We start from the raw sequence: 62,406 nt of genomic DNA, 5'->3' as shown, positions 1-62,406 counted from the left end.
CTTGCCGGAGCGCTCAGATTTCCGGCGAGCCCGCCACTCTGCTCCGCCGCCCTACACCACACCCGAGCTTCCCCGAGCCCCGTGCGCATCATGGATGGATGCGCCTCATCCCGGCGACCCTCCCTAGCTCGCCGCCCTTCCGTTTCCCCCACCGGAGCCCCGTGTCCACCCGAGCCCGAAGCCCCTCTCCGCCGCGTGCCTCGCTGCTTCCGCTACAACGCTCGTCGATGGCAGAGGCTACCACCCCAAGATGCGCCTCTTCATGCTGAGCATCTGGGTAGGTCGGCCGTCGCGAACGGTGGTCGGAATCGCCGGCGATCGCCGTCAGGGCGGATGCCTCCCTCGGCCTCGCTCGATCTCGAGCGGGAGGAGGAAGAAGCCAGGCCAGGCGGGCCCCTTCCTGCGTGACCCCACCTCTCGGCGAGAGAAGGGCGTGGCCCAGTCTGCCATGTCGGATAAGTGGACGCGCCCGACCCCGAAGTCGTTTTCCCCACGCAAAAGCGTATTTCGGGAAAGTGCGCTTTCAATCTCAGAAAGCGTATTTTTCCTCTCCTTCGGCCGAGAATACGTTTCCCTCTCTGGAAAACGTATTTTCAGAAAAGACGCGTTCTGTTTAAACTACCAGGGACCTGTTTGTAGAAGTATTTTTATAGACTAGTCCCTGAGCTTTAAACGTCCGTATCTTTTTACCCGTAACTGCGAATAAGGTGATTCCAACGCTCAATTTCTCTGTTCGTCGAGCCCTTTTCGATGGGAGAATTTTCTTGATGTTTGAACATTCTGAAAATGACCATTCTGCCCTTGCCCGTAAACAGCCCCCTCCGAGAGAGAACTGTTTCCGGCAACTCTTTCCACGAGCGCTCCACATTTTTTTCCGGAGTATTCCTCGACCCCCAGGCAAGCCAACCTCTTATCATGAGCCCCGAACTTGCCTGTTGACTTTGCTTTCACCTTGTGTGTGTAGTTGCAGTTGTTTCATATCATTTTCGTCTGTAGTTATTCCATTATGCCTGTCATGCATGCTTGTGTTTTCACGATATCGTTTGCCATGCTAATTAGAATGTTGTTATTGATAATGCCATGTCACTAGTCTACTTTATTTGCATGTCATCGTTATAAAATGTTACGAGGATTGTAATGCACCATTGATATGCTATTACTTGGTATTGTCCTGTTCCTTATGCTATAGTTGTGCACTTGAGAAGTTCAGTATTTTGTTCATGCATTTGTATGCTGCATGCTCATTGTTGCATTCATGTTCATGATGATGGAGAAGGAATTAAAATGACTTAATAATAACAAACCTCCTCCGTCATCGATGGGATCGAGTCATAGTGCCACCAAATCGAACTTTTTCAGTGCAGCCACATTTGCCTTTATGGGAAGGCCTTAATGCGATCTATTGTCGTGCCTCTCGCCGGTGCCTCCAACTAGGGAAGGTTATGGGCATGCTTACCTTGATCAGGTAGGCGGACATAACCTTGTGTGCCCGTTGTTAAAAAATTTGGTACCGGCCCCCGTGAGGGACGTTTTGGCCACGACGGTGGTCGTTGTGTCTTTGGTAGACACGGGGCCACCCAGGACTAGCCCAGTTGGGAGTGGTTCGGAGTGGCCGGGAGAGTGTCATGACAGTAGGTCGGTTTCGTCGGAATGCCGTTGGTCCACCCGAATGGGACGACGAGGCCATGGGTTCCGTGGTATGGGTACAGTGTGCTACCTCTGCAGAGTGTATTCAATCTATCGATAGCCGCGTCCTCGGTCATGGGCATAAGTTCGTAGTAGGTCCCACTATCAGGTCTTGGTCGAAATGGAGGATAAACCTTAAATAACTAAGTTGATAATGAAATTGTGTAACAAATAATGTGAAGACTTGGACTATGAGATAGTCGTGAGAAGTCACGACGATGTTTTGATATGATCACGAGACGAGGTCTCGGTGAGTGTTGGAGACCAAGTGTTGGTCATGGTTGTGATCGCCGGAAAGATCACCGTTCGGTTGCGAGGCAACCCGTTGGTAAGAGAGTCCGAGGGACTCGGTGCACAAGTTTGGTTGCATTGCATGAGTAATATGTTGCATTTAAAAACCAAGGCAGAACAGAAGATGGTTGCATAAAGTTAACATGCTATGTCTGCATTGGATATATATTCGGTAGTTTATTTTCAGCATAGTTTCATGATGCCATGCCATGCTTTGATTGACATGTTAAATTATGCCATGATTGAGATGATATGCTGTGTTTTGCCATTGTCATGTTAGAGGCAGGTTTTGATATGCCATGATTACTGCCATGTTAGTAGATGCTATGATATTGTTCATGCTTGGTTGATCTTTATCATGCCATGTTTAGTAATTGATATGAGATAGGCTGTTGCATGCGCTCGGTTCTTGCTTTGTCTTTTGCTTGTTTGGATGCTATGTATTTGGTTGTCTTGCAAGTACATTCAATGTACTGACCTGGCGTGTCATGCCAGTTTTGTAGGTCGTACCCGAATTGTTCGTTTGATCCGTCGTGCTAGGCCGTAACCTTGCCAGTCCTGTGAGTTGTGGAGCCTAGCCAGAGTTGTTATGCTGCCAAACCAAGACTTCTGCCGCCATTTAAATAGACTTCCGCTGCCATTTAAATAGCCTTAGGGCTATGCCAGATAATTGTATTCATCAATGATGTAATTTTATATACATGTATTTGATGAATATTCTTGTACCTGGAATGCTGTATTATGGACCTCTCGTGCGTCAGGTGTTATCCTGGGCTGACGTGCGAAGGCCCCCTGCTACATGCGGATCGGGCTGCCACACCAAGTTGGTTCTTCGAGAAAGCAAGCACCGAGGATCGCGATACGCGAACCAAATCTTGAACCACCAAGGGAAGCTTAAGTGCAGCCTGGTGAATGGCCGTCGGATGAATTTACGGTTCATGCGGGTTTCAAGGATGAGTTCTACGCATACGTACAAAATGCCGGCCTTGAGGATTCTTGTCAGACAAGTGCCTACAATATTATTATCTCACCAATTCCTTTGTGCGGAGGTTTGAGTTTTCATCTAAGCATAATACTCATACTGTCTTGTTTGATCTTTATGATGAATCTTATACCATGGACCTAGAAGATTTCTGTGATGCATGCAAAATTCCACAAATCTGAATATAATGATTTCCTTGCTAGCATCACCATTGGAGAAACTAGAAATATCACACAAGCCACCATAGGGAGCATTCACTTTCCTGCTGTTCATTATTTTGCTCTCTTTATAGGAAGATGCATTAATGATAAACATGATCATAGCCACCTTTGCGTTCCAGATCTTAGTGTCCTCAAGTGTGCGGTGTTAGGTGATAAGCGATATAACTTGGGGGCTATTATTGTGAGAAGGTTACATTTTAATGCTAAAGATGGAGATTTATTTGGTGGGATTTATGCAACTCGTTTAGCTAATTATTTGGGTGTACACATAAGAGGGTATGATATTGAGTTGCCTCCTGCTTTTCTGGATTATGAGGCTATGGTACGCTACCAGTTTCTTAAGAGGAACGAATAGTTCCTCCAGTACCGACTAATCTTTGATAGACGGCGCACCATCCATGTTACTCTTCCTGCTCCCGCCTTCTTTAACTTTCAGGTAAATGGGAGATATTTTATAACTAGAGAGGAGGCAGACGAGTATGAGAGAACAGCGGAGGCTGCTCGCCTCCATGCTGTAGCCCTTCAGGCAGTAGCTGCTGCATCTCAGTACAACCCCGACTACAACTTTGGATATCCGCCAGGCCAGCCGTGGCCTTAGACCAACTTAGGCCAAAAGCCTAAGCTTGGGGAAGTACGTATTTCTCACCGACATTACATTCATGTTCACACATTCATTTTAGTTGTCGGTGTTTATACTTTTTCATTGTAATATCCATGTTAGTTTATTTCTTTTTCCTGCTTTCTTCTTGTGTGTTCAAAAAACCTTAAGAAAAAAATTAGTTGTAGTTTATTTCCTTCCTATGCATGCTTAGGAGTAATATTAATAGAAAACCCAAAAAGATTTCTCGTTCTTCTTTTGCTTGTTGGGAGCTTTCCCGTGTAAATAGTTTTCCTCGTTCTTGTTTTTCTTTCTTCAGAAAAACAAAAACTCCAAAAATATTTCAGTGTGTTTCTTTGAAATTCTTTTCTTTTCTTCGGGGGTCGAGAGGAGAAGACCACGATGAAAATGTTGAGTGGCTCTCATATGCATTATTGTTGATCTAACAAAGAGCGTATATTACCTTGTCTTCTCTTTTGATATAAATGTTTGCATATTCCAGCTTAGTCCAATGCACCTGCACTATTATTATTATCCACACCATTCGGTCGTGCAAGTGAAAGGCAATAATGACGATATCTGATGAAATGATTGAGATGAGGAAAAGCTGGTATGAACTCGACCTATCTTGTTTTTGTAAATATGATTAGTTCATCGTTCCTAATTCAACCTATTATGAATGAAACATGTTCACAATGACAATTAGAGATTATAGTTACTCATGCCATGCTTAATTAGTTAGGAGCTTATAATGGTTTACCTTGCGTGCCAACATGAAAATTAAAATGATTGTGATGTAGTATGATAGGATGGTATCCTCCTTTGAATGGTTCAAGTGGCTTGACTTGGCACATGTTCACGCATGTAGTTGAATCAAAATCAACATAGCCTCCACGATATTTATGTTCATGGTGATTTATATCCTACTCATGCTTGCATTCAATGTTGGCTAATCTCAGTGCATGTTTATGACTATTGTCGCTCTCTAGTTGGTCGCTTCCCAGTCTCTTTCTAGCCTTCACTTGTACTAAGCGGGAATACTGCTTGTGCATCCACTTCCATAAACCCCAAAGTTGTTCCATATGAGTCCATCATACCTTCCTATATGCGGTATTTACCTGCAGTTCCAAGTAAATTTGCAAGTGCCAAACTCTAAACCTTCAAATGATAATCTGTTTTGTATGCTCGAATCGCTCATGTACCAACTAGGGCTGTCCATATCTTCCATGCTAGGTGGGTTATTCTCACGATGAGTGGACTCCGCTCATCATTCACGAGAAAATGGCTGGTTACAGGGATGCCCAGTCCCATGCTCAAATCAAATCAAAATAATTGCAAACAAAACTCCCCCAGGACTGTTGTTAGTTGGACGGTACCCATTGTTTCGGACCAGCCGTGGAGTGTGCTTGTTGGTGGTGGGGGAGTATAAACTTTACCATTTTGTTTGGGAACCGCCTATAATGTATGTAGCATGGAAGATACCGAGATCTCTTGGTTGTTATGTTGACAATGAGAGCATGCCGCTCAAAATATTATTTATCTCTGTTTTAAAAAACTCGAGCTCTGGCACCTCTGCAAATCCCTGCTTCCCTCTGCGAAGGGCCTATCTATTTACTTTTATTGTTGAGTCATCATCCTCTTATAAAAAGCACCAGTTAGAGAGCACCACTGTCATTTGCATGCATTGTTATTAATTTATATTGAGTATGACTATAACTGGATCTCTTTTACCATGAATTACAATGTCTAGTCAGTCCTTGATCTTCAGGGGTGCTCTGCATTTATGTTTTGAGGTCTCAGAAAGGGATAGCGAGATACCATCTTGCTATATCATATCATGATTTTTTTGAAAAAGTGTTGTCATCCGAGATTTATTATTATTGCTCGCTAGTTGATTATGCCATTGATATGAGTAAATGTGAGACCTAAAAGTTATTGTGGATATGGTTAGTTCATAATCTTTGCTGAAAACTTGAATGTTGGCTTTACATATTTGCAACAAGAAGATCAAACAGAGTTTGTAAAAGTTTTTCTTTATCACTTTCAGTTTGTCAACTGAATTGCTTGAGGACAAGCAATGGGTTAAGCTAGGGGGAGTTGATACATCTTCATCGTATCTACTTTTCCAAACTCTTTTGCCATTGTTTTGGACTCTAACTTGCATGATTTGAATGGAACTAACCCGGACTGACGCTGTTTTCAGCAGAATTGTCATGGTGTTATTTTTGTGCAGAAATAAAAGTTCTCGGAATGACCTGAAACTTCACGGAGATGATTTTTGGAATTAATAAAAAATATTGGCGAAAGAATCAAGTGAAGGGGGCCCACACCCTGGCCACAAGGGTTGGGGCGCGCCCTCCGTCCTTGTGGCCCCTGGACCTCCACTGGCCTCAACTCCAACTCCATATATTCACGTTCGGGGAGAAAAAACAGAGAGAAGGATTCATCGCGTTTTACGATACGGAGCCGCCGCCGAGCCCTGTTCTTCCTCGGGAGGGCAGATCTGGAGTCCATTCGGAGCTCCGGAGAGGGGAATCCATCGACATCGTCATCATCAACCATCCTCCATCACTAATTTCATGATGCTCACCACCATGCGTGAGTAATCCCATCATAGGCTTGCTGGACCGTGATGGGTTGGATGAGATTTGCCATGTAATCGAGTTAGTTTTGTTAGGGTTTGATCTCTAGTATCCACTATGTTCTAAGATTGATGTTGCTATGACTTTGCTATGCTTAATGCTTGCCACTAGGGCCCGAGTGCCATGATTTCGGATCTGAACCTATTATGTTTTCATGAATATATTTGTGTTCTTGATCCTACCTTGCAAGTTATAGTCACCTACTACGTGTTATGATCCGGCAACCCCGGAGTGACAATAGTCGGGACACTTTTCGGTGATGACCGTAGTTTGAGGAGTTCATGTATTCACTAAGTGCTAATGCTTTGGTCCGGTACTCTATTAAATGGAAGCCTTAATATCCCTTAGTTTCCATTAGGACCCAGCTGCCACGGCAGGGTAGGACAAAAGATGTCATGCAAGTTCTTTTCCATAAGCACGTATGACTATATTCGGAATACATGCCTACATTATATTGATGAATTGGAGCTAGTTCTGTGTCACCCTATGTTATAACTGTTACATGATGAATGCCATCTGACATAATTATCCATCATTGATCCATTTCCTACGAGCTCATTTCATATTGATCATTGCTTTGTTACTTTTCCGTTGTCACTGTTAAGATTGCTACAAAACTGCTACTATTACTTTTGCCACCGTTACCGTTACTTCCATACTACTTTGCTACTAAATATTTTGTTGCAGGTATTAAGTCTTTCAGGTGTGGTTGAATTGACAAGTCAGCTGCTAATACTTGAGAATATTCTTTGGCTCCCTTTATGTCGAATCAATAAATTTGGGTTGAATACTCTACCCTCGAAACTGTTGCGATCCCCTATATTTGTGGGTTATCATGGATTAGCGCCTGCGGGAGGAGGAGGACGCTCACTGGCGTCATTGGTTTTCAGGAGCCAAATTGCGTGACAGTCACCCCAAGGTGGAGTGAAAGTAAAGTTCTTGGCGAATTGACGATGAACTTGTTGATATTTGAACCATTTAGTTACCCAGTAGCGGTGAATCTTTTGAAGACATCCGCGCTTATGTCCAGTAGACTCTCCGAGAACAGTTTTACACGATCATTTGACATAAGTTCCATGGAATTTTCATACGGCTTGCGACCGCCTCTCTTCTTTTTCGGAGGATTTCCTTCAACATCTTTCTCGGATGGCTCTTTGGATCTCTTTCGCTTGGAAGTTGAGGGGCCTACTATTGGGCCATGCACATTTTGGTGCCTTAGACTCATCTGCCATGCCCATAGCTGTGCCTTCGCCTCTGTCATTCTGACCAACATGCTTAGTAGAACCTTCGACAGAATCCGTAGCCCTGTGAATATAGATAGACGCGAGGGAATAGGGATATGGTTACAAGTGTGCACAGACAAATGGTTTGAAGTAAAATCATTTTCCTGGGAGATTAAATTTAGGCTTTGAATTAAATTTTGGTCGAGGGAAATATCATAGATTTCATGCTATCGTATCCGAGAACAAATCCACTAATACGAAAACTATATATTTCATCCTACAGAGACAAACCACAAACCCTAAATCTGAAATGAGATGCAAGGAAAAACTACAAACCACATCCAAATCTTCACCCTAAAGATTGTGGATATGTACAATACGGTAAAACCCGGAGAAATTACCGCGGACGACTTTGAACGAGGATAGATGGAGATCAAATCCGAGGTTGCATGTACCCTAACTCGGTGACGAGCAGCGACTACAATGACGCAGTGAAGGGGATTAACCGCGAAGGCTTCGATGACTCTGGCGACTCCTTTCCGTCAGTGAAACATCGAAGGTGGTCGGCGTTGTTGAGATCGAGGTGGACCTACAGTGGTGGGGGTTTAGGTGGAAGGAACTGGGAAGATTTGGGGATGACAGTGCATATATATGCAGGAGAAAGAACCGTTTCCATTTGGGTCAGATTTGTCGATTCTCAATCGTTGACTTTTAGGATTCAACGGTTTGGACAAGGTGGCAGTTGTATGAGAGCACGTGGCAACCACAAAGAGACGTGGTCCAAACTTGAGCGGGAAACCGAAATTTCGAACGACTTTCACCAAAAGTGATTAAGTTTCAAAGCGAGTTCTTTTTCGTAGCCAACAATGCCAGAAAATGGATCACTAGATTGGATAAGATGAGAGGTAGGGTTTGAAACATTTCACAAAATACCCGAAAAGAGAACTATGAGTGAAATGCGTGACAGAAACCAATCCGCGAAGAAATCAAAGGAAGAAACACACAACAAATAAATATCATACAAATTTAAAAATCAAATAAAATGGTGGTAGCATGACCCACTGTATAAAAACTATGTGACCCGGGGCATCGCGCAATTTGTGGTGCCACCCTCTAGTCAAGTTCTTCATTAATGTATTCACTCACAGAAAGAAATTTCCACTCAAAATTTCCAAACTCCAAACTCTTCAAGTGTTGTGCACAAATTCCTTCTAAGATGTGGAAGTGTTGGTACTGGTGTCGTGTTCTATCTACTGCACGTTTGCGAAATCCATGATATTTAGCTCACACCCTAACACACAAAATCCTCTCGAAGGCTTGGTGAAGGTATCAGTGAGATTCTTCTCGGTCTTGACATGATTGGTAACAATATCCTCTCGAAGAACTTGGTCCTGAAGAAAATGATGCCTGATATTAGTATGCTTGGTGCAAGAGTACTACACTGGATTGTGTGCAATTTTAATGGCACTCTCATTATCATATAGCAAATGAGTTTTCTTGACCTGAATGCCATAATCCTTTAGGGCCGGCTTCATCCACAATTACCGAGAACAACATGCACCAACAACAATATATTTAGCCCCAACCGCAAAGTGATACACACTTTCTCAAAGACCAACAACCAAAAAAATCTACCGAGGAAACGAGGTGTCCCCAATGTAGATTTCCTGTCAACACGGTCACCCGCATAATCTGAGTCCGAATATCCAGCGAGATGAAACTGCACCCCCTTAGGATACCATAAACCTAAAGTGGGAGTGTGAACCAAATATCTTATAATACACACGAGAGGGTGCAATTCTTTCGATGCATCTCCAAAACGTGCACACATACAAACACTCAACATAATATCAGGTCTGGAGGCACATAGGTAAAGCAAAGAACCAATCATTGAACGATAAGTTTTTTGATCGATCTGTACCATACACATCTGCTCCAGATGTCCATCTGTACCATACAAAAATTATATGGTGTAAATCCTCTTTTGAATACAAATCCAATATTATACTTTTGTAGCATATAAATTATATGGTGTAAATAAAGTTTGACCCAAAATATTAGGGGACCTAATAAATTTGGACGGAGATAGTAGAAATTCGAGCATTTTGGTGCGAATTGTTTCGCTAAGTTTTTGAATTTATACTGTTCATGCGCGGGAGCAGATGCCCATTCCACATGGGTGCAGAAACACTGTCCTCACTTACTTTTTGCTACATTAACATTTTCTTATATATTATACTATGTAGTAGTTGCCAGACCTGCCACATGCACTTGCCAATACACACTGAATGCATTACCATAGAGATGTATCAGGTCGGCCAAAATAAAGAGAGAGAGAGAGAGAGAGAGAGAGAGATATGTGTATCCGGTCGGTTGACTTCCACCATCAAATTCCAAAGAGACCACTGTACTGCACTGTGATCTATCGATGCACTTGCTTGGACGTTGATGCGAAGAAAGTCAACCGGCAGCAACGGCTACCCATGCTCTCTGATTGAGCCCATTTTGTTTGACGAGTTCCCTCTACCGGTCGTCTTCACAAGAGTTAATTGCACAGAAGTACCACAATTCGGGCATCACATGCAGATTGGTACCACGATTGCTAATCTTTGCATGTCAGTACCATGATTGCTTCAGGTTTTTTCAAATAAGGCTAAAACGCGTATTTATACGTATTGACGCTCGATCCGACAGCTCGGGCCCACCTGTCAGGTGCCACGCTGGCCAATCGGCGCGTGCCCGCGCGCTGACTAGGACGAGCCGGTTCGAACCCGGTCCGGTCGCACCAGCTCGCCCCCGCCGCACCATTCCCCTCCCCTCCTCCTCTCCTCACTCGTTTCCTCCGTCGCCGCCGCCTGCGTCCCGACTGCCGGCCGCCGCACCGCCCCGCCGACGCCATGGTTTTGGAGGACGAAAGCAGCGACGACCAGTCTAGCCTCCCGTACATGCATTCTTCCTCCACAGACGGTCTCAACGAGGTCAGTACAGTGAGTTTAGGGTTAGGGTTACAGATTTGGGATTTCTTGATTTGGTTGATTTTGGTAGGTTTTGATTTGCCCATTGTCTTTGTGTGAGCTTCTGCAGGTCCCTTTCAGCCTTGAAGATCCAGATTACAAGGGGCTTGAGCTGGATGTGATGTCTCCATGTGAGAAGCACGGCATGGCATCTGAGAGGCTTGTTGCGTTTGAAGGAACAGACACAGGCAGGCGGTTTTTAGCATGTGCACAGCCGGTATGGATTGTAGGCATAGTGATTTTTTTCTTACTTTGTCAGTGCCATATTGAACTCTGTTTGCTGGAGTACTCTCCTTGCTGTCAACATTTTGGTTCATAGTGGCATTAGAGTAGCTTATTTAGGTCAAGCATGAGTATATTTTGCTGGAGTACAATGGCATAGTAATTTTGGTTAATAGTGGTACTAGAGTAGCTTAAAAATGATAACTAACCTAGGCATAGTGATTTTTTTTCTGTTTGCTGGAGTACTCTGTTTGCTGGAGCCATATTGAACTCTGTTTGCTGGAGTACTCTCCTTGCTGTCAACATTTTGGTTCATAGTGGCATTAGAGTAGCTTATTTAGGTCAAGCATGAGCCATATTGAACTGTGTTGGTGTTGTTGTTGTTTTTGCAGGCAGGTAGCAATTGTGGCTTTGTTGAATGGGTTGATCACCAGTGGCCCCCAACAATGCATACAATGCAGAATGCATTGTTGAATCTATGGGCAATGGTTGAAGATGCCAAAACTGCTAGGGTGAATGACAATCTTGAAAGTTTTTTCACTATCCACCATCTGACAGAAGAGAAGAACAAGCTGGATGCCAACTATGACAAGCTAGTCCAAGATGTGCATGAGCTGATGAACTTCCAGGAAGATAAGGTGGTGGATTTCAGACATCTGTAGTCTGCCATTACATATCAGCAGGAGGTAAGAAAAGAACTGATTGATGATGTGAAGGCACAGATGGCAAGTGAGATGGCAAAGAAAGATGAAGAGACCCAGAAACTTACTCTCAAGTATGAGCTGCTGCTCAACCTGACAAGAGCTCAAGCAACAGTCATTCAGAACTTGAAGCTGAACAAAATGAAAGAGAAGCAAGTGCTTACTGAAGCTAGTATGAATTTGAAGCTGAAGAATGCAGAGCTAACAAAGTGTCAAGAGAAGCTCGCCCAAGAGAAGCTAGAGTTGAAGCTTCAGGTTGCTGATCTGCTTAAGGGAAATGAAAAGCATATTGAAGAGAAGTGGCAGTTAGAGTTTCAGAATGAAAAGTTGAAGGAGAAGTTCAGGGGGATTCAGGCCATCTTGGAGAAGTGAAGAAGATGAAAGTGAGATTAGTGCCATTGCTGACCTTTTGGGAATGATGGTTGTGTAATGACCTAGCATCTAGGAACTAAGGTTGTGTACTGTATGCTTGTACTAATGGTGAACTATGGTTGTGTATGTATGTAGTAGTTATGCTATTCATCCTTCTGTGAGAAAAGGATGAACTATGCATTTGAAGTTGAACTCCTCTATGTATTGTGAACAATGGTTATGTATGGCTATAATGAGTTGAACTCCAGAAACTAATGTGATCAGTTTCTTATTATGTATGGATATGCTTATTATGTAGAAGGATATGTTGATGATGATACATTATGACAATGTTGCAGCAAACCACTCATGTCATACAAAATAAAAGAGGAACAAGACTGACTAAATCTCATTGCATCAGAAGATAACTTCACTGATCCATTACAACTTGGCTTAAACTAGAGCAACTAAACCAGACAGTACATTGCATTTAGATTGGCTGCAACTAAACCAACTAACTAACTTAATATCTTGCCTGCAAGTAACCCAAGCACAAATATAGTGAAAAGAAACAACACATTGTGAAATTTGGCCCTAATCCCTACAATCTCTGCATTCTTCTCTCTGAGTTGAGTTTGCAGAGACAGAAACATGGCCTCCCTTGTGCCATCATCTTCACTTGGAGTCAGCATTGGAAATTGATCTTCCTCTCTAGCAACAGTTGCACCTTTAAGCCTCCATACTTCATCACGTAGATCCCCAATGAGCTCACTCCAGAATGTGGGCAATGGATCATCATGCCATTGCACAAATCCACAGCCACCGTGCTATTAAGATGCAGAAACAAATTTCCAAAAATATATCATTTCACATACTATTGCACAGAAGAAAAAGGAAGGAAATTAGGCAAAAAAAACAACACTCACCATAGCATCCACGCAGCTATAGTACCTCCTACCAGGGTTCTGCCTGCTCCAGGAGATCCATCTTGGCGCCTTCCTCGGAGGTGAGCAGTGGCACATCACTGGAGGCTCGTATGCCATTGGGAGCTCGCGGTAGCGCACCGGCGAGCGTGCCTCCTCCCCCCTCCTTCCTGCAGCTCGACGAAATCCGGGAGCGGACCCGGCACTGGACGACCACGACATCTCTCTCTCCACCGCCGGCCCCAGTCAGCGCCTCCATGCTGAGATTTCTCCTTCTCCTTTGCTGCGCTCCAAATGAACACTGCGTGGACGAACCCTAGTTTCGTTCCCAAATCTGAGATCTTGTGCTGTCACTTTAATAGTAGGAGAGGTACCTGTCCCACATGTCAGAATCCCCAAATGTGGTACTGCATGTTATGTGATGCCCCAATATTGGTACTGACATGCAACAAATAGCAGCAGTATTGGTACTGATTTGAAACAAATAACTGAAAATGTGTTACTGCTTTGCAAATACTGGTACTCCACCTGAAGTTCAACATTACAATAACCACCTCAAGTTCCACATTAAGATAACCACCTCAAGTTCAACATTACAATAACCACCTCAAGTTCCACATTCAGATAACCACCTCAAGTGGCAACAACACATCAACATGAGCATCAAGTTCAACCAAAATAACACCACATTATTTCAAATTACTTGGCTCCTCTTCCTCTGCTAGCAGTGAAGTAGGACATCCATCCAGTGTGTGTACCATCAGTAGGAATGTCAGCATATTGCCGGGGGGCACTGAATGGCCTTGGAGCACCTCTTCCAGCTCCTCTTCCTCTGCCAGCTCCTCTTCCAGATGGTGGTGGTGTAGTAGAAGTAGCAGCTCCTCTTCCTCTTCCTCTTCCAGATGATGGTGGTGTAGTAGAAGTAGCAGCTCCTCTTCCTCTGGCAGCTGCTCTTCCTGTGGCAGCTCCTCTGGCAGCAGCTCTTGGCTGTCTTGCTGTTGTTGTAGTAGAAGGACCAGCAGCTCTTGGCTGTGAGTTACTTGGACTAGCCTTACAAAGAAAAGGAAAACAGTTAATAATGCTAGAAAGAAATGTACAAGAAATAAAGGAAAGATTTGTATATTTCAAGGTGAAAAATTATTACCACATGCTTATTCTTCCTCAAAGCTAGCTCAGGCTTCAACTGTTTAAGACAGTTTGTGTACCTATGCCCTTGGAGACCACAATTGCCACATGTTATGGTCCCCATTCTTGAAGTGTCTTTTGGCTTTGGTACTTCAAATTTGCCCTTGATCCTCTTTTCTTTCTTTCTTCCTCTCTTGATTTTGAATGCAGGTGGTTCTATGTCTGGAAGGGGTCCTTGTCCAATCATGCTCACCAGGCACAGGAAAGATCATTGGTTCATAAGCTGCAGCATAAAAATCTTTCTTGAAGAATTTGCTGACATAATCCTCTGGTTTCCTTTTAGCCTTGTTTATTGCAGAGATGGCATGGTTGCAAGGTATGCCACTAAGGTCCCACTTCCTGCATCCACAAGTCTCAAGTTCCAGGTTGACAGCATGTGTTTGCTGCCCACTTGTAACTTGCCATAAGTTGACCCCTACCTGTATTGGCTTGCAATATCTGGCCCTCTCCTTCTCAACCTCTAGCTTCTCACTGTAATAAGGTGTTATATCCCATCTTGCTGCCTTTACACTCTCTCTGTTCCTATGCCACCTCACCATTTGCTTATCTTTTATCCCATCACACATTGTCCTTATAGGTTTTCTCCTAACATCTAGAATGTACTTGTTGAACACCTCAGACAAGTTGTTCACTACCAAGTCAGTCTTGCAGTTTGTGTCAAATGCATGCATTGCCCATGTTTTTTTTGGTATTGCAGTAAGCCACTCCCAAGCTTCCTCACTTTCAGATCTAAGATCATTCATTGCAATATTAAATTTGTGTTCATTGTAGGCATAGCTAGCATTATCCATGCACTTCTTAAGATCTTCACCCCTAAACCCAGCATTTTGGAAATTTGCATATAAATGCCTAAGGCAGAATCTTTGGTTGCAATTTGGAAAGACAGCATTCACTGCATTCAATAACCCCTGATACAAACAATTTAACAAGTCTAAGCTACAAGGTAAATAAATATGCACCAATGAAACCCTTAGCTACTGTTAACACTTGTGCAAAACAAAATGAAATGTGCAAACACATACCTTTTGTCTATCTGACATTATAGTACAAGGTCCAAACTTGCCCACTTCTCCACCTAGGCAAATTTTCAGTTGGTGTAGAAACCAACACCAACTAGGTGTGTCCTCTTATCCAACTATGCCAAATGCCAATGGATATATGTTGTTGTTGCCATCTCTACCAGTGGCAGCAAGGAGTTGAGCTCCTGTAGTGAGCTTAATGAAGCATCCATCAACACCTGCATAATCAACATTTCCAAACATTAAATACATTCAAGTGATATACAATATGGAGTACTCTACAATATGTAAATGGTGCACAAGGTTCAGGAACTAACCAATGAATGGCCTACACCCATTGAGAAACCCCTCCCTTGCTCCATTCAGGCAAAAGAACATGGCATGGAATCTTGGGCCTGGGTGGGGTATTTTTGCATTTGGTACTGGAGTAACAGTAGTGACTATTACTCTACTCCCAGGGTTTGTATCCATGACAGTCTGAGCATAGTCTTTAAGCCTAGGATATTGCTTCTTGTGATCTCCTAAGACAGCTTCAATAGCTATGTTCTTTGCCCTATATGCCATGCACTTGGGCACATCTACACCATATTTTTCCATGCATGCATCAATTATTGTCTGAATACCAGTAGTTATATCAGATCTGAAGAGATGCTCATATTTCTGTGCTAGCCACTTAGCACTAACCCTGGTGGTCTCAGTGGTACTAGGGCAAGTGTGCTCTAGTCTCATCTTCTTAATTACAAAGGTTTTCTCCCCTTTTATAACTGCTGCCACCATAAAGAACTGGCATTGTTTATCTGGACACTGAACAATTATCCTCTGATCTGAATTCCTGTGATACTTAAAATTCCTGGCTTGAGTGATGTGCAAATTCAACAAAGCATCTCTGAATTGATGCTGATCCCTAAAACACAACTTCATACACAGTTGCTCATGTGGTTGCTCCATTTTCTCATTGTACCACTTCCTAGCAGGCCTTTTCTTTGCCCTACTCTTCCTTTTCTTTGGTAGGACAAAAGGGGCTGGCTCAAAACCATCATCATCACTCTCCCTCAACAACCCCTTCTCTTCTTCATCTGATGAGGATGGTCTGAAATCAGGTTCAACCTCTGGTAGCTTACTAGAATGTGACCTAGTTGTTGGTCCTCTTCTAACTGGTAGCTTATGCTTCTTCTTCACAGGTTCAACTATAGTTTCTTCTTCTTCTTCAAAAGTCCTATCTTCCTCTACCTCAAATGGTTCCTCAACTTCAGTGTCACCCTCATAATGCAGCATTTCTTCCTCTTCTGATTGCTCATCATCTGATTCTTCCTCTTGTACTTCTAGCTCTCTCTGTCTCTTTCCCTCTTCCACCTCTACATCTTCATCATCACCCATGTAATGATGGTCATTTCCAATTTGAGCATCCTCATCAGAGGCATTAGCATCACTGTCCTCATATGCCTCAAATCCTTGATATCCCTCTTCTTCTTCTTCCAAAACTGCTTTCAACTTGGCTGTTGCATTCTTGCTTTCTTGTGTGCAAACACCAGCAGGATGAGGTGTGCTAGAGTTGCTACATTGACTCTCAAAAACTACTCCTTGCTGATCAACAGCTAAGATAGGAGGCTCACTCAGATCGAAAACAACAGGCTCTTGGTACACCACAGTGGACAACTCTGGCATTTGACATTGCTGCAACTCAAAATCAGTAACAGGGGTGGACAAGCCCTGACTAGCAAATCAAGCACCAATTTGTCCTGGATCTTCCTCTTTATCTTCTGTAATTCTGCATGACTGTCTACCAAATCCAGCCCTTTCTCTCCTAAAGATGGATTTTCAATGTGAAACAAACAATCATATGCATTAAATCCTCAACTGTACAGTACAGAACAATTTAGAGTAACCTGTAAGTCTAATATTTACTATTAACTCTACTATTACAGATGCTATTTCAGCACAGAACAATGCTACTAAAGTAACCTGTAAGTCTAATATTTACAATACAGAACAATGTACTTTACTATTTCAGCACAATAGCAAAATCAAGGAAAAAGACAAGGTCATAATCCCAAATTGTTACTGTAATTGAACTAATTTGAGAGTGCAATACAATGAGTTACTAGTTACTGTAATTGTCCTATACTAGTCACTGCAATTGGACAAACCCTAATCCCCAACTGGATAAACAAGAAGATGAACAAACCCTAAAAATCCCCAATTGGATAAACCAGAGCAAGAGAAGGACAAGGGTACTTACAGCACGCCGCCAAGTCCATGCGTCAACTCATGGCTGCTGCTAGGGTTCGCCACCCACTGCTGCGCCAACCGCAACCGTTGCTCCATGCTGAGTAACATCGACTCCTCCTCGTCGTCGGTCGAGTACGCGGAGCTGGAGTCGTCGCCGCCATCGCCGTCGACGCCAGCCGTTCCGCTAGGAGGCCAGAACGGCATCTCACCGCCGCCGTGGACGCCCTCGCCGCCGCCTGCCGGAGTCGCCGACGCCATAGACTAGGGTTCGAGCGAGTGAGGAGAGGAGGTGCGGCGGGGGCGAGCTGGTGCGACCGGACCGGGTTCGAACCGGCTCGTCCTAGTCAGCGCGCGGGCACGCGCCGATTGGCCAGCGTGGCACCTGACGGGTGGGCCCGAGCTGTCGGATCAAGCGTCAATACGTATAAATACGCGTTTTAGCCTTATTTGAAAAAACCTGGAGCAATCATGGTATTGACATGCAAAGATTAGCAATCGTGGTACCAATCTGCATGTGATGCTTGAACTGTGGTACTTCTGTGCATTAACTCTCTTCTCAATCTAGCAGCAAACAAAACAAAACGCCGCGCCGCAACCGAACCCGGATTCCCGCGCCGCACCGAAAACAGACGCCGGCCGGCTTCACTTCTTCCTGCCCACACCGCCTCCCGCTCCACCCAGGTCAACGCCCCCGATCGCGTGCTCGCTCCCCCTCCTCCCGTGCCGCGCGTCCCCACCCGCCATGGCCGCGGATGCCGCCGCTCCCTCCCGCACTCTCCCCGCGTGCCTGCTCCTCCTCCTCCCCCTCCTCCTCTCACCGCGCGCGGCGGACGCGGGCCCCCTAGCGGCGGGGCTCGTGTACCCAGACTTCACCGCCTCTAACTACGAGTACATCGACACGCGCGGCGCGTTCCTCGAGTCCAACAACGGCGCGTTCAGGGCGGCCGTGCACAACCCGGGCAAGCAGCTGGCCAGCTTCTACCTCGCCGTGCTGCACGCGCCGACCGGCACGCCGGTCTGGTCCGCCAACCGCGACGCGCCGACGGGGTCGTCCGGCCGCGTCCAGCTCTCCGCGCGCGGGCTCTCCGTGACGGACGCGGATGGCGCGACGGTGCTCTGGTCGACGACGCCGCGGGCGCCCATCGCGGCGCTCTGCCTGCGGGACGACGGGAACCTGCAGCTGCTGGACGCGCGGAACGCGACGCTGTGGCAGTCGTTCGACGACGCCACCGACGCGCTGCTCCCGGGGCAGCAGCTGCGCCCCGGCGCGTACCTGACGTCGGGGAGGAGCCCCAGTGATTTTGCCCGGGGGGACTACCGGCTCGCCGTGTCCGCGTCGGACGTGGCGTTGACGTGGCAGGGGTCCACGTACTGGCGGCTGTCGAACGACCTCCGCTCCTTCAAGGACCGCAACGCCGCCGCGGCGTCGATGTCGTTCAACTCGTCGGGGCTGTTCGTGGTCGCCGCCGACGGCGGGCTGGTGTTCCGGGTGGACCTCGCGCCGGCTGATTTCCGCGTGCTTAAGCTGGGGCACGACGGGCGGCTGCGCGTCACGAGCTACGCGCTGGTGAACTCCTCCGCGCCCCTCGGCGGCGACTTCGTGGCGCCGGCAACCGACTGCGAGCTCCCGCTGCAGTGTCCGTCCCTCGGGCTCTGCGCTGCGGCGGGCAACAGCTCGACCTGCACGTGCCCTCCGCTCTTCGCCGCCTCCGTGAAGGTGTCCGGTGGGTGCACGCCGGGGGACGGCTCCGCGGTCGCGTCGCCGGACTCGTGCCGGACCAACAGCAGCGCATCTTCCGTTTCTTACCTCGCCCTCAAGCCGAAGATCGCCTACTCCGCCACCAGGTACGACGCCCCAACGACGACAGGCGTCAACCGCACCGCGTGCCGCGCCCTCTGCACCGCGAACTGCACATGCCTCGGCTACTTCCACGACAACTCCTCCACGACTTGCTACTTGATCGGAGGAAGGCAGCTCGGTTCGCTCCATTGGAGCACTCGTGCTGCACCGGCGTTGGGATACATTAAGACCATCAATTCGGCGACCAGAGCTGGAAATAACAAAGGCGGCTCTTCGTTGGCGAGCCGCTCTTTGCCGATCATACTGCCATGTGTTGCAGCGTTTCTTCTCATCATCGTCGTCGCATGGTACTCGTTGTGGTGGAGGAGGAAGAGGAAGAGTGGGAAGAAAAGCAAGGGCAAGAACTCCGCGTCGAAGAATGTGAATTTGGGCCTCCAAAATCCGCGGTCGAGGGGCACGAGCTACGACGAGGATCCCGACGACGACGACATCGTCATACCGGGCATGCCGGCGCGGTTTAGCTACGAGGAGATCGGGTCGATGACCGCAGGCTTCGAAACAAAGGTGGGCTCCGGCGGGTTCGGCTCCGTGTACAAAGGGGAGCTTCCAGCCGGCGAGGGGCTCGTCGCGGTGAAGAGACTGGAGGCCGTTGGCATTCAGGCCAAGCGGGAGTTCTGCACGGAGATCGCCGTCATCGGCAACATCCGGCACGTCAACCTCGTCCGCCTCCGCGGGTTCTGCGCGGAGGGCTCGCGCCGGCTGCTCGTGTACGAGTACATGAACCGCAGTTCGCTTGACCGATCGCTGTTCGGCGCCATGGGAGCGCCGGTGCTGGAGTGGGGGGAGCGCATGGAGGTGGCGCTCGGTGCGGCGCGCGGGCTCGCGTACTTGCACACCGGGTGCGACCAGAAGATCGTGCACTGCGACGTCAAGCCGGAGAACATCTTGCTGGCGGACGGCGGGCAGGTGAAGGTCTCGGACTTTGGCCTCGCGAAGCTGATGTCGCCGGAGCACTCGGCGATCTTCACCACCATGCGCGGCACACGCGGATACCTCGCGCCAGAGTGGCTCAGCAACGCGCCGATCTCGGACCGCGCAGACGTGTACAGCTTCGGCATGGTGCTGCTCGAGCTGGTGCACGGGAGGAAGAACCGGGGCGAGCAGGAGCAGGCCAACAACACCGGCGCCGCGGTCGGCGACCGCTCGGCCTTTCCGTCCCCGTCCGGCCATAGCAGCACGATGACGTCGTCGACGATGAGCGGCGGCACCAGCGGTGGCGACGACGATTACTTCCCGATGGTGGCGCTGGAGCTCCACGAGCAAGGGAGATACCTGGACCTCGTCGACCGGCGGTTGGAGGGGCGGGTGAGCGATGCCGAAGTCGCGCGCGCCGTGCGCCTCGCGCTGTGCTGCCTGCACGAGGACCCCGCGCAGCGGCCCAGCATGGCCGCGGTGGTGAGGGTGCTGGAAGGCAGCGTGCCGCCGCCGGAGCCCCGGGGCGACGCGCTCGGCTTCCTGCGGCTCTACGGGAGGGGCTACGGCATGCCGGCCCCGGTCACGGGCATGGCTGCCACGTCGGGGTCAGCTGGCGGCGCGGCAACCCATGGATGGTCCACGTCGGCTACCGCCGGCTCGCAGCTGGACGTGTCATTGCAGGACACGTCGGCGCCAAGATAGCACCGTGACACGGCACGTCTCAGCTCCTATGGCGTGGCATCGACGCGAAGCTGCGTCATGGCGGCAACTTGTATCATTGCCATGTATTCCTTGGTCAAGGCGAGGATAACCAGCTATAATTAGGCAAGGGACACGGCAGGTAGTAGGTGGGTGTACTAGAAAATAGTAGAGTGGTCATCAACAGATGATAAACAAGTTGCATTTGGTTCGAATCAGGGTCAGCTGTGCAGTTCAAGTACTACTTGTATTGTCACACTAGTTACAAACAGACGGAAACAACAAAGCCAGTAACGTGAAGAGACAGAATTTTCAAAGCCAGTATAACAAGTTAACAACGGATAAAGGATCGGTTAAGAAACATGGCGAGGTAGGTCAGGGTCCATTGGTCTCTCACCACATTTTTGACGCTTTTGCATTCTCTAGGTTTGGCAGATGCACTCGCGAGCTAACGCTGGCTGTGACTTAATTAATTTGATTAGCAGCCCCACCAGGCAGTTTGTTTAAACATCTCGCACTAAACGCAATAATGTAGCACTAGCACTTCGAGTCAACGAGGATGTCCTGAATATCGCGTCGTCTACGTGTAAGTGTAAGTTGTCAACGAGGTTGTCCTGAATATTACGAGGAGCAAAGCTGGCTGCGAGACTCAAATCTCAGTACGTGCAAGTTGTAATGCGCTTTCTTTTGAAACCATAGTCAAAACTTTACTCATTGGAAATAACAGTCACGTCGTTTATGAGAAGGGGTATAATTTCATTCGAAGGCTCCTCAAACCAATCGTCTAAAAAGAAAATCTAGCCAACCAAGCCAGCTCATGGGCAATCTTATTCGCCTCTCTATTACATGCTCGAACCTAGCAATAGGAAAAATCATAAGCCAAATAAAAACAGTTGTAAAAAACAATTGTCAAGAACTGCCGACCGCGCTCCCGTAGACCGTCCTCCCTCCTTCATGGTGTAGATGATGCCTCACGCGTTGTTGCCGGAACTTTGTTAAAGAATGCATAAAGAGTTGCTCATAATAACTAAATATAATGAAAATAATATATAGTTTGAAAATCAATACAAAATGAAGTGTCTAAATATAGCCAAAAAACCCTCTGAATTACAGTTAAAAACATCATTTCAGGAAAAAAATATGAAGGATGACTAACGTGCATATATGATATGGCAGCGTAATATGCATAGACAACTAATGCAAAAATAATTGTAATTTATAAGCGTAATATATTATAAGTACGTGTAAGATATTAGTGCGACAGCTTTTGCGTGATTGCCTCACATCGGGGATGGACGTGATAAAGAAGAATGGGCTAGTGATGGATTGTGTCCTCTTTGTGGTGTCCCAGAGACTGGGACCCACATCTCCTTCACCCGCTCCACTGCTTGGTTTCTGTGGTGCTTTGTCTGTGAGGCTCTAGGACCTGATTGGGAGGCCCTGGATCCGGCAGGGTTTTTTGAAACTCAGACCAATTGGACCAGAAGGAAGAGACGCCTCTTCGGGTTAGTGTTCGGGGTGATGACCTAAACCCTGTGGACAATGTGTAACAAGATGGGTGGGTCTTTTTACGACGGGCCTACAACTCTACATTCGAATTCTTGGCCTTTTTGTAGCTCTGGCGGCCGCTCACTAGGCAGTGAGATCGGGACTGGATTGATAGTATGATAGACGCGATGACGGTGGCAGCAAGTCGCCTTGCCTCACCGTGGCCTTGCCTCTGATCTATCGGCCGCTTGGTGGCATTTTTTCTTCTTTTTATTCTTAGGGCAATGTTTGTATTGTTGCCTCCTTATTTTGTAATGACTTATCTTGAATTTGTAGTACAGATATAACGGGTGATTTATCTATAAAGCGAGGCGAAAGACTGTTTTGAGGAGGTACAAACTTTTAATGGTTCCGTCAAGTGTGACTGTGAACCATTCTTGTCGCTAAGTAACTATTGTTTGGGTGAGAAGAACTTTAATAACCAACCTAATGATAAATTTCATCAATCGGTAAATGGTGGCACAGTGCTGAGGAAAACTGTTACAATCATCAATCTATTACAGATCATGCGATGTCAACAATAAAAACATATTTTTTTTCTCTTGGAATTTCGGAAAGGCTTTCACTGCTTAGGCTTCTTCCCTTGGGGCAGCAGCAGGAGCCCCACCGGTTGTTGGCCTGCAAAATCACCCATTGTTTCAGCATTCTCCCAAAGAGATACGGCCAATGAAAATCACAGACCAGAAAGACGTAGGTAAAATACTCACAGTCCAGCCATGACTTTGAAGGAATCATAGATCACCCACTGGGTGCCGGTCAGTGTGCCGATCATGACGATGCGGAGCGGAAGGCCCCGCGTGAAGAGTCCCCAGAGGCCGAGGTTCTTGACAGCCTGAAGAAATCAGCAGAACAACAGTAGTAAGTACACGCATTTTCGCAAAAGAGCAAACGGACTTCAGTTGTGCTCGGCAGATGCTGCAGGGCTCTACGTACGTCTCCGACGGTGGCGCCCTTGGCATTGTTGAGGAAGGAGACCAGGTTGTCGGCGGGGTGCGAGATGGCGGCGCAGAAGACTCCGGCGATGTAGCCGCTCCCGAAGCTCACCCCGAGCTGCAGAGGCTTGCTGCACTGCTCCTTGGGGGTGGGGATGAGGTGCCTGTACGCCATCTCCACGATGTTCTCGTAGGTTGCGAACTTCATCATGGTGTCTGCAACCAAGGTTCAGAAAATTCAGTCAACCTACATATTTTTTACAGTTCAAACAATTTGAACAGAAGAAAGCTTATAGTACTTACAAGGAATCTGTCGCCCCCAAAGAGGAACCATTCCTCTGAACAGCCTGCAGTTCAGAAGCAGAACACGAGTTTAGTTAACACCCCTGTTCGATCAATGGAAATCATATGCATTACGATGGAAGATAAGCTGAGTTGAGCTGACATACCCTGCATAGCCTTCGGCCCTGACGATCTTGGGGAATCCGTCGCGCAGGCCCCTGGCGTAGCCGGGCTGCGTCTGCACCCGCACCTTGACGGCCTCCATGGGGCAGAGCGCGACGTCGGCGACGACCTCGGCGGTGGCCGAGCCGGCGAGGTAGATGAGGGTCTTGTACTTGGCGGCGTACTCCGGGCCGGCCATGTCGGTGTACTCCTTCTTGAACACCTCGTACAGGCCGTACTTGAACGCGCCCTGCGCGCTGTACCCCAGGAACGTGGGCGCCCAGCCCCGGAAGAAGCCTCGGACGCCCTGCTCCTTGAGCACGATGCTGAACGACGAGGAGATGCTCTTGTACTTGGCCGGGTCGATCTGCGGTCATGTTTCCGCTGCTGTATTAGTATCAGGAATCGAAATAATGGCCGCTGCACAGAAATTTGGTCAGGCCTAGTCTGAACTGTCTGCTCGGCTAATTGATTTCATTTTCCTCTTGGTAGTTTGCACTCCCGTCAAATTTCATTCCAGCCACGTCACGGATGATGCGCTCAGTCCTCACAATCAGGCTCAGGTCCCAGCTTTCGTGGCAGCCGACTTCGACCGCGACGCCCCAATAATTTAGATCCAGCGGAAGAAAAGTCCTCCCGCGATCGACCCAAGAAGCAAATTACGGGGAGATTCTCAAACAGAACAGTGCGTTTTTTTGCGTACCTGGATGTTGCACTTGATGACATCGAGCGGCGTCACGGCGGCGTGCGTGAGCCCGCACGCGGCGGCGCCGCCGAAGCCGCAGGCCGCGTAGTACGCCGGCGAGAACATGTCGATCTTCCCGAACGGCGGCTCGCTCGGCGCCCTGGCGACGACGGGCGCGCCCCTCCCGTCCGGCATGGCGGCGCCGCTGGACGCCGCGTAGAGGAAGCTCGGGAGCAGCGACTGCCGCGACGCCATCGAACGATTCCCCGCCGGCGGGTGGAAGTGTCACGATCAGCCTGCTTGCTTTTTCGCTGGCAAGTTGCTTCTAGCCCTCCGTGGTTTCCCGGCCGCTTGGAGCGAGGATGCAGCTGGGCTGGCCGTGGTCGGCCGCCGTTTTATACGGAGAAGCGCGCGCGCGAGTGGGTTGCCCGTCGTGCTCATGCATCTTTTGACCGTTCGGCGGCTTGGGAAGCAAGGTGGTGGAACCGGAACGGGAGAGGCGTGTGGTACTGCGTGCTTCGTCGTTGGGTTCTTTCGTCGAAGGGAGATCCATGCCAGATGCCATCCGCTGCAGGCTAGACATTGGTCGGTGTTTAATTTGACTCGCCGAGATGCCAAATCAAAGCTCTCTAGAGCTGTAGAATGGTACACCAGCGTGCGTGCTTTGACCATGCAGCTTCTTTCGTTTCGTTGTAAACTTTTCTCTGATGCCTGCACGCTGCAGAGCAATACTACACCTACGTTAAAAAAAATTGAAACAAGCTACACCTACGTAATTAACGTAATGGATTTGGCGGCAGTTTTTAATTGGACGGAATCAAGGAAGGGGGCCCACCTAGTTGAATTCAGGGGTTGAAAAGTTTAGTTAAGGGAAATAACGTAACAACCACGTAGATGTAGCATTTTTTGCATGCTGCAGGGAAGGTTCGGGTTTAAGACGCTGTCGCGAACTAACCTGTGGTTGGATGATTAGAAGGACAGTGGTATATCTAGCTCATCAGGGTTCAAGTCCTGGTGCTCGCATTATTTCTGGATTTATTTTAGGATTTCCGACGATGCGCTTTCAGTGGGAGGAGACTTTCCCGTCGACGATGAGGCGCCTACGGTAACTCCGTAAATTTCAAGATGACATGCCGGCTCGGTCTCTCGGAGGTGCTCATAGGGGTAGGGTGTGCGTGTGTGTTCATCGAGGTGAGTGTATGCGCGCATGTATGAGCGCTTGCGTCTGTATTGATGTTTAAAAAAAAAGGTTTAAGACGCTGCCATCGACTCATCCAACACCTTTTTTTTTGTGTTCCCATCACGTGAAATGTATGCCGTCTGCCGTCATTTTGCGCCAAAAGTTATAGAAAATTCTATGGTATGAAGAAGTGTGACAGAGAATAGAATGTAGCTTTGTTGGTCAGCTGTGCGGGAGCACACACTGTCCACCTTGGTGAGTCTTGCAATAATCCTACATCTATGAAGGGTTACGAAGGGAGTTGCGTAACCTTCCTCTATAATCTCTCCACCCCCTGATTTCAAGTGGGTGGGGCCCCTTTCCTTGATTTAGCCGACCAAAAACTTCCACCTAAGCTCTTACGTAATTAACGTAGAATAAATTTCATAGGTGTAGCATTACTCCGAGTCTTGACTCCCCATGGTGCTCAGGTTGTTTCTTGTACTAGCATAATATCCATGTGTTGCTATGAAACCATAAAATATGAAGAGTTAGGTTACAGCCCGTGCATTGAAGAATCTTAAGAGATCGTAGTAGGTCATTTGCAAGACACAACATCGGATGTTTAAACATATGAGAATATGTATTAGAAAGTTGATTGCACAAGGTCATGAATCGGTTAGGAGGACAAGGTCTATCGTCACTTCGGATTTACAAATCCTTCACTCTCTTTGTTCTATGATATAGAAACGAAGGAACTTGGTTGTGGAGAGAAACTAAAAATAAAAGCATGTATTTGGGTTGGATCCACGTTTCATGTTTTGTTACTTGTGTCTTCTATAAATGTTGGTCTCATATGAAAAATATGAAAGTAGTAATGTACTTGTTTATTTATGTCAGGTCCCACATATGAGTAAAAATATATTTGTTTACATATGTCTCTTAGGTTGCTAATCTCATATGTGGGTAGGAGTGCATTTGTTTATTTCTGAAGATTGTTGGTCTCACTTGCGCACTCACCACCAACTCCAATTTTCATACTATATATACAATATACGATACGAAGATTTAAAAATTCCACGAGGAGCTGGTTGGTATCTTTTCTTTATAGAAGTGTACCCAAGGATAAATGTTAATAGCAATAATAAAGTGGACCACGTATTTCCCGCTATGGCCCTGACTGTGACGCAGCCCTGGGCGGGCTCGGCTAGATCTGGCCCTCCGACAATTGCTAAAGGCGAGGTAGGAGGTGGCTCCTATGTAGTGTTGCGTAGTTGTCGCACTAAAGGTGCACGGGTCTGAGGGTTTACACGTCAGCGGCGATGTAGTGGCTGAAGTGCTCATCAGGGGCGGGCCCACATTGGACTGAGTGGGGCCTAGGCCCCCACTCGCTTGGGCTCTCACTTAATTTTTGGGTTGGGTATGGCCCTTATGCTCGTATTCAGTTGCAATTTGAGGCTAGTGGCTCTTCCCTTAAGTCGGTTGTGTGGGATGTCAGGGTGGTGGGTGGTGATGCTCCGGGCAAAGGTCTTGTTTGGCTCCTGTCGGCTGGTTGTGGTTCTTCGATCTTCAACATTGACTCGTGTTACAAATGCTAAGTAGGGTCGGATGGCGGCAATGTTTCCAATGTCTGTTCCTCCTTTGGAGTGCCATCTTGAAGATCTTTAATCCATTTCGTGCTTTTCCTAGAGTTGCACGACATCCAGGTTGGTGGGTGCCCAACGGCCGGTGCAGAATGTCCGTCGTTGTGGTTGTTGTGGCAATGTTGTCGGACTCGAGTGGTATTTGGGTCGTGTCGAGATTTTGGTACTTGACTTCTCGACGTGTTTGTCGGGTGTTCGTGATTGTTTTATTGCAATGGAGCCAAAGCTGTTGTGGGGTCCTGATGGTGAAGATGACAAGTGATAGATGGTCTAGCCTCTGTCATGCGAGACTTTTGCATAGCATGGATCACAGTTGGAGTTGCATAGTCGTGAACGCGGGTGGTAGTTGTTTGGCATAAACTAACGTGCATTTTAAACCGTTGTTGCAGAGATTGCTACTTTGGTGGTTGGTTCTGATGACGATGAAACTTTTACTAGAACAATTTTGCTAAATCTCAGTCGACCGAGACTTCGTTATATCTCAATCAATGCTATATTTCTTTGATCTTGCGTGGAGATTCGTACAATTTTTTTTCAATTTTTCCTTTTTCTTCTTATATAATATGTCACTTGACTGATACTTGGTTAAGTCTCAGTCATACTTGGTTAAGTCTCAGTCGAGACCTAGCTAGCCTGGAAACCTCACAACTAGTCTTGTTTTTTTTTGACAATAGCACAACTAGTCTTGTTGATGGTGTGCGTGGAGTGTGTGTTGATAGGCAGGTTGACCGTGTCTATACTCTATAGTAATGATGATTTGGGTTGATTGTAATGATTTTCGTATTTTTTTTCTTTAATTAATTAGATAAAAAATCTTAGTTTTCAGCCCTTTAAAACTTCTTTGGGAATTTTGTTGACCTTGTCAAAAAAAAAAAAACAGTATGAGGAGTGTGCATGGCGTGGTTCGACCGCGCATGCAGGCGGTCATCTTTCATGTGGTAGACTCGCCACAACATATCATCGGCACCTACATCACACTACATTCTACGTACGCCCCAATGACATCATTTCACCCCTCAAAAAAACAATGACATCATTTCATACTTAGCGGTTGTCTGCTGGATGTTTACATCGTCTGATGTGCATACAGGTCGCAGGAACATCATGCTAAAGCCTAAAGATACGTGAGGTCCGCTAGTTACCCGCGTCCTACTTTGAAGGCCTCCCTCTCGCGCGGGCTCAGCTGTTGCTGCTTTCTCTAATTCTCTCTCGATCATATTCCGATGGATGGGTTCAAGCTCGCGGTCGATTGTCTGCCATTGACCGAACAATGGAGACGGCTCGCCGGAGACGTGCTGGAGCCGCCGGCCCTGCCTTCGCTTCGGCCATCCTTGTGATCTTCGCCTTCTCATGTGTGGAATCTAAACCGGCGCGGGCGCGAACGCCAGAGCATGCGCCTGGACCGGCGTCGGCACCTGCCCATGCGCCTGGGTCGGCGCCGGAGCCTGCCCATGGGCCTCATCCGGCGGTAGCCTCTCGTAAGTGCATGCACCGGTAAAGTTTAAAATTGACCAATCAACGGAGACGGCTCGCCGGAGACACGTTCCAGCCGCGGTCCTGCTTTCACTTGGACCATCCTCGTGATCTTTGCTTTTCTTGTGCGGAATCAACAATGGTGCCAGCGCCTGGACCGACCCACTGTAGCTTCTAGTATTAAGTGCATGCCAACATGCTTATGGATGTGTGTATTGGTGTTGATTGTGTGCATAACTATGCAGAGGCCGCATGTGTGTTCATTGTGTTTGTATCCTTTCGTGTTTGATTTTGAGTAAATAAAATCCATCTAAGTGCATGCATTGCAAACTACTCCCTTCGTTCCTAAATAAATGTTTTAGCAGTTCATGAGCGGAGGTCGTGGTAGTGTAACATGTGCACACGGGTTACTGTCTCGGTTACTGTTCCCAATATGAAATTCTACGTGTTCTTCCGGTCTCTTAATTGTTCGTGCAAAAATCAATGTTAGATCTGATGTTTTTTCCAAAGCCCATTTTAAATTTTAAGCATGTTGTCGTTTGTTTTACTCACTTGCCATTTGCCTGTGACTTCTTCTCTGGTAGAGTGGTTCGAAATCAGTAATGGTCATGTTTAATTCGGTTGGCACAGATGCTCTGTTCAACTACAAGGACAAAGACCCAACTGGTCCCGACAAATGGGCCAAGCTGAATAAGGGCTGGGCTGCCTGTGGCGACGGCAAGAAGCAGTCCCCGATCGACATCTGCAAAGTGGAGATCAACAAGGACATGGGCCCTCTAGACCAGGCCTACAAGTCAAGCGCATGCACACTGGAAAACCGCGGGCACGACTTCATCGTAATTCCTTCTCCAAGAACCATACATTTCTTACCAGCATACATATGCTTGTTGTCGGAGATAGATTTTTACTTGTGTAATGAAAAAAATGAATGATGTGGTCGTCGTCTTGTAGCTGCAATGGAAAGGTGGGAATGGCAAGTTGACGATCGAGAAGAAGGATTACGTGCTCCAGCAGGTACACTGGCACGTACCCTCGGAGCACACCGTCAATGGCACCAGGTGAGCATCCATGCCACAACGAGCACACCATCGATCGTTTGTCTCAGAGCATCTACACGTGGACCTCTCATTTCCCCCTACACGTTCGAAGCGTCGGTCCAGTTAATGCCCGTTCAAAAAAAAGTGATCCAACCGAACTTTTTACTTACTCCCTAAACGTCCGGACTGACCGGCGTACCTCAAATGCATCTCAAATATGGGGCAATATGAGGCTGCCCAGTCACATCCGAACTAAACCCGGGCAGTGTTCCACGTCAGCTGCGAGCCCATCTGCAGGCGCCTCGCTGCGGGGAGGTAGGCTGCCGCCTGCCGGGACTCGTCCGCATCAGGGAGGGAGGCCACCGGAGCTCGCCCGCGCCGCGTCGGAGCTTGCACCGCGCTAGAGACGGAGCTCGCGCACACCGGGGATGGAGCTCTCGCGTGCCCAGGCCGGAGCTCGTGCGCGCCGGGGACAGAGCTCGTGCGCGCCGCGGCCGTGGGAGCTCTCGCACGCCAAGGCGGAGCTCGCACTCGCCGAGGGCGGAGCTCTCGCGCGCCTAGGCCGGAGTTCGTGCGCGCCCGGGAATGAGCTCGCGCGTGCCCAGGTTAGAGCACGACATGTCCGTTGTGCTAGCAACTGCCACTGCGGTCGCGTGCTCACCCAGCTATGCGTGCTGGCGTGCTTGAGCTGGCCGCCGTGCTAGCGTGCTGGCTAGCTAGCTGCTAGCCATCGCAGCCGCTGGCCACAGCCACTCGCTGGCGCAGCCGCTGGCCTCCTACGTGCTCTGTGAGCTCGCACGCAATGTGCTCGGCGGAATCAAAACGGACGCACCCGGTCACTGTCCGGACGTGTCTGCGGGCATTTGAAGGTTCAAATTAGTAATGTCCGGCTGTAGATGCTCTTACTAGCTAGCGGTGTCAGGACAGGTTCGACATGGAGTTGCACATGGTTCACGAGGACTCCAGCAAGGCGCGCGCCGTCATCTCCGTGCTCTACTCCACCAAAGAGGCCGGCGACCCCGACAAGACGCTGACTGATGTAAGTACGTGCCTCCTCATGCAAAAATTCCTGGTGTGAGCTTTAGTTTGCTGACATAATACTACATGTGTATATGTTCATGAAGCTGGCGCCGTATTTCAAGAGGCTCGCCGGCAAGTACAACGAGGACGAGGATGTGAAGGAGCCCGTTGATCCGTCCGTCTGGGTCGACAAGGCCTCGAGCTACTACAGATACGACGGCTCCCTCACCACTCCGCCTTGCACCGAAGGGGTTCTTTGGAACATCCTCAGCAAGGTACGTACGTGCACCAAATAATTACTCTGTGTCTTCTGTTTAGCATGAGAGTGTATTACCGGCCGTTGAATTATCTGCCAGGTGAAACACGTGTCAAAAAAGCATATCAAGATGATGGAGTCGGTGAGCGAGGTATGTTAATTTGATTGCGAAGCTAGCGAGCATGCGCGAGTGAACAGAAACCATGGTTCATCTGACTTCACTCTTGGAATGATCATTTGCATTGGTGAATCCATGATCATTTCCCTTTTTGACGCAGAAACCTCAGCCAAATGCCCGGCCGGCTCAGAAAATGAATGATCGAGTTGTTCGCTACTTCGAAGGCAAAGAAGCAAAAGATTGACCAGCAAAGGGTGCTAAGAAAGAGAAGAAAGCTTAAGTAGGGGTAATGCTCTCCAGGGCTGTGGAGCTGTGGCTCCATTTGCCCTCCGATTCAGCTCCGAGGTTTGAGCCGAGCTTAACTATAAGCACATACACCCTCTATAACTAAATATAAGGCGTGTTTGCAGTTCAAAAACGTCTTATATTTAGTTGCGGAGGTAGGGCGAAATACTCACAAAAGGAAGAATTTCAAAATATTTTCCTTTTACGGTAGAAATTCAGGATAACTGGTGCAAAGTAATACACCTACGAGCCAATGAGTCAGTTCTTTCATCTGCCGATATATATTTTTTGGCGGTCATATTTCCATTATAGTTAAAGCTGCAGCTGTGGACGGCGAAACAGCGGACCCAATGGTGGATATCATGGATTTTCTTCATCTCTTTGCTGCTATGTTGCAAAGGAGATGGGGGAATTGAGATGCAAAAGTTTGTTAACATGGGCCATATTGATACGGAGAGAAAAACTTTCAATATTGCACCTTGTATTCTTTTTGTGGAGGTGTAAACCAATTATTGCTAGTAGAATTTTTTTTCATGAGAATGTATCATCATTTATGTGAGCATTTCTCTGTTGGACTGAGTGAAGGGCTCACCTGGTCAGTAGGGGATGTTTTTATGAAGATTCGATATGTTGAACAAAGATATCCAAAATATAGTTGGAATCTAAGGGATTCAACATTCAATGTGTGACCCCCCCGCAAAAAAAAAGGTTCAACGTGACTGGTTTAATCCAGTTACGAAACTAAAAGTAAAATTTAAATTGACAACTTTTTGGCGGCACTCCAGTAGTTACCGCCAACCCCACTAAACGAGCAGTTAGCACAAAAAATAAACACAAAAAAGGATCATAACAAAGCTACTTTGTTTCCTAAACTGGAGTATAATTGGAACCCAAAGATTGAACATTCGACATTTGACTAGTTTAATTTAGTTACCTAATTCAAGACCGAAACTGAATTCACATCTTTTTGGTGGTATCTGGGCGGTTACCTCCAATAATTGACAAATAAAATACAAAACCAAACAGACAGACATTCTGTTTCCTAAAGTGGACTATAGTTGGAATACATGAGATTCAACATTCAATATGTGACTACTTTAATTTGGCTACATAATTCAAGACCAAAACTAAATTCACATCTTTTTAACGGTATTCGAACGGTTACCGCAAATAATTGACAAGATATAACAAAAACAAGTATATAGCTATTTTGTTTCCTAAATTAGAGTACGGTTATAGTTTGGGGGATTAACATTCAATATGTGAATTTTAATCCATTTGTGGAATTTAAAATCAAAACTAAATCTACATATGTTTGGTGGTGACCACCAATTACCACCTACAATAGATAGTTTTATTTATTTATTTTGCAAAACCAAGTACAAAACTATTCATATTCTAAATTGGAGTGCAATTGTAATCCAGAAGATTTGATGTTTTAATAATGTTGCATAATTCAAAATCAAAACTGAATTAACATCTTTTTGGTGGTATCCAATTGATTACTACCAATAATTGACAGAAAAACAAAACCAAGCACACGGCTATTGTTACTTAATTGAAGTGATGCCTGGGTAGAATATGCTGAAATTTGAGATGGGCTCTAGGCCCATATAGCAATTTCTGAAAAATCTCTAAGGCCCCATGTGGGTTATATGGCACTAGGTGTAGTGGGAAGTTTAGTCCCACCCCGGAAGTGAAAGAGGAGTTGGACCTCCTTATAAGGGTTTCTCTTCTACATGCTATTGGAGCTTGAGAAAAGAAGAGGCCCTCGTGCACTCCTCCTCCGCCGCCCGCCTCGTCACGACGCGCCGCGCCGCGCCGCGGGTTGCGGGATTGAGCCGAGCTCACACCTACGCGCTTATTTTTTGCCAGTCACTAACGGAGAGTTCTCTCACAGCTGGGCCACGATCTGAGACGTCGGATCGTGGGCTGTCACGGACTCGGACATGGGTCGAGCCTGCATCTCTGACAGCTGGGCCACGATCTGAGACGTCGGATCGTGGGCTGTCACGTACTCGGACGTGGGTCGAGCCCACGCGGCTGCGCCTTTATAAGTGTGTGGTGTCTCCTAACCCTAGCCGCCACGAACAGATCACATCTGCTCCACGCGCATGCCCACCGTCGTTCCCTTGCTGCTGCTGCCGCCGGTGACTCCATCCCGTCCGCCGCGTACACGGTTGACGGGAGAGCAGGTCTCCGAAACCACGCCCTTCTGGTTCCTGTACGGGGTGAGGGGCGAATAGGTTTTTGGGCAACGATTACGCGACTGCTCACTTCTGATCGTCTACTTCCTCTACGTCTGCGTCGCCTTCATCATCACATGTCCACCGACGCCGAACGTGCCGCCGCCGAGAAAGCTGAAGCTGACAAGAAGGCTGCCGAGGACGCCCTTGCTGCCACCAAAGCCGCGGCCTCTGCATGGCCTACTGGAGGGTATAACTCGTTTATCCCGCTCCTACTGTTTTCTGTTTTAACCATGCTAGCGTTATATGTAGATCTTTCTGCAATTAGCGTAGTATGTGCTAGTTTGACTGAATATCAGTATGCGTTTATATGTGTCAATGCCATGTTAGTGATTTACTCGTGGATTAATTTAATCGAGAAATTGCCTATTTACTCAACAATCTAAAAACCTATTATGTGTAGGAATTTTTCGGCAAGTGGCTTTGCCGCTGCACTGAAACCGGATAAGTTTACCGGTACATACTTTAAGCGTCGACAGACTAAGACCACGTGATGGCTCACGGCTAAGAACGTGTTCTGGGTCACCGGTGTCTCCACGGGAACAATTGCTCCTGAACAGGAGAAGGCGTTCAAGGAGGCTACTGTTGTGTTTCTCGGAGCAGTTCTTAGCGTGATCGGAGATAAACTGGTCGACGCATATTTACATGTGCATGTCGCCAAGGACTTGTGGGAGGCGCTCAAATCTAAGTTCGGGGCAGCCGATGCCGGAAGCGAGATGTATATTATAGAGCAGTTCCACGATTACAAGATGGTTGAAAACCGTCCTGTATTGGAGCAGGCTCATGAGATAATATGCATTGTTAAGGAGCTTGAACTTCTTAAGTGCGAGTTACCGGGCAAGTTTGTCGCGGGCTGCATAATCGCTAAGCTCCCTAATTCCTGGAGGAACTTTGCCACCACTATGAAACATCAGAGGCGTGAATTCTCTATGGAGGATGTCATTGGCCATCTGAGTGTTGAGCAGAATTCAAGGGCAAAGGACTTGCACGGAAAAGGGGCCGAAGGGACTTCTGTCGCCAACATGGTGAACCAGAAGAACTTCAACTCCAACAAGCCCAAGGGAAGGAACGGTGTCCAACACAATACCGACTTTAAGAAGAAAGGTAAGAAGACCTTCAAGAAGAACAAGAAGGACGAGGGCTGCTTTACTTGTGGTTCGGTTGAACATTGGGCCAACAAGTGCCCAAACAAGTACAAGAAGTCGGGATAGGACTCCAAGTCCGTCAACATGATTGTGGACAACAATGAGAATGGTGCACCTGGGTACGGTAATTTATTTACTGTTTTTCAGTGTTTCAGCCCATCGATTGGTGGGTGGACACACGTGCAGGTGTACATGTGTGTGCTGACATGTCATTGTTCACTTCTTACCAGGTCACAGGCCACGGGTCCGTATTGATGGGGAATGGCGCAAGTGCTTCTGTTCATGGTGTTGGCACGGTCGATCTGAAGTTTACTTCGGGAAGGATCGTGCAGCTGAAGAACATGCAGCATGTCCCCGCCATCAAGAAGAACCTCGTTAGTGGCTCCCTTCTATGTAGAGAAGGGTTTAAGTTGGTTTTCGAGTTTAATAAATTAGTTGTTACGAAATATGGACTCTTTGTTGGAAAAGGTTATGAGAGCGGAGGGATGTTCCACCTTTCCCTCGCAGATTTTTGTAATAAAGTCGTGAACCATGTTCATTCGAATGTTAATGAATCTGAAGTTTGGCATTCACGTCTTTGTCACATTAGTTTCGGTGTTATGACGCGGCTAGCCAAGTTGGATTTAATCCCGAGTTTTACTTTAGCCAAAGGTTCTAAGTGCCTTTCATGTGTGCAAGCTAAGCAACCTCGCAAGCCTCACAAGGCCGCGGAGGAGAGACACTTGGCACCATTAGAACTCATACATTCTGATCTTTGTGAGATGAATGGTGTGTTGACTAAAGGTGGAAAGAAATAATTCATGACATTGATAGATGATTCCACTAGATATTGCTATGTGTATCTGTTAAATACTAAAGATGAGGCTCTACACTACTTTAAAATCTATAAGGCAGAAGTTGAGAATCAACTTGAAAAGAAAATTAAACGAGTCCAGTCAGATCGTGGTGGAGAGTACTTCTCGAGTGAGTTTGATTCCTTCTGTGCGGAACACGACATTATTCATGAGAGGACGCCTCCCTATTCACCCCAGTCAACCCTTGGTAGGGGCAAGAGACAAAGGACTGCAAAGACCTTTGGTGATGATTTCTTCGTGTACCTCGTGGATGATACTCCCACTTCTATTTCAGAAGCGTATGCCTCTCCAGAAGCTGACTACTGGAAGGATGCGGTCCGTAACGAGATGGATTCCATCATGGCTAACGGGACATGGGAGATCACTGAACGTCCCTATGGTTGCAAACCATTAGGATGTAAGTGGGTGTTCAAGAAGAAGCTTAGGCCCGATGGTACGATTGAAAAGTACAAGGCTAGGCTTGTGGCCAAGGGCTATGACCAGAAAGAAGAGGAAGATTTCTTCGACACTTATTCACCTGTGGCTAGACTGACCACCATTCGAGTATTACTCTCGTTGGCAGCCTCGCATGGTCTTCTCGTCCACCAGATGGATGTTAAGACGGCTTTTCTGAACGGAGAGCTAAACGAGGAAATCTACATGCAACAGCCAGATGGCTTCGTGATAGATGGTCAGGAAAGAAAGGTGTGTAGGTTGCTGAAATCTTTATATGGCCTGAAGCAAGCACCTAAGCAATGGCATGATAAGTTTAATACAACTCTGACATCTGTTGGTTTCGTTGTTAATGAGGCTGACAAATGTGTATACTATCGCCATGATGGGGGCGAAGGAGTTATACTGTGCTTGTATGTTGATGACATACTGATATTCGGAACCAACCTCAAAGTCATTGAGGAGGTCAAGTCGTTTATGTCTCAGAACTTTGAGATGAAAGACCTTGGTGTGGTTGATGTTATCTTGAACATCAAGCTACTAAGAGATAATGAGGGTGGGATTACACTTCTGCAATCCCACTATGTTGAGAAGGTGTTGAGTCGTTTTGGATATTCGGATTGCACACCATCTCAAACACCATATGATCCTAGCGTGTTGATTCGAAAGTCCAAAGGCACGGCTATAGATCAGTTGAGATACTGTCAAATCATTGGTTCACTGATGTACCTAGCGAGCGCAACGAGGCCCGACATCGCGTTTGTTGTGAGCAAACTGAGCCGGTTTGTTTCCAAACCGGGTGATGTACATTGGCATGTTGTTGAACGAGTTATGCGCTATCTGAAAGGTACTATGAACTATGGACTTCACTATACCGGAGACCCGTCGGTACTTGAAGGGTATAGTGATGCAAATTGGATCTCTGATGCTGATGAGATGAAGGCCACAACTGGGTATATGTTTACTCTTGGAGGTGGCGCTGTTTCCTGGAAGTCTTGCAAGCAAACGATCTTAACGAGATCGACAATGGAAGCAGAATTAACGGCATTAGACACATCTGGTGTTGAAGCGAGATGGCTTCGAGATCTTTTGATGGACTTGCCATTGGTTGATAAACCGGTTCCGGCTATCCTTATGAACTGTGACAATCAGACTGTCATCACCAAGGTGAAGAGTTCAAAGGACAACATGAAGTCCACCAAACACATAAGAATGAGATTAAAAGCTGTCAGAAAATTAAGACACTCCGGAGTAATAGCGTTGGACTATGTCCATACGGCTAAGAATCTGGCAGATCCCTTTACGAAAGGGCTATCACGTGTTGTGATAGATAATGCATCGAGGGAGATGGGTATGAGACCCACATGAGTTGCCATGGTAGTAACCCAACCTATGTGATCGGAGATCCCGTGAATTAGGACCTGGGAAAACAAGCCAGTGGTGAACTGAGGAGAGTAACTATACTAACCCACTCCGTTGGAGATGCAATACTCTCGATACTGTATGGTAGGATGACTACTGTCTTAATGTGTTCTGAAGCTTATATAAGCAAGATGCTATCCTACAGAGCGATCTTTGGAGGAACACACCTATATGAGCCCGACTGCTGGTCACAGTCTATGAGATTGGGGTGATCTCTAGTAAGCTCATGAATAGGCCAGGAGTGTGACTTATATGCTCCACTCGAGGGGTCAGCCTTTGGCAGCCCAGTACTAGTGAGACATGTGGTGAAATTTCTTTACGCCAAACTGACAATTCAAGGCATAGTCCATTGTTCAATTGTGAAGGAGTGTAGTTACTTGCTCTAGGTGAAGCTCAACCTTAACAGGTCTTCACTGAAACACTGGTATATCGAAACAGTAATTGGAACAGAGGACACAATGGGCCCTCGAGATCTGGTGGGGGATTGCTGAAATTTGAGATGGGCTCTAGGCCCATATAGCAATTTCTGAAAAATCTCTAAGGGCCCATGTGGGTTATATGGCACTAGGTGTAGTGGGAAGTTTAGTCCCACCCCGGAAGTAGAAGAGGAGTTGGACCTCCTTATAAGGGTTTCTCTTCTACATGCTATTGGAGCTTGAGAAGAGAAGAGGCCCTCGCGCACTCCTCCTCCGCCGCCCGCCTTGCCACGCCTCGTCACGACGCGCCGCGGGTTGCGGGATTGAGCCGAGTTGAGCTCACACCTACGCGCTTATTTTTGCCAGTCACTAACGGAGAGTTCTCTCACAGCTGGGCCACGATCTGAGACGTCGGATCGTGGGCTGTCACGGACTCGGACGTGGGTCGAGCCCACGTCTCTCCACGCGGCTGCGCCTATATAAGTGTGCGGTGTCTCCTAACCCTAGCCGCCACGAACAGATCACATCTGCTCCACGCGCACGCCCACCGTCGTTCCCTTGCTGCTGCTGCCGCCGGTGACTCCATCCCGTCCGCCGCGTACACGGTCGACGGGAGAGCAGGTCTCTGAAACCACGCCCTTCTGGTTCCTGTACGGGGTGAGGGGCGAATAGGTTTTTGGGCAGCGATTACGCGACTGCTCACTTCCGATCGTCTACTTCCTCTATGTCCGCGTCGCCTTCATCATCACCATGTCCACCGACGCCGAACGTGCCGCCGCCGAGAAAGCTGAAGCTGACAAGAAGGTTGCCGAGGACGCCCCTGCTGCCACCAAAGCCGCGGCCTCTGCATGGCCTACTGGAGGGTATAACTCGTTTATCCCGCTCCTACTGTTTTCTGTTTTAGCCATGCTAGCGTTATATGTAGATCTTTCTGCAATTAGCGTAGTATGTGCTAGTTTGATTGAATATCAGTATGTGTTTATATGTGTCAATGCCATGTTAGTGATTTACTCGTGGATTAATTTAATCGAGAAATTGCCTATTTACTCAACAGAATATACTCCCCCGTCTCAAAATATTTGAAGTTCTAGGTTTGTCCCAAGTCAAGCAACTTTAAGTTTGACCAAGTCTATAGAAAAATATATCAACATCTACAATAATAACCACATATAGTACGAAAACATATTTACGATGAAACTATCAAGACTAATTTGATGTTATACATGTTAGAATATTTTTCTATATACTTGGTCGAACTTAAAATTGTTTGAGTTAGGAACAAACCTACAACTTCAAGTATTTTGTAACAAAGGGAGTACACATTACTCTTTTGGTATTTTCCGTTGAGATTTCCCTAGTGGTAAGCATATACTCATTGCAGACCACGGAGAAACTATTCTAACAGAAATGTACTAAATTCACAAGTATCTAATTCCAAAATAAACAGCCATGGAACGTAAAAAGTCATCTCAACGGATCTAAATCAGTAAATCAATAAATAGTGAAAAATAAAAAGAATCAAGTGAATACATGCATTGATGTTCATGTATAAGAGTTTCCATGCACAAAATTGTTCAATAAGGATAGAAATGTTTAAGGAGCTTCCAAGTACATGGGCCAAATCAAAATAGTCTTATCAGGAGGGTGTAACCATCACGCTATCAACCAGATGAACATGATGTAAACAACATAACTTTAGTAATTACTCACAAGTGCTAAAAGGCATCCTCCATCAACAATGTGTATAATTCAAAGCGGGGTATATGACGAGGAAAAATGAAGTCCTCAATTATTTAATCAAAATTGTTTCAACAAGTTCTAGTCACCAAACCATCGACTAGATGAACATCAATCAACTAAACAACACAACTCCAAAGTTATTCAAGAGGGCTAAACATGCATCCTCTGGTAATGACAACAACCAAAATCAGGGAATACGGTAAAAAAATTAAGTCCTCAATCAAATTGACTGAAGAATAAATCACACAGGGTCTCCTTTTATTCAATCCGCACTTTCCTGTAGTTGATGTACTTGAACTTACATATCTCCTCAAAGAAATCGTCAGCAGCATCATGGCAATTCTTCATCTGTGAGATCCGGATGACCATTGACTGGAGCTTGATACTGTACTTCACAAGCGATTCAAGAGTGCTCAGCTTCTGTTCAGCATTGAGAGGCGAGCGCACGGTGATCAAAAGCTCTTCCAAGCAAGGGATGCAGAATCTTGAATCCAACTGCATTGACAAATCACAGGAATTAACCATGGTCACAAGTCATGCTAATATTAGTATATGATGTTACAATAGAGCAATAAAGGCGGCGTGCCACTCACGTTTTTCAGGCTGTTTTTCTGGCACAGAGCAGCAAACATCGCACCATGGATCTCAAACTTGGCGAGCTTGGGGTGGCCGTTGAAGAAATCGACCAAATCGATCTCTGGGAACGGCTGGAGCACATCAAAATCGCCACAGAATTCAATCTTCATCACAAGGTGCTTCACCTCGCTCGCACACTGCAACACCGAGCTGACGGCGGCCCAGCTCCACTGGACACCGCGCAGCGAGAGATATTCCAGATCTGGGAGCCTCCCGGTGTCCACCTTATACACCCTCCCTGCGTCATTTTCATCACAATTCACGACACAAATTATTGCATCCGACAACACAATCTTGCAAAGTTATGACGATGCGGCACATGATTCGAAATCGAAATCGATTTGGAGGTATGCTGCGCACCTGTGCTCTTGGCGATCGATAGGCGGCGGAGGTTGTGGCCGCCCCGCAGACTGATCCAGGTGAAGCCCTGGGCCTCGAGTGACTCGAGGCGGGGCGCGGAGAGCAAGAGCGAGCAGTTGCCGCCGCCGAGGAAGTCGAGGCGGCACCGCTGGAGCATAGAGAGCTGGATGGATACATCGCCAGAGCAGTCGCAGCCAAGCAGCGACAGGTCTGTGAGGTTGGGGCACGCGGCGACGGTCTCCGTGATCGCCGTATCCCGCAGCGGCGCGCCCACGATCTCCAGCACGCGGAGGTGCTGCAGCCGGCCCCACGCCGGCGCGTTGGTCATCAGCACCCCCCAGAGCCTCAGCTCCTCCAAGCCCGTCGCCAGGGCGACGCAATCCAGGTGACCGCCGCCCGCCGCCTCCTTGTCGGCGGCCGCGTCCATCCGCAGCTCGAGCACCCGGAGCGAGGCGCTCCGCATGGCGAGCCAGGCGGGGAGGCGGGCCATGGAGAAGGGGCAGTAGATGACCAGCTCCCTGAGCCGCGAGACGGCGGCCACCATCCGGCCGATGGCCTCGTCCGCGGCGCCCCCGCCCACGGCGGCGGCGTCGAAAGCGTTCCGCGGGAAGAAGAGCGCCGGGAGGTAGGGGACGCAGTCGCGCCAGCGGCGGCAGACGCAGGCGCACGCCGCCACGTCGCGGACGTTGCTGAGCATCGACAGGATGTGCTGCACGACGCCGTCCGGGACGGCGTTCATGTCGCCGCCGCCGACGCCCCAGTCGTCGCACTCCATCGCCATGGACGGCGGCGGATCGGACAGACGGTCAGATCAGCAGGCGAGTGGGGGGGGGGGGGGGGGGGGGGCGGGTCTGCTTGTGGGGAATGAGGGGGGTTTGAAATTTAAACCGGGTGGAAAGTGGGAGGCTGCGTCGGGAGCCCGCCCGTTGTGAGGCGAAAAATTTCAAGTTTGGTGCTCGGATTTGGTAGGTTTCGCGAGTTTGAAATGGGGCAAGGGTTTCCTTCGCAGTTTCTGGGGTAGCGGCGCGGCTCGGCGGCGGCGGCGTGCAGAAATTTTAGGTCATTCTTGAGGCTGGGCCATGGGCCTGAACCGGCTGCATTCTTCTGTGGAAAACTAGCTACCGAATGCCTAATGCTCGGAAGAAAAAAAAACTACCGAATGCCTTCTCTTTTTCTCTCTGATGATGATGAATGCCTTCTCAAATGTGGCTCATTCTAAAGAAAACGTGGAGTGCTCTCTCTCCAAAAAAAAAAAAAATCTGAATATCCCCTCAAAAGGAATTCTTGGGAGCCGAGAGGATGAAGAAGGGGTTGATGACCGGCTAACCTCAACGGCGACCTGATAGGCAGATGTTCAACGTTGGCGTGTCTTGGACTCAAACAAAATGCCCAATCAAATAGTCCCGACTTGATGCCACCTGTGGAGGCAGATCTGTGACGCGTGGAAGTGGGGGGGGGGGGGGGGGGGACAAGAGAGACGGCTACCATGCCAGAAAAACGGAAAGGGAAAGTGACAAAGGAGATCGCACGACAGAGCGGATATGAACAAGGATGGATGAGAAAAGAACACAAGTGTATGTGTTGTTTTAGTATATCTTCTATGTGTTTTTTATGATGTTTTGGCATGTGTTGGTTTTGTGAATTTATGATTCTCATAAGAAAACAGTGTCTTGTCGGTGGATCATGCATTGGATGTTAGGATGTCGAATCAATGTGTTGTATTAAGAATCTGTGTAACTAGTTGTGCCTCCTCGACGGTTGTGTGCGCATTATCTCGTGGACAAAAAGTTTAATAGTTATTCGTGCATGTGGAGCACTAGAAAGAAAGAAAAATGGACAGAAACACATATTTGGTTAGGGTGGGACAGAATAGGGTTTTACGAAACCTTACAAGTATGTTGTGACTATATACTCAAAAGAACTATAATCTTTAATGTCAAACTTCTATCTTTAATGTCATACCATTTTCTGTTGGGGAACGTAGCAGAAATTCAAAATTTTCTGCGCATCACCAAGATCAATCTATGGAGTAATCTAGCAACGAGGGGAAGGGGAGTGCATCTACATACCATTGTAGATCGCGATGCGGAAGCGTTGCAAGAACGCGGATGAAGAAGTCGTACTCGTAGCGATTCAGATCGCGGTTGGTTCCGATCTAAGCACCGAAGAACGGTGCCTCCGCGTTCAACACACGTGCAGCCCGGTGACGTCTCCCACGCCTTGATCCAGCAAGGAGAGAGGGAGAGGTTGGGGAAGACTCCGTCCAGCAGCAGCACAACGGCATGGTGGTGATGGAGGAGCGTGGCAATCCCGCAGGGCTTCGCCAAGCACCGCGGGAGAGGAGGAGGAAGAGGGATAGGGCTGCGCCAAGAGGAAGATGAACTTCTCGTGTTGGGCTGCCCCTTTGCCTCCACTATATATAGGGGGAGAGGGAGGGCTGCGCCCCCACCTAGGGTTCCCTCCCCAGGGGTGGCGGCAGCCCCCAAACCCATCTAGGGTGCGGCCAAGGGGAGGAGAGGGGGGGCGCCACTTAAGGCCCATCTGGACCTAGGGTTTGCCCCCTCCCACTCTCCCATGCGCCTTGGGCCTTGGTGGGGGGGCGCACCAGCCCACCTGGGGCTGGTCCCCTCCCACACTTGGCCCACGCAGCCTTCTGGGGCTGGTGGCCCCACTTGGTGGACCCCCGGGACCCTCCCGGTGGTCCCGGTACATTACCGATATCACCCGAAACTTTCCGGTGACCAAAACAGGACTTCCCATATATAAATCTTTACCTCCGGACCATTCCGGAACTCCTCGTGACGTCCGGGATCTCATCCGGGACTCCGAACAACATTCGGTAACCACGTATATCTTTCCCTATAACCCTAGCGTCATCGAACCTTAAGCGTGTAGACCCTACGGGTTCGGGAACCATGCAGACATGACCGAGACGTTCTCCGGTCAATAACCAACAGCGGGATCTGGATACCCATGTTGGCTCCCACATGTTCCACGATGATCTCATCGGATGAACCACGATGTCGGGGATTCAATCAATCCCGTATACAATTCCCTTTGTCTATCGGTATGTTACTTGCCCGAGATTCGATCGTCGGTATCCCTATACCTTGTTCAATCTCGTTACCGGCAAGTCTCTTTACTCGTTCCGTAACTCACATCATCCCGTGATCAACTCCTTGGTCACATTGTGCACATTATGATGATGTCCTACCGAGTGGGCCCAGAGATACCTCTCCGTTTACACGGAGTGACAAATCCCAGTCTCGATTCGTGCCAACCCAACAGACACTTTCGGAGATACCTGTAGTGCACCTTTATAGCCACCTAGTTACGTTGTGACGTTTGGTATACCCAAAGCATTCCTACGGTATCCGGGAGTTGCACAATCTCATGGTCTAAGGAAGTGATACTTGACATTAGAAAAGCTCTGAGCAAACGAACTACACGATCTTGTGCTAGGCTTAGGATTGGGTCTTGTCCATCACATCATTCTCCTAATGATGTGATCCCGTTATCAACGACATCCAATGTCCATGGTGAGGAAACCGTAACCATCTATTGATCAACGAGCTAGTCTCCTAGAGGCTTACTAGGGACATGGTGTTGTCTATGTATCCACACATGCATCTGAGTTTCCTATCAATACAATTCTAGCATGGATAATAAACGATTATCATGAACAAGGAAATATAATAATAACCTATTTATTATTGCCTCTAGGGCATATTTCCAACAGTCTCCCACTTGCACTAGAGTCAATAATCTAGTTCACATCACCATGTGATTAACACTGACAGGTCACATCACCATGTGACCAACATCCAAAGAGTTTACTAGAGTCAACAATCTAGTTCACATCACTATGTGATTAACACTCAATGAGTTCTGGTTTGATCATGTTATGCTTTTGAGAGAGGTTATTAATCAACGGGTCTAAACCTTTCAGATCCGTGTGTGCTTTACGAATATCTATGTCATCTTGTGGATGCTACCACACGCTATTTGGAGCCATTTCAAATAATTGCTCTACTATACGAATCCAGTTTACTACTCAGAGTCATCCGGATTAGTGTCAAAGTTCGCATCGACGTAACCCTTTACGACGAACTCCTTTTCACCTCCATAATCGAGAAAATTCCTTAGTCCACTAGATACTAAGGATAAGTTCGACCGCTGTCATGTGATCCATTCCCGGATCACTATTGTACCCCTTGACCAACTCATGGCAAGGCACACTTCATGTGCGGTACACAGCATAGCATACTGTAGAGCCTACGTCTGAAGCATAGGGGACGACTTTTGTCCTTTCTCTCTCTTCTGCTGTGGTCAGGTCTTGAGTCTTACTCAATACTCACACCTTGTAACACAGCCAAGAACTCCTTCTTTGCTGATCTATTTTGAACTCTTTCAAAATCATGTCAAGGTGTGCGTTCTTTGAAAGTATCATCGGGCGTCTTGATCTATCTCTATAGATCTTGATGCCCAATATGTAAGCAGCTTTTATCCAGGTCTTCCTTTGAAAAACTCCTTTCAAACAACCCTTTATTCTTTCCAGAAATTTTTACATCATTTCGGATCAACAATATGTCATTCACATATACTTATCAGAAATGTTGTAGCGCTCCCACTCACTTTATTGTAAATACAAGTTTCTAACAAACTTTGTATAAACCCAAAAACTTTGATCACTCCATCAAAGCGTATATTCTGACTCCGAGATACTTGCTCTAGTCCATGGAAGGATCGCTGGAGCTAGCATACCTTTTAGCATCCTTAGGATCGACAAAACCTTTCTGATTGTATCACATACAACCTTTCCTTACGAAAACTGGTAAGGAAACTTGTTTTGACATCCATCTGCCAGATTTCATAAATGCAGCTAATGCTAACATGATTCCGACGGACTTAAGCATCGCTACGGATGAGAAAATCTCATCGTAGTCAACTCCTTGAACTTGTGGAAATACTCTTAGCCACAAGTCGAGCTTCATAGACGGTAACATTACCGTCCACGTCCGTCTTCTTCTTAAAGATCCATCTCGGATTTCATGGCTTCTAACCATTTGTCGGAATATGGGCCCACCATCGCTTCTCGATAGCTCATAGGTTCATCGTTGTCCAACAACATGACTTCCAAGACAGGATCACGTACTACTCTGAAGTATTACGCATCCTCGTCGTCCTACGAGGTTTGGTAGTGACTTGATCCGAAGTTTCATGATCACTATCATAAGCTTAAACTTCAATTGGTGTAGGTGCCACAGGAACAACTTCCTGTGCCCTGCTACACACTAGTTGAAGTGACGGTTCAATAACCTTATCAAGTCTCCACCATCCTCCCACTCAATTCTTTCGAGAGAAACTTTTCCTCGAGAAAGGACCCGTTTCTAGAAGCAATTACTTTTGCTTCCAGATCTGAAATAGGAGGTACACCCAACTGTTTTGGGTATTCTATGAAGATGCATTTATCCGCTTTGGGTTCGAGCTTATCAGCTTGAAACTTTTTTTCACATAAGCATCGCAGCCCCAAACTTTTAAGAAACGACAACTTAGGTTTCTCTAAACGGCGTCGTCTCAACGGAATTGCGTGGTGCCCCTATTTAAAGTGAATGCGGTTGTCTCTAATGCCTAACCCATAAACGATAGTGGTATTTGATAAGAAACATCATGGTATGCACCATATCCAATAGGGTGCAGCTATGATGTCCGGACACACCATCACACTATGGTGTTCCAGGCGGTATTAATTGTGAAACACTTTCCACATTATCTTAATTGTGTGCCAAACTCGTAACTCAGATACTCATCTCTATGATCATATCACAGACATTTTATCCTCTTGTCACGACGATCTTCAACTTCACTCTGAAATTACTTGAACCTTTCAATAATTCAGACTTGTGTTTCATCAAGTAAATACACTCAGCATCTACTCAAATCATCTGTGAAGTAAGAACATAACGATATCCACTGCATGCCTCAGCACTCATTGGACTGCATACATCAAAATGTATTACTTCCAATAAGTTGCTCTCTTGTTCCATCTTACTGAAACGAGGCCTTTCAGTCATCTTGCCCATGTGGTATGATTTGCATGTCTCAAGTGATTCAAAATCAACTGAGTCCAAACGATCCATCTGCATGGAGTTTCTTCATGCATATATACCAGTAGACATGGTTCGCATGTCTCAATCTTTTCAAAAACGAGTGAGTCAAAGATCCATCTACATGGAGCTTCTTCATGCGTTCTATACCAATATGACTCAAATGGCAGTGCCACAATAATGTGGTACTATCATTACTATTTTATATCTTTTGGCACGAACATGTGTATCACTGCGATCGAGATTCATTTTAGGTGCAAGACCATTGAAGGTATTATTCAAATAAACAGAGTAACCATTATTCTCCCTAAATGAATAACCGTATTGCGATAAACATAATCCAATCATGTTTACACTCAACGCAAACACCAATCTCGATGGTAGGGGGAGCATGCGATGCTTGATCACATCAACCTTGGAAACACTTCCAACACACATCGTCATCTCATCTTTAGCTAGTCTCCGTTTATTCCGCAGCTTTTATTTCGTGTTACTAACACTTAGCAACCTAACCGGTATCTAATACCCTGGTGCTGCTAGGAGTACTAGTAAAGTACACATTCATATAATGTATATCCAATATACTTCTGTCGACCTTGCCTGCCTTCTCATCTACCAAGTATCTAGGGTAGATCCACTTCAGTCACCGTTCCCCTCATTACAGAAGCACTTATTCTCGGGTTTGGGTTCAACCTTGGGTTTCTTCACTAGAGCAGCAACTGATTTGCCGTTTCATGAAGTATCCCTTCTTGCCCTTGCCCTTCTAGAAACTAGCGGTTTTACTAACCATCAACAATGAATGCTCCTTCTTGATTTCTACTTTCGCGGTGTCAAACATCGCGAATAGCTCAAGGATCATCATAACTATCCCTGATATGTTATAGTTCATCACGAAGCTCTACTAGCTTGGTGGCAGTGACTATGGAGAACCATCACTATCTCATCTGGGAGATTAACTCCCACTCGATTCAAGCGATTGTGGTACTCAGACAATCTGAGCACATGCTCAACGATTGAGCTTTTCTCCCTTAGTTTGCAGGCTTAAGAAACTTGTCAGAGGTCTCATACCTCTTGACGTGGGCACTAGTCTGAAATCCCAATTTCAGTCTTCGGAACATCTCATATGTTCTGCGACGTTTCAAAAACCGTCTTTGGTGCCACAATTCTAAACCGTTAGCATTACGCACTGAACTATCACGTAGTTATCAAAACGTGTATGTCAGATGTTTCGCAACATCTACAGACGACGCTGAGGTTCAGCACACCGAGCGGTGCATTAAGGACATAAGCCTTCTGTGCAGCAATGAGGACAATCCTCAGTTTACGGACCCAGTCCGCATAATTGCTACTATCAACTTTCAACTAAATTTTCTCTAGGAACATATCTTAAACAGTAGAACTAAAGCGCATAATTTGCAAAGACCTTTTGACTATGTTCATGATAATGAAGTTCATCTGATTATTGAACTCCCACTCAGATAGACATCCCTCTAGTCATCTAAGTGATTCATGATCCGAGTCAAACTAGGTCGTGTCCGATCATCACGTGAGACGGACTAGTCATCATCGGTGAACATCTCCATGTTGATCGCATCTACTATACGACTCATGTTCGACCTTTCGGTCTCTTGTGTTCCGAGGCCATGTCTGTACATGCTAGGCTCGTCAAGTCAACCTAAGTGTTTCGCATGTGTTCCGAGGCCATGTCTGTACATGCTAGGCTCGTCAACACCCGTTGTATTCGAACGTTAGAATCTATCACACCCGATCATCACGTGGTGCTTCGAAACAACGAACCTTCACAACGGTGCACAGTTAGGGGGAACACGTCTCTTGAAATTTTAGTGAGGGATCATCTTACTTACTACCGTCGTTCTAAGCAAATAAGATGCAAAACATGATAAACATCACATGCAATCAAATAGTGACATGATATGGCCAATATCATTTTGCTCCTTTGATCTCCATCTTCGGGGCACCATGATCATCTTCGTCACCGGCATGACACCATGATCTCCATCATCATGATCTCCATCATTGTGTCTTTATGAAGTTGTCACGCCAACGATTACTTCTACTTCTATGGATAACGCGCTTAGCAATAAAGTAAAGTAATTTACATGGCGTTATTCAATGACATGCAGGTCATACAAAAAAATAAAGACAACTCCTATGGCTCCTGCCGGTTGTCATACTCATCGACATGCAAGTCGTGATCCCTATTACAAGAATATGATCAATCTCATACATCACATATATCATTCATCATATCTTCTGGCCATATCACATCACATAGCACATGCTGCAAAAACAAGTTAGACGTCCTCTAATTGTTGTTGCAAGTTTTTTACGTGGCTTGTATAGGTTTCTAGCAAGAACGTTTCTTACCTACGTAAAACCACAACGTGATATGCCAATTTCTATTTACCCTTAATAAGGACCCTTTTCATCGAATCCGTTCCGACTAAAGTGGGAGAGACAGACACCCGCTAGCCACCTTATGCAACTAGTGCATGTCAGTCGGTGGAACCTGTCTCACGTAAGCGTACGTGTAAGGTCGGTCCGGGCCGCTTCATCCCACAATGCCGCCGAAACAAGATAAGACTAGTAGCGGCAAGAAGAATTGGCAACATCTACGCCCACAAATACTTTGTGTTCTACTCGTGCATAGAAACTACGCATAGACCTAGCTCATGATGCCACTGTTGGGGAACGTAGCAGAAATTCAAAATTTTCTACGCATCACCAAGATCAATCTATGGAGTAATCTAGCAACGAGGGGAAGGGGAGTGCATCTACATACCATTGTAGATCGCGATGCGTAAGCGTTGCAAGAACGCGGATGAAGGAGTCATACTCGTAGCGATTCAGATCGCGGTTGGTTCCGATCTAAGCACCGAAGAACGGTGCCTCCGCGTTCAACACACGTGCAGCCCGGTGACGTCTCCCACGCCTTGATCCAGCAAGGAGAGAGGGAGAGGTTGGGGAAGACTCCGTCCAGCAGCAGCACAACGGCATGGTAGTGATGGAGGAGCGTGGCAATCTCGCAGGGCTTCGCCAAGCACCGCGGGAGAGGAGGAGGAAGAGGGATAGGGCTGCGCCAAGAGGAAGATGAACTTCTCGTGTTGGGCTGCCCCTTTGCCTCCACTATATATAGGGGGAGAGGGAGGGCTGCGCCCCCACCTAGGGTTCCCTCCCCAGGGGTGGCGGCAGCCCCCAAACCCATCTAGGGTGCGGCCAAGGGGAGGAGAGGGGGGGCGCCACTTAAGGCCCATCTGGACCTAGGGTTTGCCCCCTCCCACTCTCCCATGCGCCTTGGGCCCTGGTGGGGGGCGCACCAGCCCACCTGGGGCTGGTCCCCTCCCACACTTGGCCCACGCAGCCTTCTGGGGCTGGTGGCCCCACTTGGTGGACCCCCGGGACCCTCCCGGTGGTCCCGGTACATTACCGATATCACCCGAAACTTTTCCGGTGTCCAAAACAGGACTTCCCATATATAAATCTTTACCTCCGGACCATTCCGGAACTCCTCGTGACGTCCGGGATCTCATACAGGACTCCGAACAACATTCGGTAACCACGTATATCTATTCCCTATAACCCTAGCGTCATCGAACCTTAAGCGTGTAGACCCTATGGGTTCGGGAACCATGCAGACATGACCGAGACGTTCTCCGGTCAATAACCAACAGCGGGATCTGGATACCCATGTTGGCTCCCACATGTTCCAAGAGAATCTCATCGGATGAACCACGATGTCGGGGATTCAATCAATCCCGTATACAATTCCCTTTGTCTATCGGTATGTTACTTGCCCGAGATTCGATCGTCGGTATCCCTATACCTTGTTCAATCTCGTTATCGGCAAGTCTCTTTACTCGTTCCGTAACTCACATCATCCCGTGATCAACTCCTTGGTCACATTGTGCACATTATGATGATGTCCTACCGAGTGGGCCCAGAGATACCTCTCCGTTTACACGGAGTGACAAATCCCAGTCTTGATTCGTGCCAACCCAACAGACACTTTCAGAGATACCTGTAGTGCACCTTTATAGCCACCCAGTTACGTTGTGACGTTTGGTACACCCAAAGCATTCCTACGGTATCCGGGAGTTGCACAATCTCATGGTCTAAGGAAGTGATACTTGACATTAGAAAAGCTCTGAGCAAACGAACTACACGATCTTGTGCTAGGCTTAGGATTGGGTCTTGTCCATCACATCATTCTCCTAATGATGTGATCCCGTTATCAACGACATCCAATGTCCATGGTCAGGAAACCGTAACCATCTATTGATCAACGAGCTAGTCTCCTAGAGGCTTACTAGGGACATGGTGTTGTCTATGTATCCACACATGCATCTGAGTTTCCTATCAATACAATTCTAGCATGGATAATAAACGATTATCATGAACAAGGAAACCTATTTATTATTGCCTCTAGGGCATATTTCCAACATTTTCGTTATTATTGTATTTTTTTCAAATGCAATGACATTCACTACCATCGCAAGCCTTTTGCGTTGTCACTTTGTGTTGTGGTATAAACCCGGTGGTATTCATGATGGGGCGTTGCACGTAGTTGGATGCCGAAATGAGATTCACACGAGAAAAGCTTTTACCAAAGTTCGGCCCTCACGATCGCGGTAATACCTACGCCTGCTTTGATGTATAATGGGGATATAGCCTCGTATGAGAATTAGGGTTTGGTGTGCAATGGTGACAGGATCAGGTAGCTATGGAAAAGGTCAAAGAGAGCCGCCCAGATGCCTCTTTTCTTGCCTTATGTAGGGGGGTTGAGGCTATGGTTTACAGGTATCCGGGCAGGTTATGATCTAGCTTAATCCTACAGGATTGCACCGGGTCTTCTAGATGTCTTTTCTTGCATCATCAAGCTCCAGTGTGTGTCCTGGGCCTGGGCCACCCGTGGCCAATGGGCTGATTCCTACTCCATCGCCATGGACGGCGGCGGATCGGACAGATGGTCAGATCAGCAGGCGAGTGTGTGGGGGGCGTCTGCTTGTGGGGAACGAGGGGGGTTTGGAATTTAAACCGGGTGGAAAGTGGGAGGCTGTGTTGGGAGCCCGCCCGTTGTGAGGCAAAAATTTTCAAGTTTGGTGCTCGTATTCGGGAGGTTTCGCGAGTTTGAAATGGGGCAAGGGTTTCCTTCACTGTTTCTGGGGTAGCAGTGCGGCGGCGACGTGTAGAAATTTTAGGTTTTTATTTCGAGCGCTGGAACTTGTAGGCACGACGCCGTGCATTCTCAAGGCTGGGCCATGGGCCTAAACTGGCTGCATTCTTATTTTCTGTGAAAAACTAGCTAACGGATGCCTAATGCTCAGAAGAAGAAAAAAACTGTCGAATGCCTTCTCTTTCTTTCTCTGCTGAATGCCTTCTCAAATGTGGCTCATTCTTTTCTAAAAAAATGTGGCTCATTCTAAAGAAAACGTGGAATGCTCTCTCTCTCACAGAAAAAATCTGAATATCCCCTCAAATGGAATTCTTGGGAGCCGAGAGGATGAAGAAGGAGTTGATGACCGGCTAACCTCAACGGCGACCTGATAGCCAGATGTTGAACACCGGCGTGTCTTGGACTCAAACAAAGTGCCTGATCAAATAGTCCCGACTTGATGCCACCAGTGGCAGCAGATCCGTGATGCGTGGAAGTGTGTGTGGGGGGGGGAGAAGAGAGAGGGCAACCATGGCATAAAGACAAAAAGGGAAAGTGACAAAGGAGATCGCACGACAAAGCTTATATGAACAAGATGGATGAGAAAAGAACACATGTGTATGTGTTGTTTTAGTATATCTTCTATGTGTTTTTTTGATGTTTTGTCATGTGTTGGTATTGTGAATTTATCATTCTCATAAGAAAAAGGTGTCATGTCGGTGGATCATGCATTGGATGTCACGATGTCGAATCAATGCATTGTATTAAGAATCTGTGCAACTAGTTGTGCCTCCTCGACAACTGTGTGAGCATTATCTCGTAGACAAAATGTTCTATGTATAAAAATACATGTGTGCATGCACTTTCAAAAGCTATGCAATAATAGTTATTCATGCATGTGAAGCACTAGAAAGAAAGAAAAATTGACAGAAACACATATTCAGTTAGGACGGGACCGAATAGGGATTTATGAAACCTTACAACCATGTTGTGACTATATACTCAAAAGAACTATAATATTTTTTTATGCACTATGACTACAAAACCCATTATTTACCAGACTTCTATCTTTAGTGTCATGCCATTTCTGTTATTTTTCCTTTCAAATGCAATGACATTCACTACCACCGCAAGACTTTTGCATTGTCACTTTGCGTTGTGGTATAAAACCAATAGTATTCATGATGGGGCATTGCACAAAACTTTCGCCAAAGTTCGGGCCCTGACTAGCGCGGTAATACCTACTCCTACTTTGATGTATAATATGGATATATCTAAAGGAAATATGCCCTAGAGGCAATAATGAAGTTGTTATTTTATATTTCCTTATTCATGATAAAGGTTTATTATTCATGCTAGATTTGTATTGATCGGAAACCTAAATACATGTGTGAATACATAAACAAACACCGTGTCCCTAGTGAGCCTCTACTTGACTAGCTCGTTGATCAAAGATGGTTAAGGTTTCCTAACCATGGACATGAGTTGTCATTTGATAACGGGATCACATCATTAGGAGAATGATGTGATGGACAAGACCCATCCGTTATCTTAGCATAATGATCGTTTAGTTTTGTTGCTATTGCTTTCTTCATGTCAAATACATATTCCTTCAACTATGAGATTATGCAACTCCCGGATATCGGAGGAATGCCTTGTGTGCTATCAAACGTCACAACATAACTGGGTGATTATAAAGATGCTCTACAGGTATCTCCGAAGGTGTTTGTTGGGTTGGCATAGATCAAGATTAGGATTTGTCACTCCGAGTGTCGGAGAGGTATCTCTGGGCCCTCTCGGTAATACACATCATAAGCTTGCAAGCAAACGACTAAGGAGTTAGTCACGAGGTGATGTATTACGGAACGAGTAAAGAGACTTGCCGGTAACGAGATTGAACTAGGTATGAAGATATCGACGATCGAATCTCGGGCAAGTAACATACCGATAGACAAAGGGGATTACGTATGTTGTCATAAGGTTCGACCGATAAAGATCTTCGTAGGATATGTAGGAGCCAATATGGGCATCCAGGTTCCGCTATTGGTTATTGACCAGAGAGGTGTCTCGGTCATGTCTACATAGTTCTCGAACCCGTAGGGTCCGCATGCTTAACGTTCGTTGACGATATAGTACTATATGAGTTATGTATGTTGGTGAACGAATGTTGTTCGGAGTCTCGGGTTAGATCACGGACATGACGAGGAGCTCCAGAATGGTCCGGAGGTAAAGATTGATATATAGGATGATATGGTTCGGCCAAGGGGTAAAGCCCACGGGGCTTTAGGTCGGTGCAAAAGGAGTTTTGCGGAGGCCAGGGGGCAAACGCCGGAGACCCTGGCGTCTGGCCCTGGGCCAGACGCCGAGGCCCATAGCGTCTGGGCCAGATGCCAAGGACTATGGCGTCTGGTCCTGGAAGTCCGAGAATGACTCTTACTTGCAGGCAAAACCGACTTTGAGGAGGCTTTTACTCCAAATTTCGACCCCAAGGCTCAACATATAAATAGAGGGGTAGGGCTAGCACCCAAGACACATCAAGATTGACCAAGCCGTGTGCCGGCAACCCCGTCCCCTCTAGTTTATTCTCCGTCATAGTTTTCGTTGTGCTTGGCGAAGCCCTGCGGAGATTGTTCTTCACCAACACCGTTACTACGTCATCGTGCTGCCAGAACTCATCTACTACTTCGCCCTTCTTGCTGAATCAAGAAGGCTAGGACGTCATCGAGCTGAACATGTGCTGAACGCGGAGGTGTTGTACGTTCGGTACTTGATCGGGACGGATCGTGAAGGTGTACGACTATGACGCCCGGATAATTAAGGTACAGTAACCTCTACTAATGATGCCACGTCAGAACGGTTACTGTTGATAAACTCGCGTTGATTCAAACCCCGTTCAAAATTCAAAATTTTAAATTAAAGTCAAAGTATTTTTTTCTTCAAACTACAAAACAAAAGTGTTCATAATTTGGCAAATGTTCTCTAAGAATTTTTCATGATGAAACCAACCTCTTTTGTATTTCCAAAATGCCCCTGGGATTTAACTTATTGATCCAGCAACAATTAAAATTGGCCTTTCCAAATTTCTAAAAATTGGTTAGACAACTCCTTTTGGCCCCAAACTTTTTGTGTCATCTAATATTGTTGTGCCTGATTTATGTGCAAAGTTTCATAAGTAACAAAACTCATTTGCTAGCTAGAATAAATAGAAAACAGTAGCGAGAGTGTAAAACAGTAAAAGAATAAAAATGAATAAAGCCTATTGTGCCACTAGGCCATAACTGGCCTCAGCACACAAGGCCCAGCCCACCAAGAGCCATCCTCCTCCCTGTTCACAACAAGAGGTCGTGGCACGCATCCGACCACCATGGCCGCGGCTGTGGATGCGTGTTGGACATCCCGCGGCTTACCCCGGCGCCTACTTGACGCCCTGAGCCCCCCTCTCCCTCCCTGGTAACCCTAGTCCACAAATCCCCCTCTCCCTCGCTCATATCCGATGAACTGGAAGAGGCTGAGCTCGCGGTCGTCGTCATCATCGTCGATCCAGCGGCCACTGGCCTCCATTCGTCGCGCCAAGACGTCGAGGAACTCCGCCATCGTCGTCTCCGTCGCCCTCGCCTATCGGTTAGAGCTCGGACGGCCTACTACCTCGCCATCACGCGGTCTTCTCTGCCACGGCAGCCGCATCTCGTCGATGAGCGCGATGCGTCCGGCCACCTCGAGTCGTCCTCGGGCCGTCCCTGCAATGGCAGTGAGCTCCTGTTCGATTCCCCTCCTCCCCCTCTCGAATCCATTCTGTAGGCCGTCGTAAGCCACTGCCGTCGATCTCGCGCTCACCAACCGTCATCCGTCATGGCTACGAGCTCGTCGTGGCCGTGCCTTCCCCCGCGTCCCTGTCCGCCCCAGTCTGCGCCCTCGCGCGTGCGCATCTGCACGGGGTCGCGCCCCCTGCTCTGCGTGCTTGCCCTACTGCTGCTCCTCGGCATCGGCTGCGCCGTAGCCTCGCGCTCGGCCATGCCTGTGTCGCCCAAGCTCCGGCCATTGGCCGCGGTCCGCCCCCGCGCCTCGTGCCACGACGCCCGGTACGCGCTCCCTGGCCACGAGAGGCCGCGCACCGGCCGTCCCCTGGCCGCACCCCGCCGCTCCCGTCGTCGTGCGTTGCGCCCGCAACTGCTACTTTTCGCTGCTGCCTGCTGCGCTTAACTGCTTGTGCCGTTGCTCTCTGCTGCTGTTTATTACTGCTGTATCTGCTAGTTGCTGTTACTGCTGCTTCATGCTTAGGCCGCTGCTACGCTGCTTTGTTGCTGGTACTGCTGCTGCCCACTACCACCGGCTGCTGCTGCTACCGGCCATGGCCAAGTGTGTTGTGTGTGCAGCGTATGTGTGGCTGGCTTTTGCCACAACCGTGTGTGGCCGGCCCTTTGCTAGCTTACGAGCTAATCCCTAGTTAAACAAGCCCCTTTGTTAGACTAATTTATATTAGACTTAGTTTTAGTTGTACCCTATGACATGTGGGACAGCCCCTGTAAAACAAAAAAAAGAACGAAAAGAAAATAATAATAATAATATATTAAAAATAATTAATTAATTAACCTAATTAATTTTTGATTAATTAAACTAATCTAATAACTAAACTAATTAAACTGTTAGTTAATTAATTAATCAGTCAATGACAGGTGGGTCCCGCACGTCAGTTTGACCCAGTCAACGCCCTGTTGACTGCTGACGTCATGATGACGTCAGCAGGCACTATTCTGGATAATGTTGAATTAAATAAATTAAATAAATTTTAAAATGATTTAAAACTTTAGAAAATCATATAAAATAAACCGTAGCTCAGATGAAAATACTTTCTACATGAAAGTTGCTCAGAACGACGAGACGAATCCGGATACGCAGCCCATTCGTCCGCCACACATCCGTAGCATAGAAAACCTGTAACATTTCACCTTCGGTTTATCTGTCCGAAAACGCGAAACACCGGGGATACTTTCCCGGATGTTTCCCCTTCCGCCGGTATCACCTATCCCTACGTTAGGTCACCCCTAGCACAACGTATCGCCGTGTCTTGCTTTGTGTTACTTTTGATTGCTCTGTTATTTATGGTGTTCCCCCTCCTTTACTTCTTTCCGGTAGACCCTGAGACTGCCGGCGACCCCCAGTTCGACTACGGTGTTGACGACCCCTCCTACTTGCCAGAGCAACCAGGCAAGCCCCCCCCCTTTATCACCAGATATCGCCTATTCTTCTCTATACTGCTTGCATTAGAGTAGTGTAGCATGTTACTGCTTTCGGTTAATCCTATTCTAATGCATAGCCTATCATTGTTGCTACAGTTGTTACCCTTACCTGCTATCCTACTACTTAGTATAGGATGCTAGTGTTCCATCAGTGGCCCTACACTCTTGTCCGTCTGCCATGCTATAGTACTGGGCCGTGATCACTTCGGGAGGTGATCACGGGTATATACTATATACATTATATACATGACACATGTGGTGACTAAAGTCGGGTCGGCTCGAGGAGTACCCGCAAGTGATCCTGATGAGGGGGCTGAAAGGACAGGTGGCTCCACCCCGGTAGAGGTGGGCCTGGGTTCCTGACGGCCCCCGACTGTTACTTTATGGCGAAGCGACAGGGCAGGTTGAGACCACCTAGGAGAGAGGTGGGCCTGGCCCTGGTCGGCGTTCGCAGATACTTAACACGCTTAACGAGATCTTGGTATTTGATCTGAGTCTGGCCATTTGGTCTATACGCACTAACCATCTACGCGGGAGTAGTTATGGGTATCCCGACGTCGTGGTATCAGCCGAAGCTCTTTTGACGTCAGCGACTGAGTGGCGCGCGCCGCATTGGACCGTAAGCTTGCGCTTGTATTAAGGGGGCTAGGTCTGCTTCCGGCCGCGTACGCAACGTGCAGGTGTGCATAGGGCGATGGGCCCAGACCCCTGCGCGCATAGGTTTAGACCGGCGAGCTGACCTCTCTGTTGAGCCTAGGTGGGGCTGCGACGTGTTGATCTTACGAGGCCGGACATGACCCAGAAAAGTGTGTCCGGCCAAATGGGATCGAGCGTGTTGGGTTATGTGGTGCACCCCTGCAGGGAAGTTTATCTATTCGAATAGCCGTGTCCCTCGATAAAAGGACGACCCGGAGTTGTACCTTGACCTTATGACAACTAGAACCGGATACTGAATAAAATACACCCTTCCAAGTGCCAGATATAACCCGGTGATCACTCTGTAACAGGGCGACGAGGAGGGGATCGCCGGGTAGGATTATGCTATACGATGCTACTTGGAGGACTTCAATCTACTCTCTTCTACATGCTGCAAGATGGAGGCTGCCAGAAGCGTAGTCTTCGACAGGACTAGCTATCCCCCTCTTATTCTGGCATTCTGCAGTTCAGTCCACTGATATGGTCCTTTACACATATACCCATGCATATGTAGTGTAGCTCCTTGCTTGCGAGTACTTTGGATGAGTACTCACGGGTGCTTTTCTCCCTCTTTTCCCCTTTCTATACCGGATTGTCGCAACCAGATGCTGGAGTCCAGGAGCTAGAGATCCCGAGGATGATTCTACATGGAGTTCGGCTTCGAGGAGTAGTTAGGAGGTCCCAGGCAGGAGGCCTTGCCTTTTCGATCGTTGCTACTTTTGTGCTAGCCTTCTTAAGGCAAACTTGTTTAACTTATGTCTGTACTCAGATATTGTTGCTTCCGCTGACTCGTCTATGATCGAGCAATTGTATTCGAGCCCTCGAGGCCCCTGGCTTGTATTATGATGCTTGTATGACTTATTTATGTTGTAGAGTTGTGTTGTGATATCTTCCCGTGAGTCCCTGATCTTGATCGTACACATTTGCGTGCATGATTAGTGTACGGTCAAATCGGGGGCGTCACAAGTTGGTATCAGAGCCGACTGCCTGTAGGAGTCCCCTTTCCAACTCCTTGGCCGAAGTCGAGTCTAGTCATTGAAAAACTTTTACTAACATGGCTGTGTGGCTTACGGGCCCACGTCGCCATTGGGTGGTATTAGGATCTTTTACTCCTTGTCTATACTCTGGGACTCTGATCTCTCTTCTATCCGGGTTAATTGAATTTTGCTAAATCTGACATTAGGATCTCGTTGTCACTTTCACCCGGAGAGCCCCTTATTACTGATGATCGTCTGCTGCACGTGAAGACCCTGAAGATACTCTCCGCTGATAACCCGAGAACTTGTGTTCATCGCTTTTGCAATTCCCTTTCATCGATAAACTCCTATGGATAACCACGTATACTCGCCATTCATACATTGTTTCCCAATTGATCTTGTTATTACAAGATACCCCGAAATTCTCTCTGTTGTTCCGAGAATCCTTTGAGCTTACTACCTTGCTGTTCTTTGTCACCTGAATACCCCTACGGATAATCCTCGCACTTACCGAGTATCCGCTCATCCCCAGTTGATTCAAGTATATCACAAAAGTGTTCAGAATAACATTCGATCTTCCGAAAATCCTCAGGAGCCTATTGCTCTTGAAATTCTTGCTTACTAGCATTATGATTAATCCCATAAGTCTCGAAATCTTATTGGCACCCCTTGTCATTATCTTTTTGAGTCCATTGATTCAATATGTTGCGAATGCTCGCAATCCTCAATCAGATCCTAGAATTCATCCTTCCGGCTCAGACCTCATTTTTAACATGAGCTGGATCTCGACCTATCAAATTGCCATCGATTGTACCCCTAAGCCTACTCAACTTATCCATCCTTGATCAGAGCGTTGCTTCTGACCCCCTGATTTGGAAATCATAATTCTTTTGCATTTGAACTTTGAGTTAGTCAGTTGTTTCTATAATCAGATCTCCTTGCATTCTTCTTCCTCTGGTTGAGTACCGATGCTCACATCAGATCCCTTGTGGACCATCGGTTCCTTTGTTGGATTTTATCCGACAGTGTCCTTCCTATTGAATAACCTTGTGAGCCTTTCCATGGGTATATAATGCCTTTGGTAAATTGTATCCTCTGTTTTGTCAACCATGCTCTGTTTTCGAGCTGGTGGTATTTACTATTGAAGCTGGTGGTATATGTTTCCACGATACCCTGACGGGTTGAACCTATGCCTTCCTTAATATGTGTGAACTCAGAAGTTTTCACGAGTCATACTCATCTGGTATTTCACCAGGTAAAACTTTCAACACTAATGCCTTTACCAAAGCGAGGAGTGAATGGAAGGTTATACATTGAAGAAGTGGGAGTCGACCTTGAACCTTGCGTTCATGCCCATGGACACGATGTATAACTTATCATGGAAGCTGCTTGTAAAAATAATTACCCCCCTTGTTATAAGTTCATCTTGTATCCGTGGTTCGATCATTTATGATCGTGGTTTCTGACCATGTTCTCCTTTAAATACCATTTCTCGTGCAAGTTTAAGCACTTGTCTTCTGCAGAGTAATACCCCAGTCCAACCTCTACTTTGATTTGTCGTCGAGTATTACCCCCCTGGTATCTCAAGATTATCACGGAACTGCATAACTTCTTATGAGTTCTTCATCAAGTGCTACATTCTCCTGATTCCAATTTTTTCACGGGCTTCGAGTTTTAAAACACTCAAAACCACCGATAACTGAATCGAGTCCGCACTGCGATTAAACAACTCTTAGTAATCTTCTTTACTTATGAGTTTGTACCCGATCACGTCATTCCTAGCCTGATTGGCTACATCATTATCGTGCCGATTTTAACTGTGCTACCTGGTCTTTATTCCCGGAGCACCACTTTCGACGATGAGCTAAGCTTACGTCGATTTTCCTCGTCATATCATTTCGCCTTGAACAACAAGCTTGATTTCGAGTTTGTGTCGTACCCCTGGTTCCAATAACTTTTCGCTTCATCGTTCCTTTGACTTGATGTCATCGCCGATCGATTACCTCTTCATAAATTCTCGCTACAAATGTGTCGTGAACATCATCAACATTTGAGCTCTTCCAAGATATCTATCGAATTCTGGATGAGAAATACCATCCTTGCCCTCGATGATTTGTTTTATCATCGACCATTTTATTGCCTTCCATTCAACACAAACTTGTTCGTGTTTTGTGTTGTACCTTGATTTCCTTGCTATCTAGCTTATGATATGTTCTACCTTGGAGTATTACCATCTTTTATGTCAAGAATGTCGTAAGAATTTCACCACCTCGTATGACATCTTGGTACAGTGATACTTCTCCCCATCACCATTCTTTCTTGGTCCCCGTGTAGTTTCTAAACGGAATACCGACAAATGGTTTGTGATGTGTAGATTCTAAACTTCTAGCAACCCTATTGCTTTGAAGTTATTGGTCTATAGTTTCATTCTACGTCTATGGCTTAATGAATCATCATTCGAACATTGATCGTGCTACCTAGCCCATATTTTGAGTGCACATTTCAACCAATGTTTAACTATGTATGTTTTCCTCGAGCATACATCATTAAGTCGATCTAGCTAATGTTATCTGCTTGTTCACATAGTTGTGGAAATCCATCTTTTGGAAGTCTCAATGGATTGTCGCTGAGTCAATCAGTCACCTCCTCACCTCTCCTTGGGTTAATGATGAACTCTTGTTTCGGAACTTGCTTTCATAGTTCATTTCCCGAGAATCTTACAATGTCATCCCATCAATTTGTGTTGCACCTTTCTTCTCAGGCATCCTAAGTCTGAGTTATCCTAACACCAATCAGATCTGAATCTCGGTCAGATATGATGGTTGGAACATATTTCCAAGAGTTATTACATTGGTCTTTATATGGCCCGGTAAGGTGATGTCATGCCTAGCACACCTGGCCGGAGGACCTATTGTTATAGTTTCCTTTTTGGCAAGGTTAGTCATTCTTCCGTGAGGAAATTGTAAGACTTATTCTATAAGTTGTTCCTGATGGATCCTTTTTGTTTCCAAAGTCTGATCTTCACCTGTTGACCATGTCAATGCTATCTCGAAGCATGTCTATGGTACTCCGATTTTCAACAGGAACATTTGAAGCCCAATGCTAAATGTTTCCTGCTCAATTATCCAAACACCGCTGTATGGGTAATGTCATGAAAATTCTCTCCCGTACCTAAAGAGTTTTCTACATTATATCCTGTCATGGATATCATGCTCTGCTTGTCCTTGGGAAGGATATACCCTTGAAATATGTGTTTAAACACATTTTCCTTTCCATTGTTCTGTTTAATCTGATAATCATATTTTCCTTTCCATTGTTTGGTTTAACCTTTCTGGTGATCTATATGATCTAAGCAGTAATATTCTCCTGCTTATGTAAACACCTCGGTGTACAATTTTGTCAGTAAGACCCTGTTACTATTGTCGATGATATTCCGGTAACCACCGATGGACGAGAACTTTGCCTATTGGTCCGCCTCGTTTCGACGAGCAGGAAAATGGTTCTCTTCGTCCCTCGCCCTTGGTACCGATGTTTTTGCCGACATAAAAGACAGGCTATCCTCTGACATGCCTTGCTTACATGATCACGCAAGACGTCTCCGCC

General features: G+C 47.0%; 5 protein-coding genes across 5 annotated transcripts; 2 read left to right on the top strand and 3 right to left on the bottom strand.

Moving 5' to 3' along the window:
* Positions 1 to 15,091: 15,091 nt before the first annotated feature.
* On the bottom strand, positions 15,092 to 17,003 carry LOC123124898 (uncharacterized). Its single transcript, XM_044545446.1, has 2 exons — positions 15,376 to 17,003; positions 15,092 to 15,276 (listed from the first exon to the last, which is right to left on the bottom strand). Exons 1-2 carry the CDS (start codon positions 16,721 to 16,723, stop codon positions 15,167 to 15,169), a joined length of 1,458 nt encoding a protein of 485 aa, XP_044401381.1. The 5' UTR covers positions 16,724 to 17,003; the 3' UTR covers positions 15,092 to 15,166.
* A 104-nt stretch (positions 17,004 to 17,107) lies between these two features.
* LOC123121720 (G-type lectin S-receptor-like serine/threonine-protein kinase At5g35370) lies at positions 17,108 to 21,135 on the top strand. Its single transcript, XM_044541742.1, has one exon. The coding sequence runs from the start codon at positions 18,030 to 18,032 to the stop codon at positions 20,763 to 20,765; it is 2,736 nt and encodes a 911-aa protein (XP_044397677.1). The 5' UTR covers positions 17,108 to 18,029; the 3' UTR covers positions 20,766 to 21,135.
* A 1,588-nt stretch (positions 21,136 to 22,723) lies between these two features.
* On the bottom strand, positions 22,724 to 24,792 carry LOC123124897 (mitochondrial phosphate carrier protein 3, mitochondrial). The gene is made up of 6 exons (XM_044545445.1): positions 24,390 to 24,792; positions 23,692 to 24,053; positions 23,546 to 23,589; positions 23,244 to 23,458; positions 23,018 to 23,142; positions 22,724 to 22,928 (listed from the first exon to the last, which is right to left on the bottom strand). The coding sequence occupies exons 1-6, from the start codon at positions 24,624 to 24,626 to the stop codon at positions 22,880 to 22,882; spliced, it is 1,032 nt and encodes a 343-aa protein (XP_044401380.1). The 5' UTR covers positions 24,627 to 24,792; the 3' UTR covers positions 22,724 to 22,879.
* A 3,563-nt stretch (positions 24,793 to 28,355) lies between these two features.
* LOC123124896 (alpha carbonic anhydrase 7) lies at positions 28,356 to 31,957 on the top strand. Its single transcript, XM_044545444.1, has 7 exons — positions 28,356 to 28,651; positions 29,277 to 29,482; positions 29,598 to 29,704; positions 30,611 to 30,722; positions 30,808 to 30,978; positions 31,060 to 31,110; positions 31,238 to 31,957. Exons 1-7 carry the CDS (start codon positions 28,444 to 28,446, stop codon positions 31,319 to 31,321), a joined length of 939 nt encoding a protein of 312 aa, XP_044401379.1. The 5' UTR covers positions 28,356 to 28,443; the 3' UTR covers positions 31,322 to 31,957.
* A 7,684-nt stretch (positions 31,958 to 39,641) lies between these two features.
* On the bottom strand, positions 39,642 to 41,462 carry LOC123124895 (F-box protein At1g10780). Its single transcript, XM_044545443.1, has 3 exons — positions 40,614 to 41,462; positions 40,211 to 40,491; positions 39,642 to 40,112 (listed from the first exon to the last, which is right to left on the bottom strand). The coding sequence occupies exons 1-3, from the start codon at positions 41,392 to 41,394 to the stop codon at positions 39,876 to 39,878; spliced, it is 1,299 nt and encodes a 432-aa protein (XP_044401378.1). The 5' UTR covers positions 41,395 to 41,462; the 3' UTR covers positions 39,642 to 39,875.
* Between the last annotated feature and the right edge of the window lie 20,944 nt (positions 41,463 to 62,406).

This window comes from Triticum aestivum, chromosome 5D (assembly GCF_018294505.1).
Source record: "Triticum aestivum cultivar Chinese Spring chromosome 5D, IWGSC CS RefSeq v2.1, whole genome shotgun sequence".
NCBI classification, from domain to species: Eukaryota; Viridiplantae; Streptophyta; class Magnoliopsida; order Poales; family Poaceae; genus Triticum; species Triticum aestivum.
This window is presented reverse-complemented; position numbering and strand designations above follow the sequence as displayed.

Coding starts and splice junctions, on each gene's coding strand:
- LOC123121720 (XM_044541742.1), top strand. CDS start 18,030: ATGGCCGCGGATGCCGCCGCTCCCTCCCGCACTCTCCCCGCGTGCCTG.
- LOC123124895 (XM_044545443.1), bottom strand. CDS start 41,394: ATGGCGATGGAGTGCGACGACTGGGGCGTCGGCGGCGGCGACATGAAC. Junction 40,492..40,613: donor ATCGATCGCCAAGAGCACAG/GTGCGCAGCATA, acceptor AAAATGACGCAG/GGAGGGTGTATAAGGTGGAC. Junction 40,113..40,210: donor AGAAAAACAGCCTGAAAAAC/GTGAGTGGCACG, acceptor TTGTCAATGCAG/TTGGATTCAAGATTCTGCAT.
- LOC123124896 (XM_044545444.1), top strand. CDS start 28,444: ATGGAGACGGCTCGCCGGAGACGTGCTGGAGCCGCCGGCCCTGCCTTC. Junction 29,483..29,597: donor ACCGCGGGCACGACTTCATC/GTAATTCCTTCT, acceptor GTCGTCTTGTAG/CTGCAATGGAAAGGTGGGAA. Junction 29,705..30,610: donor CACACCGTCAATGGCACCAG/GTGAGCATCCAT, acceptor GTGTCAGGACAG/GTTCGACATGGAGTTGCACA.
- LOC123124898 (XM_044545446.1), bottom strand. CDS start 16,723: ATGCCAGAGTTGTCCACTGTGGTGTACCAAGAGCCTGTTGTTTTCGAT. Junction 15,277..15,375: donor TGGGTGTAGGCCATTCATTG/GTTAGTTCCTGA, acceptor TTGATTATGCAG/GTGTTGATGGATGCTTCATT.
- LOC123124897 (XM_044545445.1), bottom strand. CDS start 24,626: ATGGCGTCGCGGCAGTCGCTGCTCCCGAGCTTCCTCTACGCGGCGTCC. Junction 24,054..24,389: donor TCATCAAGTGCAACATCCAG/GTACGCAAAAAA, acceptor ACATGACCGCAG/ATCGACCCGGCCAAGTACAA. Junction 23,143..23,243: donor AGGGCGCCACCGTCGGAGAC/GTACGTAGAGCC, acceptor TGATTTCTTCAG/GCTGTCAAGAACCTCGGCCT.